General features: G+C 53.4%; 4 protein-coding genes and 1 pseudogene across 5 annotated transcripts in view; 1 reads left to right on the top strand and 4 right to left on the bottom strand.

Moving 5' to 3' along the window:
• The window catches only part of RELB (RELB proto-oncogene, NF-kB subunit), a 25059-nt gene extending 1836 nt beyond the window's left edge, over window positions 1-23223 (bottom strand). Inside the window, exons 1-11 of one of the 2 annotated variants that reach the window (XM_039866181.1) lie at window positions 22983-23223; window positions 21988-22035; window positions 18387-18395; window positions 16759-17099; window positions 9306-9463; window positions 7737-7828; window positions 7419-7550; window positions 5845-5949; window positions 1933-2148; window positions 1040-1108; window positions 843-920 (exon numbers count right to left, since the gene is read on the bottom strand). In XM_039866181.1, coding sequence (XP_039722115.1) covers window positions 843-920; window positions 1040-1108; window positions 1933-2148; window positions 5845-5949; window positions 7419-7550; window positions 7737-7828; window positions 9306-9463; window positions 16759-17099; window positions 18387-18395; window positions 21988-22035; window positions 22983-23037 — 1303 coding nt within the window. In that variant the 5' untranslated portion in view covers window positions 23038-23223. The remainder of the gene's footprint in view (window positions 1-842; window positions 921-1039; window positions 1109-1932; window positions 2149-5844; window positions 5950-7418; window positions 7551-7736; window positions 7829-9305; window positions 9464-16758; window positions 17100-18386; window positions 18396-21987; window positions 22036-22982) is intronic. The other variant, XM_039866182.1, reaches the window with a different exon arrangement.
• A 4289-nt stretch (window positions 23224-27512) lies between these two features.
• On the bottom strand, window positions 27513-54843 carry CLPTM1 (CLPTM1 regulator of GABA type A receptor forward trafficking). Its single transcript, XM_039866180.1, is given in 15 exon segments — window positions 27513-28125; window positions 28128-28226; window positions 28442-28609; window positions 29182-29317; window positions 29632-29727; window positions 29974-30164; window positions 32085-32178; window positions 32877-33121; window positions 33712-33832; window positions 34467-34552; window positions 39543-39660; window positions 41966-42124; window positions 43132-43255; window positions 49282-49394; window positions 54735-54843. Coding segments are annotated over 15 exon segments (1989 nt in total). The 5' UTR covers window positions 54807-54843; the 3' UTR covers window positions 27513-27958.
• On the top strand, window positions 37039-37157 carry LOC120605385 (uncharacterized; annotated as a pseudogene).
• A 4044-nt stretch (window positions 54844-58887) lies between the features above and the next one.
• On the bottom strand, window positions 58888-60695 carry APOC2 (apolipoprotein C2). Its single transcript, XM_039866174.1, has 4 exons — window positions 60623-60695; window positions 59832-59910; window positions 59507-59663; window positions 58888-59130 (listed from the first exon to the last, which is right to left on the bottom strand). The coding sequence occupies exons 2-4, from the start codon at window positions 59884-59886 to the stop codon at window positions 59040-59042; spliced, it is 303 nt and encodes a 100-aa protein (XP_039722108.1). The 5' UTR covers window positions 59887-59910; window positions 60623-60695; the 3' UTR covers window positions 58888-59039.
• Window positions 60696-65846: 5151 nt separating this feature from the next.
• Window positions 65847-68048, bottom strand: APOC1 (apolipoprotein C1). The gene is made up of 3 exons (XM_039866173.1): window positions 67858-68048; window positions 67187-67334; window positions 65847-66042 (listed from the first exon to the last, which is right to left on the bottom strand). The coding sequence occupies exons 1-3, from the start codon at window positions 67913-67915 to the stop codon at window positions 65985-65987; spliced, it is 264 nt and encodes an 87-aa protein (XP_039722107.1). The 5' UTR covers window positions 67916-68048; the 3' UTR covers window positions 65847-65984.
• Between the last annotated feature and the right edge of the window lie 920 nt (window positions 68049-68968).

Raw genomic sequence — 68968 nt, 5'->3', positions numbered from 1 at the left:
GGGTGGGACTCGCTGGAGAAGTCCAGGCTGGGCACACTGAGTGACTGGCGGTTGGCCAGGAGCTAGGTGCTCTGGGGCAGCGAGGGTGTTGGGGACAGTATTCTTAGAGCTAGTTAGTGGTCAGCAGGTGGGAGGCCTCTGACGGCAACCAGACACGGTTGGAGATCATGGGAACAGGAGGCTGGCATGTGAGTGGAGATGAGGGCAGGGGTAGAAGAGGCCAGTGGGTGTTTGGGCCAGGGACAGGTTCTGAAATCGAGGTTGCCTGGCTCTAATAACCACCCTTGTTTATCCATCTTCTCCCTGCTACCTGTTTCACACCCATCATCATTAATCTATACAGGTACTCGGATGCAAATCCCTGCTCCGCCATGGACTAACTGTGACCTTAGACGAGAGACTTGCCTCTCTGGACCTGTTTCTTCACCAGCAAAATGGCTGCCAAGGGGATGACAGCACTCACCTTGTGGGCTGATAGTGCAGATCAAATGAGAGAAGACACGCAGAGCATTTATGTGCCTGTCATAGAGTGTCTGTAAAATTAGCACATTAAAATTTAAAAGACTAATGAGGTAGGTATGTGGTGAGACTTCAGGGGCGCCTCAGAGGCTCTGAGAGGTGGAGCAACTTGGCGAAGGTCACACAGCAGGAAAATGGCCGAGCGGAGCTCAGAGCCTCCTGACCGTCCAGAACTGCTATTCTTCCCACTTTTTGTTGCTGAGTGGTGTGTCACTGGCCTTATGGGAGCTCTTGTGAAGCCTGAAGTGGCCGGAGAAGCAGGGCTGTAGCTCACCCTTGGCCCAGCCCAGGGGGCAGGGGTTTGGCACGGAGCCGGGACCCACCTGGGCTGTGGCTGGGCAGGAAGTGGTCCAGGAAGGCTGGCTTTTTCCTCCGCCGCTTGCTCTCGATGCCATGGGGGTCTGAGGGAGGGCAGAGATGAGGACCCCTAGAACCCGACAGCCCCTCCTCCCAGCCTGGGGCAGGGCAGGGCAAGGGGGTCAATCATCCCCTCCCAGGGGAAGGGGCAGGGGGGACACACCAGAGCTGTTCAGCTCCCCAAGGACATCGGGCATGCCCCGTTTCCGCTTCTTGTCCACGCCGTAGCTGTCTGTTCAGGAAACAGCAGGGACACACAAAGTAACGCATCAATATAAACAACTAAGAATTAATTTCAGAGACCGTTTAGGAAGTTGTGAGGCTGTTCCAGTTCTTGGCCGACCAATGCAAATAGATGTCCACATCTTACTCAGAGTAAAACTCAAATCCTCTTCTAGCCACACTGGTCTTTGTTATTCCTGGAATACCCCGGGCACTGTCCTGCCGCAGGGCCTTTGCACCTGCTGTTCTAGCTGCTTAAAAAAACTCTTCCTCAACTCCCGCCCCTTCTCTGGAGAATTATTTAGTTATCCTCCCATCATCAGCTCAGCCGTCCCCTCCTCCAAGAAACCCTCTCTGAGCCCTAAGCCTGGTTTGGATGCCCGCTCTGGGCAATCGAAATCCCCTAAGCATTTCCACCTCTGTCCTGCCCTCACTTGTTGTCACTGTACGGGAATAGGTCTGTCATAGGAACTGGGAGACTCAGGAGGACAGGGCTGTGGCTATTTGGTCACCACTGTGTCCCCAGTACTACCCAGCATAGGGCTAGGCGTGAGCAGTCGTGGCGAGGGGAGGAATGATCAAATCCTCCCCAAAATGCCATGAGGTGGTGGAACTATTATTATTATTTCATTTTCGCTGGGGAGGAGACTAAGACTCTGAGAGGTTAAGGTCACACAGCCGGTAAGCGGCAGAGCCAGGATTCGAACCCCAGTCTGTGTAACTATAAGCCTGCATTCCACTTCTGCCTCTTCTCCTTGCCGATCCGGGTCTCCCCCGGCAAGGCCGAAGACCTAGTCTCTGGAGCAGTGGGTCCCCCTGACTTGCTGTGGTTACCGTGGTCCCGGGGCAGGTACGTGAAGGGCAAGGGCTCGCTGCAGACGCCGTCAGTGAGCCGCTGCAGGAAGACGTTGACTGTCACAGGCTCGACGATCTCCAGGTCCTCGTAGGGCGGCGTCTTGAACACGATGGCGATCTGGCGGTGCACGTCGGCCTGGGAGAAGTCGGCGCGGCCCTCCCAGGAGGCCCTGCTGAACACCACGGATATGTCCTCTGCAGGAGAGCGGGGCCATCAGCTGAGCCCGGATGCCAGCCCGCCAGGCCCCCAGCTCACTCGGTCTCCCCCAAATCGATACAAACATTCCTAAGAATGAAACTAATCATAGTGGCAGCTAACCTTCTATTGAGTGCACACCATGTTTCACTCACACTGTTACATACATTTTTATGTATTAGCTCGTTTAATCCTTTTAACGACCTGAAAGGCAGGTAGAGTCGATGTTCTCACCGTGTTAGGGGACCCCAAGACCACCATCAGATTCAGTGATTGACGAAGGGGACTCAATGGGACTCAGCATACAGTTGCCCTCATGGTTATGATTTAATACAGCCAAAAGATACTAAGCACGCTTAGGAAGGGGAACGGTGTCCACAGCAAAGCCCAGAGGACGCCACGCTCAAGCTTCCAAGAGTCCCCTCCTAGTGAGGTCGTAGAGGACATGCCAGTTCCCCCCGTAACAAACTGTGACAACACACGTGAAATGCTGTCTCTCAAGGAAGCGCCCTGGAGACTCAGAGCCCAGGGTTTTTCTTTGGGGCTGGTCACCTAAGCACCCTCTGCCCGGCACATACCAAAATCCAGACTTCCCAAAGGAGGGCAGGTGCTCTGCAGAAACCACATTATTTGTACAAACAGTTTAGGCACAGCGACTCCCGCTTATCAGTCAGGGAGTGGTGGGGACTCTCTCAAAATACAAGTTCCCAGAAGCCAGCCAAGGGCCGATCTTATAAGCAGCCTTTCAAAGGATAAGTTTCAGATCTGAATTGTTAATTATTTTCTACATACCCCCTTTAGAGATGGGGAAACTGAGGCATGGAGGAGTTAAGAGACTTCCCCAAGGTCACACGGCTGGTGGGGAATAGCCAGGAATCGGTGTGCTACTCTGCCGGCTATTTCTTTTTCTTGTCTTATCACACAACCTCCCTCGTCACACTAACACTGCATACTGAGACTATATGTGTCGGACACACACAAATTGCCTCTAAGTCACACAAAAACCCTATGAAGAAGGTACTTTTCAGAGCCCCATGAGATAGAGGAGGAAACAAAGGCACAGAGAGGTAAAGTTGCTTGTCCAAGGTCACACAGCCAGCAGGTGGTGGAGCCAACATGGGAATCCAAGCCGGCGAAGGCACTGCACCACCAGCTCTGCTAGGGCATGAGAAGTTATCTGATATCTCAAGGCCTGATTTCCTCACTTAACAGGAAAAATCACAGCATCTATTTCACAGGAGTTTAGGAGGATTAACTAAGTCACGCCATGTAAGAAGCTTAGACGAGGGCTTAGTATATAATAGGTGCTCAATCCACGTTAAGTATGAGTGTTCCCGTTAGCATTACGCAAAGTACTCGCTCCAGGCCTGGCACTCAGAAAATCTTCAATAAATGCCAGCTCTTTGCAGTGTTCTTCTCAGGTAATTGGGATCCCATGTCATCCAACCGGTGACTCATTTTAGGGATGATGGAATTGAGGCTCAGGTGGGGAGGTCACCTGCTTGAGATCGGCCAGTGAATAAATGACGGAACAGGACTCACACCTGCCTCTAGTCATTTATCCACACCTGGAGCAGTTTCCCTGCCCTGGCCCCAAGTCCCAGACCCTTAACAATCTCCTTGATCTTCCTCAGATGTCAGCTCAAATGTCACCACCCCTAGGAAGCCTTCCCAGATGCCTAGACTGCGTCTGGTCTTCCTGTAGTTCGATCTCGGCCCCCGGTCTTCTTCCCTCTCGGTATTCCTCACACTGGTAATTTGTACCTTTCCTTACTTCTCACTGAACTGAGAGGCCTGTGAGGGCAGGTCCTGGGCCGGTCTGTCACTGCTGTGTCCCAGCACTGCCCAGCACAGGGCCCAGCACAGAGGAGCCACCAATAACCATCTGCTCATTCATTCGAGGTTTTATAAGAACCTCCGACTCCTAGGTGAAGACAGATGTTCAAACAAATAATGTTCACAGCAGCCCTATTCAGAGTAGCCAAAAGGTGGAAACTACCTAAATGCTCATCAACAGATGAACGAATAACAAAGTGTGGGAGATCCATATCGTGGACTATTACATGGCCATAAAAAGGAACGAAGCACTGACACGTGCTACCATATGGACAAACCTTGAAAATATTATGTGAGGGAATGAAGGCGGACATACAAGGTCACGTATTACAGGATTCCATGGATACGAAATGTCCAGAAGAGGCGAATGCACAGAGACAGAAAACAGATTCGTGGTTTCCAGGGCCTGGAGAAGGAGGGAATGGGGGGGTGCCTACTTAATTAATGGGTACGGGGTTTCCTGTTGAGGTGATGAAATTATTCTGAAACTAGATAGTGGTGGAGGCACAACGCTGTGACTATAATAAATGCCACTGAACAGGACACTTTAAAATACTTTAACTGTTTGTTTGCTTTTTTTAAGAGTGAAGCTTGTAGCCAAAAAAAAAAGAGGAATTAGTAACAAAAGTTTTTTCCTGAGAACCTCATGTGTGGTTGGCCCCGGACTGGGTGGTTCTGGGGACACAGCTGCTCACCCAGGCAGTGCCAGGTCCTGTCCTTGTGGCTCAGTGGGGGAAACAGATGTTAACTATATAATCACACAACCTGAGAAAGGACGGGGGGTCCTTGGGGCGGTGGCAGGTTCCCACACTCCCCTCCCCGCTCGCTGCCCTCTTACCCCATGGCCTTGCTGTCCCACCAACACCCAGGATGGCTTCTGCCTCAGGGCCTTTGCACTTGCTGTTCCCGCTGCTGGAATACGCTTCCCCAGACAGCCACATAGATCTTTCCCGGCTTCAAAGTCATCTCCTGAGAGGGGTCCTTCACGGTCCCTCTAAGTAAAACTGTGCACCACAACAGCCCCCCCACAAGCCATTCTTCTCTATCCCTTTTCTCTGTATTATTTTTCTCCAAATATTACTTTTTCATCATCTTCCCAATTTTTTTTCAACTCTCTTTATTATTTTTCCTCTTAGAAGAAATGATGAATGGCACAGACTGCCTGGGTTCAAATCCTGTCTCTTCCTGCCTAGCTGTGTGACCTTGAGCAAGTTACTTAACCTTTCTGTGTCTCAGTTTCCTCATTTGTAAAATGTGTATTATAACGAAAGGCTCTACCTCATAGAATTACTAGGTGATTAGATGATCTAATGAACGATGGCATATAGCGAGAGAAATACTAGCTTTTTATTACTGTTGGTGACGTCATTTGTAGTAGAGTGACATGTTAAGAAATGCAAAAGGAGGCAGAAAAGAAATACACAGTAAAAGAGAAGGCTTCCTCTTGCGCCCTTATGGAGGGGTACTCCTGGGTGAAAGGTTTTAAACCCTATTGGAAGAAGGGACAATTGAGCAGACATGCTCTGCCTTCTTCATCCGCAGCTCTGATCGCAAGCATCATAAAGCCTTTACTTGTGCAACTCCATGACAGTGAGCTCGTGATGGCAAGGCCTGCCTGGCACCCAGCATGGGCCACCACGAATGGCCCTCTGTCTTTGTACATGAATGAGAGAGTGAGTGTGACTTGCTGAGCGAAGGAACCAATCAACTGTGCCCCACTTCCAAACCGAGTTCTGGATCCTTCTGCCCCACTCTGAGGGTTAGCCAGGGTCTCGTCACCCTCTCACCCTCCTGGGCTCCCTGGCTAATGCTGCAAGCCACCAGACTCCCCTTCACACGCACTGCCCAAGGCCCCTCACCTTTCTGCACCTTGTCACACAGCAGGTAGAGCTCCTCGCCACCCGTGCACGGCCCACTCTCCTTGTTGATTCGGCAAATCCGCAGCTCGGACGTGTTTGTGGACTCTGGGAAGGAGCCAGAGTAAGAGGTATATTTAGAAAAAATGAGGATTCGGTCATCAAGTCCTTAACAGGTACCCCGTGGGGGCCCAGCTGTGCTGTGGAAAGGCGGGAAATGGAGAAGCCTGACCCTCCTGGAACCATCAGTCCGGACAAAAAATGAAGATCCTCAGACAAGAGAGGTTAATGGACAATCACAAGTCCTGGAGCTGAGGCTGGTGAGTGTCTGGCCAAAAGGGAGACACACATCTGCCAGAAACAATTCTTAGATGAGGGTTAATGGCCTGAAATCTGTAGTGACACCTGTCATTCTGCCCATTTAGCAGCCCTGGCCCTTCTTCTGTTAACAGCCCCCCAATTTTCCTTTGAGGGCCACCCTCTGCCACCTCAGCCATGGGAATGATTGGGTAGGGCCTAGCTCTGCAGAGACCATGTGCCTCTGACCCAGCCAATCAGAATATCACCTCCTCCTGGCCATTGATTGGTCAGAGAGGAGCACATGACCAAAGCCAGGCCAATGAGAGACAGCCCTGGGACTCTGAGCAAAAATATTCGGTAAAAGAAGCTCTCTTTGCCAGCGGGGAAGAGGTGCCAAACTGGTAGGACATAAGCCGAAAGCTGCACACAGTCACTTTGCCCCCGGTGGAAGGCGCTGGCAAGAATGACTCTAACACGAGGAAGCATGGCTGAGAGAGGAGACAGAGATCCCAATGACATCTCTGAAGACCTGGGTGGAACAGGACAATGGAACGAGCAGGTTTCTCTTTTTTTTCTCCTTGCCCCATTTGAATTGGGATTCCATCACTTGCATCCATAAAAGCCCTCACTGGATTAACATCCTTCCCCACTCTGATGCTGGGCCGTCACTGTAGGCTGCCTAAAACCTACCAGCCATTTCCAGTCCCCTCTTCCATGTTTGTACCCCTCTACAGAGGATGAGAATCCTAAATGCTTGTTTTCCCAGACTCCTTTGTAACTAGGTGTGGCGGCAACGAGACCAAGTTCTGGCCAACGAGACATAAGCAGAATTCTACTAGGGGAATTCTGGAAAACATATTGTTTTATCAAAGAGAGAAATAGTATTACTCACACTGCCCCTTCCCTAAGACTGCCCAGTGAAGTCGACATTCTACACTAGGAGGCCCTGTTTCCATGGCCTGTATAGTAAATGCTGAACCCTGGGACTGGCAGTCTATAGTCTGTACAGCATACAGGGTGACACTGCCCATCCTACCTTGAGTACAGACATGCTGTCTGAAGCCGTGGCAGCCAGCCCATGACCATGAGGGGAAAAGCGAAGAGAATCACAGAGCTGCTGAGCCAGAGCCCCCACACTGCCGAGCAGCTGGAACCACAGGAGCGGACTTCATAACTGAGACGTATAAAAACTCCCTGCTGGTTCACGTCTTTGTACGTGGGGCTTTCTGGTGCTTCTGGCCCAAGATAATCCTATGGACACAGCACCCTCGACTCACTCTTGTCATAGACAGGCTCAGAGAGCACGGGGTCCATCTGGCGCATCTGTCCCTGCTGGTCCCTGTAAGAGGCCTGGAAGCAGATCCTCACGACGTTCATGTCCACCTCCTGATGGTTCTTCAGAGACCCAGCTGGGGGAGAGACGTGGGAGGGCTGAGTGAGGATAAGGGGGGAAAGCCTGGTGGGGGGACAAGGACAGAGAAGGATGGACTGGAGGAGATGGTGGGGCCCGGAGAAGGCAAAGGGATGGGGCGGGCAGAGGGAAGAGGGGCCTTGGGGACGAGCGGATCAGGCCGGGCGCGGGGACCGGGACTCACCGTTGTAGGGGTCAATGCCGAGCTGGATCTTCCGCTCAATGGCGGCCTCGATCTCCTTCTTCCTCACGCACTGGATGCCCAGGTTGTTAAAGCTGCGTGTGGGGAAGGGAGGTACTCAGGAAAGGGCAGGTGTAGCCCTACCCCATGGAGGGCTCCAGCAGATGCTGCCTCGGGCTCACAGTTCCGGGGGCTGAAGCATCCCTGCCCCAGAGCTCCCAGGTGTGGTGGGATCTGAGGTTTGAACCCCTTGGGGATGTCAAGGACCCTTGAGAAAACCGGGGAACGCCCCTTATCTTTATCACATGACAACACAGGCTGACCTCATTTACAAGAAAACTACAAATTAAACACCAATGCGAGGCCAATTTTTTTTTTAACTCATCCAAACAGCAAAGATCAAAACATTTGCTAATACCCTCTGCTGGTGTGGTTGTGGAGAATCAGGCATTCTCACCCATTGCTGGGGGCAGGGGGGCTGTAAAGTGCTCCAGCAATTACACCTCAGAGGACGATCTGGCAGTATTCATTCATTCCACAAATATTTTCTGAGCACCTACTGTGTGCTAGGCATGTGCTAGGCACTGGGGGATATAGCAGAGAACAAGAGACAAAGATCTCTGCCCTTAGTAAATGTGTAAAGCTCTAAAAATATGCATATACTTAGAGCCAGGAATTTCAATTCTAAGAACTTAAACTAGAGAAAAAATGACCTATATGTAAGCCATTCACTGCAGCAGAGTCAGTCGTAGAGCCTCAGGAGACTAGAACCTCTGTAGATGCCCATTAATAGAGGACTTGTTCAAACTACTGTGTATATCCACACATTGGAATACTATACAGCCAATAAAAAGGACAGGGCAGCTCTAGATGTTCTGATAGGAACGATCTCTGCGATGTGCCGGGACACAAAAGTGAGGCACGAGTGTCTGCTACCATTTAAAAGGAGAAAACGAATATACCTAAGCATAAAAAAAAAAATCTTTGCATAAAAAACTATATCCATATGTAAAAAATATATCTATGCATAGCTCATTTTTAATTGCCTCCAGGAAGGGGCACTGGTACCTAGAGGACCTAAGATGGAAGGAAATTTATTTTTCACTGTCCACCCTTTCTGAACCTTTTAATTTTTTATGCATAAAAAAAATATTTTTAAAAAATTTATGTATGATGTATCTACGAAACGGGGATAAATATACTGTGTCGTGTGGATGTGTGGGGGCATTTTGTAGAGGACACCGAGGATCCGAGAGGCAAAGGACAGCAGGTAGCCAGCGGCAGGGCTGGGATTGGACTCCAGAACTGACTCACTTTATAATTTATGTTTTTAATACATAAAAAATTAAAAGGTTCAGAAAGGGTGGGCAGCGAAAAGTAAATTAAAACTAACTTATTAATTATAATTCTTAATATAAACTTATTGTGAGAGACGAGACCTTTCACCGCCTCAGGCCTCCGTTTCCCAGTCTAGGAAATGTGACAGGGAGAGTCTGGCCAAGCTGCCAGTTGCCCTAAGGTTTCCCTGGGGAATCTCCAGGGGTCAGGGGCCAGGGGTCAGGGGTCGGGTACCTGTGCCGGGGGCTGACGTGAGGCCGGAGCCGCACTCTGCAGACGCCGTCGGTGCAGTCTTTCCCCACGAGGCTGTGGGGGTGGACTCGGTGAGGCCAGTCCTTCCACACCAGGCACGCGGTCACCTCCACCTCCCGCAGCCCTCCGCAGTCCCGGAGCTACAGGAAGACAAGCGTTCTTCTGGGGGTCTCATCACAGATACCTGCACACATCCAAACTCCCTGGGGCCTCCCTGGGTAGCTCCCCACCCCCCTCCCCCAGGATGATGGGAGGGTGTTGGCTGAAGACCCCTCTGAGATCCTAAACCTGAGGCTTCCCACTGGTGGCCGGGGGGCCTCAAAACATGACGGCCGCCCCACTGATGCGCTCCCTTGGGCCACTAAGACTTTTACAGGTTGGATTCACACAGAATCTCCAAGCATGGCCTACTTGGTGCCAGTGACAAGTACCAGTGACAAGGGGAGAAAGGCTCCTTTGCAGTGGAGAGACCTGGTGGACACCACCTTAACCAGGAGATCAAGGTCAGCCTCACCAATACTGGGCCAAAATGACTGGGCACCCCCTGCTGGCCGGGAAGGACACAGCATCACCGCTGTGACTGGTCCCTCCAGAAGAGCGTCATTTGAACCTAATAGTGAGGAAACGCCAGACAAATTGTGGGTCACCAGGTCAAAAACGTGAGTGTCACGAAAGACGATAAAAAGATGGAATTATATTTTGGTTTAAAGGAAAACAAATTATGGGTTTTAATCTGGCTTGTAGTTCCACAGTGTATATATATGTAAAAATTCATAGAGCTGTACACTTATAATTTGATATTTATATATATAAAGAGAAAACATAACTTAATATATAAAGTCAACATAAATTTATATTACCTTTATATTCAAAGTCAATTTAATTATCAAAATAAAAATGTTTAATAATTACAATTAAAGTTTTAATTATCGTATTAAAATTTTAATTTAATTTACTAATTATAATTCTTAATATCAATTTAAGATAAACTATAATTTAAGTAGAACCCAATTTTTAAAAACTTAAAGACATGACCACGAAACGCAACATATGGTTCTTGACTGATCCTGGGTAGAGAAGGGGAAGAAGCAACTGTAAAACACACTTTGTGGACGACTGGAAATTTAAGTATGGACTCTATATTAGATGATATTATGGAATACTATTAATTTCCTAAGGGTAGTAAAGGTATTGTAGCCGTGAAGGAGTTTACTCTTAGGAGATGCACACTAAAGTATCTAGAAGTGACATAGCATGATATCTACAACTCATCTGCAAATTTTTCAGCAAAAACATGTGTGTATTTGTGTGTGTGGAGAGCGAGCGACAGGTACAGCAAATGTGGCAACTGGTGAATATCGGTGGCGGGTACACAGGTGCTCAATTGTACTATTCTTTTAATTTTTCTGTAGATTATCATTTTTCATCCAAACGCATCAAGAATGCATACATTAAATATATGCATTTTTTGTATATCAATTATACATCGACAAAACGCTGTTTTAAAACTAGAAAAAATTTTAGTTTTTAATCAAACATTGGGAAAATTTTGGTGCCTACATCTAAAAAGCTATGAGACATCACCTTATTCCTGATTATGGAAGTTAGGGCAGCCGAGGCTGACTTCCTGTTCAACAGCTACAGGAGGCAGCAGGTAAAAACTAGCCTCTTTAGGTGATGGGCCCAGGCCCACAAAGCGACTTGGCTTGTTTGGGTTCCCCTCTGGGCACTGCTGGCATCAAAGACCCTACGAAGCCTGCTCTGAACTTGTAAATCCCGAGCTTAAAAAATAGAGGGGACCGGTGGGATTCAGTGGGGTGATACTGCCCTCTAGCGGACATTTGGACATTTGGTTGACACTGCAATAAGGACCGTCACAGGGTCAAAGATGTTATACAGCTTGCAAACCCCGGGCAGTCCCACACAGGCCCTGCCTGACTTCTGAACGTCCTGCCAACATTCACATTAGTGACAAACCTGTTGAAAATGACCAGAGCCCAGAACTTAGCACTGTTTTACATATATAATATTTTTCCCAATAATTTTAAAATGCACATAATTTGCAAGGACTGAAACCACCATGGTTAATCAAAGGAAGACTAGATTCTATTTAGACTGAGTTGTGCGCCGTTTAGGTAAATCCCATCACCAATAGCAACCCTGGGCGTGTGACATTTAAGTCACCAACTCTGCCAGTTTGGGTCAGGCTGCATTCGCGGCCACTGCATTAACAGGGTCCAAAGCCACTGTCACCTTCATCACGCTTCCCTGGGGCTGTGACCAAGCATCTACATACTGAAATAAAATGTGTTTACAGAGGCTGTATTATTGACCTCTCTCCATACTAAAGTTAGGGCATCGTGAACTCCAGGGATGATTATGAGAAGAGGTAGGTAATATTGTCTATAAATTTCATTGAGTCATATAGAATTAAAATCATCCATTTAAGCAGCTTCTTCCTATACTATTAGGAGATTCTGAAGAGCTCAGGGTCAACAGTCTGGGGATTCACGAAGACTGCAGGGCTGCAAGCCTTCCATCTTCGAGATGTCACACAAGATCGTGGATGAGTCATTAGGACTTGGAGTGAGCCAGACCTGGTTCCAAATCCAGGCTCTACTACTGGCGTCTGTGCGATAAACCTCTCTGATCTTTCCATCCTCAACCAGAAGACGGGTATTGTTAAGTAGCTGGCACACAGGGGTGCTTAGTAAACAGCAGGCATTGCTAGAGTAAACTCGCTGTGTGCCCCCGAGTGAGTAACTTACCCTCTCTGAGCCTCGGTTTCCTTCTGCAAAAGAGGGGCTTAAAAATCCTGAATCCAGATTTGGAAACAGGTCATCCTCTGTTGTTGGGCATTTACTGATCTAACTCTCTGAAATCGAAACTGACACCAAGCCAAAATAACTGCCTGGAAAGGCTTAGAAATAGAAAGTTGGGGAAAACACAGTCTCCAAGTGTCACTCCACAGATAACTTACTAATTACGAGAGGAAAGTTGGACCCATGGGCTGAATTGTGTCCCTCAAAATTCATATTTAAATCCCTTCTCCCCAGTACCCCAGAATGTGACTGAATTTGGAGATGGACCCCTTAAAGAGGTGATTAAGTAAAAATGACACTATTAGGGTGGGCCCTGATCCAATCTGCCCGGTGTCCTTATAAGGAGAGGTAATTTTGACAAAAAGACATCAGACAAATGTGACACAGAGGGAAGACCATCTGCAGGCCAAGGGGAGAGGTCGAAGGACAGCCACCCTGCCAACACCTGTCTTGGACTTTCAGCCCCCAGAACTGTGAGACAATAAATTTCTGTGTTCAAGCCACCCAGTCGATGGCATTCTGTAACGACAGCCCAAGCAGACTAAGACACCACCCTAACCAGGGACTCCGACTCAGCCTCACTGATATTGGGACAAACTGCCACCCCATGTCCTTTGAGGAGAGACGCTGAGCAGGTCACGGCATCACCACTGGGGTATTCCCGCCAAAACAAATAACCCGATCTGATCTGGAGACAGCCAACACACCTGGAATGTGGGACATTCTAACAGGACATCCATCCTGTCTTCCACAAAGGACCACGTCCCAAAATGCAAAGACAGACTGAGAACCGACCCAGATCAAAAGCCACCAAAGAGACCTGCCTTAGTCCAATCGTGCCGATGTAATAAAATACCATGAACTGGGTGGCTGATCATAGAAATTTCTCACAGTTCTGTACACTGGAAGGCCAAGATCAAGGGCCATCATAGTCAGGTTCTGGTGAAGGCCCTCTTCCGGGTTGCAGACTGCCAACTTCCTGCTGCGTCCTCACATGGTCCAAGGGGCAAGCAAGCTCTGTGGGGTGTCCCTCAGAAAAGCCCCAATCCCAATCATGAGGGCTCTGCCCTCACGATCTAAACACCTCCCAAAGGCCCTCACCTCCTAACACCATCACACTGGGGGTAAAGATTGCAACATAAATTTTGGGGGGGATGCAAACATTCAGGCCATAGGAAGACCTGACAACCAAACATAGCACGTGATCCTGGACTGGATATTAAACAAGCAAACAACAAAACAACAGCTATAAAGGATATTTTGGGGGATAACTGGGATACTTAGAATATGGACTTAATGGTAGATAATATCCTTGTATGAATATTAAGTTTCTAGAGTGTGATATAACAGTGGTGTGATTCTATAGATCCTGCATTATAGAAAAATGTACTTGTTCTCGAGAGATACACGCCAAAATATTTTGGATGAAGTACTGTCATATCTCTGGCTAACTTTAAAATCTCCTTCCATAAATGTCTATACTAAGAGACACGAAAAAATGTGGCAAAATGCGGACAGGTGTTCATTGTGCTATTCTTGTCTATTTTATGTAAGTTTAAATTTTTTCAAAAGGAAAAGTTGAAACATGAAGTTGAAAAAAAATCACCTATGAAATTGGAAAAACAACCAAAATGCTTCAAGATAAATAAGGGGCTGTGACTGTCCCTCAGTACACACCACTTGCCCCATTTCTGAAAATCCAGTGTCTGGGAATATACATTTCAAAGGAAATCATTCTTTTAACCAGAACATCGCTGACTGCAGGCTGCTTCTGACCTGGAGCCAAATCAAATGCCACCACCACAACAGCCTAGCTGTGTAAAGGGAGCCGTGGCCAGTGCAAGGCCATCTCCCTGGTTTCCTCATAGCGTCCTGTGGGCTTCATCCCCATTTTACAGATGAGGCCAAGATTAGCACTGGACTTGCCTCAATTCACACAGCTGGTTGGTGGTGGAGCCGAAACTCAAACCCACACCTTTCTGACTCTAAAACTCAACTTGCTGGAGGAAGGACAGGTTGCTCTGCTAATCCCCCAAATTAATCCACGAGTACAGATCCCATTAAGGCAGAGGGAGAGGGAGGCAGGAGACCTCACGAGGGAGCTCAGGCCTGGTGTGGGGGCCAGGGAAGGTGTCCCCCTGGTGGGATGAGGCCTCATGGGTGAGCAGGAGGTGACCAGGGCGCAGGAGGAAAGCAGTCCAGACAAGAAGTACACTATGGGCTAAGGGCTGGCGGCGGGCAGGTGGCGGATACAGAGGAGCAGGGTGGGGATGGGAGGCAGGAGCCAGACATGAGAGGTCTTGGAGGCCTGAGAAGGAGCTTGTGCTTCCTCCTGGGGGTACTGGGGAGCCAAGGGAGGGTTCCGAGTAGGGGAGAAGAGCAGATGTCTAATGTGACAGGACCGCTCTGGCTGCCATGTGGTGGGGAATTTGGAGGAGACTAGAAGCTGGTGACTGGGAAGACACTGGGGCTGGGACCCGGGGCTATGGAATGGTTAGTACACAATTCGGGTTCAATAAACATTTGGGCGAAGATCCAGAAGCACGTGAAGGCTCAATATTGGGGAGGAGCAAGGAACCAGGCCTCTCAGACACCACGAGAGAAGCAGTGATGGGTACGGTCCCCAGGGAGGGCGACTCGTCAATATCCTTCAAATTACCTTTGGCCGGTAATTCCACTTCCAGAAGTCATTTGAGTGACACACACAGAGGAAAGAACAGATGTACTGAGTTGTTCTCTATGGCCCTGCTTGTAGAGACTGGAAACAACCTAAATGCCCACCAATGAGAGGCTGAATAATAAATTACCGCATGTCCGCATGACGGGGTACAGTGGTCAAGAGAAAAAGGCAGCTTTACACATGCTGATCTGAGCTGAGCTCCCAGATACATTATATTCTTAAGTAAAAAAAAGCACGGCACAGCGTGTGTGTGTGTGTGTGTGTGTGTGTAAATATATATATACACACACATATATATGAGTGTGTGTGTATATATGTGTGTGTGTATATGTGTGTGTGTGTGCATATATATGTATATATATGTATACACACACACACACACACACACACACATGCTCTTTGACTTACATTGGGGTTACGTCCCAATAAACGCATTTCAAGTTAAAAATATCGTTAGGTCAAAATGCATCTAATACACCCGACCTGCCGACCACCACGGCTTAGCCTGGTCCACCTCACACGTGCTCAGAACACCTACGTTAGCCTACAGTCGGGCAGAACCATCGCGCACAAAGTCTATTTTATAATAAAGTGTTGAATACCTCATGTAATTTATTATGCATATCGCTTTTGCACCATCATAAAGTCAAAATATCGTAAGTTGAACCATCTGGTAAGTCCGGGACCATCTATTATGCTCCCCTCTATGTACGTAAAGGGGGGATAGTATATATGTATATATTTGCCTGTCTTATCATAAAATACTTCTAGAAGGATACCTGAGATATTGCTAGCGATGGTTACCTGTAGAGAGAAACCAGCCCGCAGGTTCTGGGGGACTTTTGCTCATTTTGACTTAATTTAAATTCTGTTTATATGAATCTTCATTTTTTTTTTCCGAATGTTTTGAACACATCATATGATTCAAAAGTTTAAAACGAAATAAAGATGTATATAGTAAAAAAAGAAAAATCTTACCTGTACCTTATCCACTCAGCAGTCCTCCCCAAAAGTAATCACCTCTATTAAGGTTTATATTTCCTTCCGGTTTGTTTACGCGCATTCTCGCAAATGCAAATACAAAATCTTATTTTTCCCCTCTTTTACCACAATAGCATAATACCCCAAGTAGGGTTCTTCGCTCCAATTAGGAGGGGATTATTAATATATCTTGGAGAGACTTCCACATCAGTACCTAAGGGAATCTTCGTTTAAAATGTTTTAGTATTAATCATAGAAATTTTTTTTATCTGCACATATATACAGATACATCCGTCACATCAGCATAGAATTCCGATGTGTAGATGTTTATTGATTACTTTACCAGTCTGAGTTTCCAATTCTTCTCTACACAACAAGGATGCAGTGGATGACCTCGTACATCCCTTTTTGGGCCCAGAGGCAGACATAGCTACGAGATAAATTCCTAGAAGTGGAATGGCCCAGCCTAGAATAATGACAGCGATGATAACAGTACTAGCGACTCATCTCTATTAAGCACTCGGCATGTATAATTAAGTCATTCACTCTTCCGAACAACCCCTACTGGTTGGTTATTATTATTATCTCATTTCGAAGAGGAGGAAACTGAGTAAGCTGCCCAAGGCTGCACAGCTAACAAATGGCTGAAGAGGGATTCGAACCCCGGCTCTCCGATTCTTAAGGCCTGGCTCGTGAACCAGGAGGCTGCAACGCCTTCGCAGGCAATGATAATTTGGATCGATACTGCCGAACCGCCGGGAAGCAGGCCTTGCTCTCAGTGCTCTTTCGAATTTGGAGCCAGGTGACCTAGTATTACCGGCTCCAACAACAGCGACAGCAATACTACTACTAATACTACTACTAATCATAATCATAATCAACTACGTGAATCGACACACGCACGCGAATGCTGCGGGCGCGGGAGGCGCGAGCGCCCCGCCCCGGGCCCCACCTCGATGGCGGGCAGCGTCTTGCTGGCCTCGGTGCTGCTCTCGCCGAGGATGCTGCCGGCCGAGCGGCCCTCGCACTCGTAGCGGAAGCGCATGCCGCGTTGCTTGGGCTGCTCGGTGATGACCAGGTGCGGCCGCGGCCCGGGGCCCGGGGCCGGGGGTCCGAGGCGGCCCAGGGGGCAGCCCCAGGGCGGCGGCGTGGCCGGGGGCGCCGCGGGGCCCAGGGTGACGGTGCTCAGCGAGGCCGCCCCGCGGGACACCAGGCGCGGCAGCCCCTCAACCGAGCCCTGCGGCGCCCCCTCCAGGCCGAAGCCGTTCTCCTTGATGTACTCGTCGATGATTTCTGCGGGAGAGGCGAAAACCGGGGGTGACGCCGACTGTACGAGTAAAGGCTTCATGACCCCAGACCTGTGTCCCCCCGCCTTTTCCACTCCATTCATTTCTTCTAGACATTTCTTGCGGGCTCAATGTAGAGGCCTCAGCTCCGAATACACAAAAAAGGCCCTGCTGACCTCTCCGCAAACAGCCCCCCAGGCTCCGCAGTTCCTGAAGCCAGAAACCCGGGGGGCTGGCCTGGTTTCTCCCTCTGCACCCCCACGTCTGCTCCCCTCTAAAACAGAACCGCCCTCCACCAAGCGCTCGAGCTGGAACTGTGGGCGTCTGTGGTGTGAGCCGCTCGTGATCCCAGGCCTGCGAGTCCCATGCGTCACCTTCTTCGGCCTCTACCTCGAATGCCACCACTTCTCTCCACTCTCACTGCCTCCGCCCTGGTCCGCCGCCCCTCCAGATCTTCCATCTGAGCCACTGTTCCCGGTTCCCCCAGCCCGTCCCCCGCACGCAGCCAGAGACCTTACGTTAGGCCCTGTCCCCGGTCTGTCGGAAGCCTCCGGTGGCCTCCATCTCCCTGAGAATCAAAGTCAACTCCCTGCCCACATAAAACCCTCTCTAAACTCCATTCATCTCAGAAAGACAAATCAAAAACAAAACCCCACACCTCTGACCCTGGCCACAGAGCCTTGGGGACTGGCCCCTGCTGTCCAGCCCCCGCTCCCTCACCCTGACCCAGTCTTTTGTCTATTACTGGCACCGACCAAGCCTGGCCCTCTTTAGGGCTTCCTCCTTCCTCCCCCATCTACCTGTACCCCGCTTTCCCATTTCAACCCCTGTTGGCTCCTTCTCATCCTCTGGTCTCAGTACAAATGTCATCTGCTCAGAAGGGCCCCACCTGACGACTTCCTCAGGCCACCTCTCCTTCTTCCTGTTTTTCCTTCACAGCCCGTAGCCCAGCCTAACCTCATCTTGTTCATTCATCCTTTTTTGCGCTGTCTCCCCCACTAGAGTGTTTGGTCTCAGCTGAATCCTCAGTGCCTAGAACAGTGCCTGGCAGGTGGCAGGTGCTCAAAACAATTCACCAAAGGAACAAACGCCATTAGTAGTAATAATGACACTAAAGGCAGCTGACACATGGAGTCTTGGTTACATGGGAACGTGACTTTGTTCAAATACTCCAACAGTCCTGGAAGTCACATTGTGACCCTCCTCCCAGCCCCCCAACAACAAACACCAAGCTCCCCGTCTGTGAGCACTTGGATGCCTCAGCCTCCCCCAAGACCTGTCCGGTGATACTCACCCAGTTCATCTGCGGAGGGAAGAGAAAGAGAAAGAGAAAGAGAAAGAGAAAGGTGAGGTCCAGTACGTGGTCAAGACTTTTATCTTTTCAGACAGATTTGCCACCTCCCGTCCCCTCCTGGTACCCTCCCCCGTCCTGCTTCCTCCATCCTGAGAAACTGGGTTCTGACTCACTGGGGTGCCAAACCCCAGGCCCCATCTCTCCCATCCCAGGCTACCCTCCCTTTAGCTCCCAATGTTGGGGTCCCAGGCTCAGGGTCCCCTCAAATGCCTCCCCAAAACATTTAGGCCGGAGATTACAAAGTGTGGTTGGGAATTTGAGGAAAAACTAAGGGTCTTATCACCAGGGGGAAGATGGACACCCAAGATTGTACATAAAATGTGGGCGTGTTCCCTCTCTATAGCCCACCCTAGGCCCCCCAGAGTCACTGTCTGGTATCTGAAGATCCCAGGAGACTGATCCTCCACCTCCAGGCAGCGGCCCATTCTGCATTATAGTCCAGTTCCCCATCGGTGTCCACCCGCCAGCTTGGGTTCGCCCCTGCTACCTGATGGGGAGTGACAGTAATGCTGGAAAAGCCCTTGTCACCTCCTCAGGAAAGCTCAGCCCTGCAAGGGGCTATGGAGAAACCGAAACCAACCTCCCTTTATTCCACAGACGGGACAAGGGGAAACCCAGAGAGAACACGCGAGCCCGGAGTCACACAGCAAGGGAGGGCAGGCCAGGGCTGGATGCCCCACCCAGGGTTGCCTGTGCTGGCCTCCGACACCGACCAGCCCCACTGCCTGACCTGTCCTCCTCCTCCGCTCTCAGGGAGTGGTTCCTGACCACCAGACCTTTGCTCCTTGGAGAGCAGTATTCCTGCACCCATTATCTCAAGCGATCTGCGAAGTCAGCAGGGTGGGGAAGACACCCGCACTTGGTAGATGGGGACACTGAGGCTGGGAGAGAGGAGGGGACATGCTGCAGATCACTGGCAGGGCCAACCTTAAGTCACTTCAACTTGGAAAAACTTTGTTAGGCTTCTGTGCTGGATGACCTGGGGACCCAAAGATGAGTTAGACTTTGTCTGGGACCTCAAGGAGCTTAGTCTGCAAGGGGAAACTGAGGCCCTTTCAGCCGTGGCCAGAGCTTTGGACTGCCTCAGTTCACATTCTGGTTCTGCCACTTGCTAGCTGTGTGGCCTTGAGCCCATTACATAACCTGTTTGTGCCTTGGTTTCTTCATCTATAAAATGGACACGATAATAATGCCTGCCTCGTTGGGCTGTTGGGAAAATTAAATTAGCTAATACTACGTGGGGAGCACTTAGAACGACCACAACAGTAGGTGCTACATAAATGTTGCCTGCTATTAAACAAGGTGTCATGAGACATTATTTTATGGACTTCTCCTCTCTAGGCCTTGGTATGACTATAAAATGAGGATGTTGGAAGATGTGGTTTGAGAGCATGGGTGTGGAGTCGCACAGGTGTTAGTTTGAATCCCAGCTGTCATTCACTGGCTGTGTGGCCTGGGGCAAGCTTCTTAACTTCTCTGAGCCTCCTTCTCTATAAAATGAGGTCTATAATTGGACCTCAGGCGTTAACGTGAGGATTCAGGATTACACCAGGAAATTGCTTGGCACAGGGTCTGACCACCTTAGGCTCTCCATAAAGCTTAGCTAATATCGTTATCTAACATCCTCTTTCAGCCAAGAAATATTGGGAACTTCTCCTCACTCAGGGCTCAGCTCAAATAACACCTGGCACTGCCTGCTCAACCTTCCGCACAGGCTTGCCAACATCCAGGGGCCGCCGGGATGGGCCACGCTTGAGCACACATGCTCAAGGTTCTGCCTCAGGGCCTTTGCACAGGCTGGTCTGTGCCAGAATGCTCTCCTTCCAGTTCTTTAAATGGCTTTCTTTCAGGTCCCTGCCCAAATGTCACCTCCTAGATAGGTCTCCCCTATCCACTGTATCCAGGATAGCCTCCAGAATCCCACTCTGGTCACTTATAGTTAGGTGCCTTTGTTTTACCGATTACGTGGCACTGATTAAGACTTGACATGACCTTATGTGACAGTGATTCATATCTGTGTCCTGTAGACTGTATCACAGGGCGGGGACATGTCTACCCCATCCCCACTGTGTACGTAGGGCCCAGTATGCATCTGGCCCATCAAAATGAGGAAAATTTTTCCTCTCTATCCCAGCAATTCACTCAGCCCCACCCTGCTATGAGCTATCACTGACCCCAATATTTCTTCATAGCCTTTATTGCATCTGATAATTTATTTAATTACTTAACTTATTTACATGTCTGCCTCCGCATCTAGGTAGAGAACCCCATGAGGGCAGAGCCAAGGCCGTCTCAGTCACTGCTGAGTCCGCAGCACTGCCCAGCACTAGGCCAGGTACAGAACTGGCACTCAATAAATATTTATTGAATGGATGACATCAGAAATCACTCTCAATTGAGACCAAAGATCTAGGTCTCGGGTCAGAAAAGCGTCAGTCTGGTTCCTGCCCAGAACCAGTGCTTGGGCAGTAGTATCTGTCTCAAATGCCATTTCTCACCTTTCACCGCCACCGCAACTCACAGACCTGTTACAGACAGACCCCACAGAGCCTCCTCCGCAGCCGGGCCAGCAATTCCAGGGGCCATCCCAAGACTCTACCTCCAGAGAGAGGCTTAGACCCAGCCCACTAGGGCCACTGAGCCTCCATGGTGACAGGACTCATCCCTGCCTCTCAAATCTCAGCAAATTTATAAGAGGGCAGATGTTGTCATTTGACTATGATTCTGCATTTCCTTGGACAGCACTAAATTTTGGATGGTACAGGCTGAGGGACTTTATACACTAGTGGTTCTCTTGGGAGCTTGCTAGAAATGCAAACTTTCAGAACCCATCCTAGACCGAGTGAATCAGAAACTCTGGAGGTGGGGCCCAATACTCTGTTTTAACAAGCTCTTAAGGTGACTCTGACGCACACAAAGGTTTAAGAACCACTGCTATAGGCTGTCTAATAATAATGTCTATTACTATTATTATTATTATTATTATTATTATTATTATATTATTACACTGCTAACATTTACTTGCATGGCAAGTGTTAGTGGAATAATACGATAACAATAACACTTACTGAGCCTTTTCCGTGTGCCAGACACTGCTTTGAAAGTTTACCTATCCTAGCTCATTGAATCTTCTCCATCCCCCTGAAAGCGAGGCACTGATATGCCTAACTTGCAGATGAGGCCCAGAGAGGGGGAGTGACCTGGAGGCATTTGCACAGTGAGCAGGGTGGCACCAGCATGTAAAACCCAGCCCTAAAGCCCAAGATATCGATTACTACTACCCTCTGCGCCACCACAGCGAATCTCTACAGAGGGCTCCTCTTACAGTGCGAATAGGTGCTTAGTTTTACCTATCCAGCTCCTAATCACCTGGGAGGTAGGGGCCTCTGGAACCTCCCCATCTCAACGAGCAGGGTGGGGCACCATCAAGGAAAGCTGAGGTGGACCTCCGCGAAACCCCGGGACAGACGCATGCCCAGTGGAGTCCCCCCTCCCTCGTCCGGAGAGTGCAGGCGGACAGGAACTGTGGAGGGCTGCTCACCCGTGGTCCTGGAAACCGCCAGCGAAAGCGAGGAGAGGTCCGCGGACCCTGCAGGGAGGGAGGCAAGTCTCAGGCAGTGATGGAGATCCCACAGAATCTCTCAAGCCCCACTGCCTTCCTTTCCTGGCCCCGCCCCTTTGGATGAAGCCCTCAGTCTTATCGCCCAAAGAGCCTGGCCTTGCTTCCTTCCCTATCTAACTCGCGGACACGTTCCCTAGTTTCTGTCATTCGCCCTACCCTTCATCACAGTCAGGCCCTGTTCCCTCTCTCCCTTAAGGTCGGGCCTGGAAGAGCCTTTCTCAACCTGTTAGGAAAGCCACTGCCCCCTTCCTTATCTCGGGGTCAGACCCTAACCCTTCACTTTTTCAGGGTCAAGCCTGTCCCTTTCTCCCTCTCAGACCCTGCCACTGCGCTCTCGAAGGCAAACCTCAATCCCTCTTTCTTCTCTGAGCCAGTCCCCGCCCTTCTTTCGGAACGGGCCCTCCCTCTTCTCTCCACCAGGGTCAGGCCCCGCCCCTTCGCCCTCTCGGAGTCTGCCCCCGCCCCTATCCTTCCTCCAGGCCCAGTCTTTCTCCGAATAAGAATCCTGCTTCTTCTCTCTCTTAATTCTCAGAGGAGTCAGGATTCCTGCCTTTTCTGAGCTGGGCCCTTCCTCGCCCCCACTGAGTTCAACTGCCCCCACGCCGCAGGGGCTGTTTACCTCCTTTCTGAGTCAGGGCCCCGCCCTCACAGAGTCGCAAAGCCCCGTCCCCCAGGACTGCCTCCCGCCCCCTCCTCACTCTATAGTGGGACGCCTCTCTCTCACCTTGGACCGGACCCTGTCACCATCCTCTGCCTTCTTCCTTCCCTCTAACACAGTGTTCCCAGAACCCTCACACTCTCCCCGCAAAACCCCTAGACTCCTGTAGGAACCCCCAGACTAGTCCGGGACCCCGAGAACCCTCGCGCCTCCAGTCCCGCCGCAGAATCCTCCCCTGAACCCCGGCCCCGCTTACCTAAGGCCCCCAGCTCCGGCGCAGCGGACGATCTAGCGACGCGGCGACTCGGCATGGCCCGACCAGTGGGGACGGACGGCCCGGAGGCCGGCCCAGACCAAAACACACACGCGGGCAGTCCGGGCGAACAGGCGGCAAGGTGCGGCGGACGATCACGGGTCGGGCGAGCGGCGCTGGGGCTGGGGCCGCAGGCCGGGCAGGACGCGCGGCGCCCGGGGCTGCGGGGGGCGGCGGGCCGGGCCGGGCGAGCGGCGGGCGGGGGCGGGGCGGCGGAATTCCCCGGCGCCGCCGGCCTGCGCGCCCATTGGCTCGCACCCTGTCGTTACGTCACGCAAGGGGAACGGGAAAACCCCCACGCGTCACGTGGGCGCGGGGGCGGGGCCGGCCGGGAAGAGGAGGCTGGGCGCTCGGGAGGGGCCAGCGCTGCTGGCCATTGCACGGGCGGAGACAACTGAGGCCTACTTAGGGCCACTCGCGCTCTATCCGTGGAGGAAGTCGGGAAACTGAAGGTCATCCCCCCAGGTCTACCAGCGGGATTTGAACCTGTTGTTTCTCTGGCTGAAAGAGAAGCTTCGGGATCAGGAGGTTGCCAGGGCTGTACAGCTGTCATCGATAATAATGACCTTTAGGAAACCTCCGTGGTCTGTCTACGCCTCATTTTCATCAGCTATAAATTGGGAGTGAAGATACTTAAATGTTAAAGCTAGAATGTCAGCTCTAGGATTTGTCTGTTTTGTTCCTTGCTGTATCCCCTGCTCCTGGAACACAGTAGGTGCCCAGCAAGTGTTTATTGAATGAATGGACGGATGTTTTATTCCTCGCCACAGCCCTTTCACGTTTCCTAATAGCCCAGAGCACTGGTAGCTCCAAGGCTCAGTAACTCATTCTGAGCATGGTAACTGTTAGCCCCAGTGTACATAACAGAGCTGTGTGCCTGACCAGAGCAAAGGGCTTACTTGGAGGCCTCGCAGATACCTCAAACCTTGCACTCACGTCAGAGGCATGTGATGGAATTAGGATTCTTGCAGAGAGGAGGAGACTGAAGTTCAAGGAGGGGCAGCCATTTGATTAAATCACATTCCTAAAGCCTCCCTTGTCCTTGAGAATCACTGAGTGACCATTATATTCCAACTTGGATGCCAGGCACCTTCAGACCACAGAGTGCTTTGTCTGCTTGTGTAAAATTTGTTTCTCTTCTCTCCATGGCCCCCAGGGACTCATCGATTCATTGGACGTATATTTATTGAGCACCTGCTGTGTGCCAGAGCCTGCACTGGGCCATAGCGCGTGCCAGGCCAGGCCTGGTACCTGCGGCTGGTAGGCAGAGTAGTGTAGAGCAGCAGTTCTCAAAGCGTGGTCCCCAACCCTTCAGGCGATTCGAATGTAAGCTCAAGCCGGAAAGCTGCTGCCAGACAGCAAAATATAGAGCAAACTTTTAAAAAACTGCAAAGGGCCAAGTAGCAAATATGTTACGCTTCAGGCTTTGAGCATCAGACAAGCTCAACTCTGTGACAGCACAAAAGCAGCCAACAGAACAGAAACGATGAGCGCGGCTGTGTTCCAATAAAACATTATGGATATAGAAATTTGAATTTCATATAATTTTCATGTGAAACAATATATTCTTGAGATTTTTTAACCACTTAAAAGATGTAAAAATTACACAAAAGCTGGGATATGCTGGGTTTGGCTGCAAGCCGTAGTCTGCATGTGACAAGAGCCTTGCGAGCGAGGTTATGACTGAGGGTCCAGAATCAGAGTGCCTGGGTTCAAATCCTAGGTCTCCCACTTACGTGCTGTGTGACCTTGAGCAATTAACTTCATCACTCTGAGCCTGAACTGTAAAATGGGTCTAATAACAGGGTGATTGTGAGGATTATATGATACTAATATTAGTTGGCACTTGTATATAGTTCTTACATGTGCTGGGCACTGTTCTAAGCACTTTGTGTTCTAAATACTGTGTCCCATTACTTGGGCAAAGTATTTCTCATCTGCTCTTGCGAACATTTGACTTACAGAGTTATTACACGCAGTGTAATGGTGCCAGGCACTGTTCCGAAAGCTGCGGGCACAGCAAGGGACATAACAGACCAAAGCCCCTGCTATCATGGCACCGAAATCCAGGTCGGGGAGATAGAAACAGATAAGCAAATACATGTCTGGTATTACAGAAGAATAAAGCAGGACATGTGGATGGAGTTCAGAGGGTACTATTTGGGTTAGGAACTTGAAGGAGGGTCTAGAATGACATTTAAGCAGAGACCTGAAACACTGAACGATCCATGTGAATATCTAAGGACAAACATTCAAGGCACAGGGAACAGCAAGTGCAAAGGCCCTGAGGTGGGAACATGCATGGCATATGCAAGGAACAGCAAGGAACTGGAGTGAAGAGATTGCTGGGGAAGCATTGGAGATGGGGGTAGAGCAATGGCTTGTAAGGTGATACGAACATTAATATTAAATTTAATGGATGAAGCAAACCACATACAGCACTTTGACTAGAACTTGGCTCACGATAAGGAGAATGGAGTAGCGGCAACTATTACAGGACCGGGAGCCCACCCAATTACCCTCTGCCCCTGGCCAAGGTCAGGTCTCACAACTCTTTGTTAGGTGAGTTAAAGGACATGTCAGAAACCCTCAGGGTGCAGGACTTCTGCTGGGCTGAGTTCCATGAGGGCGGGCCTGGGGCTGACTTGGTTCGGGCTGTGTACACAGGACCCTCCAGCTCAGGGCAACGTCCAAGGGAGGGGCTCAGGGAGCATCTGTTGACTGACTGCATGTCTGCCTCGGCACCAGTGTCAATGTGGGCCCCATCAGGATCCACACTTCTGCATGTGTGTGTGCCCGTGAAAGTCAGGACTGTCAATGCGCACTCAGCAAACATTCCCGGAAAGCCTCCTCTGTGCCCAGGACACAGCAGTGATCAAGACAGCCTAGCTCTGTCCTCACAGGCTCAGTCCAGCAGAGAATGACCTGTCCACAGTGATGACCCATAGTGGACAGGGCTTAGATGTAGGAGCCCAGGGAGATGGAGAGGCTCAGAGAGGGTGGTCAGGGAGGGCTTCCTGGAGGAGACATCGGAACGACAACCTGGATAATGCGTGGGGTAAGGTAAAAAGCTGTGTGCCTTACCTGCGTCCCCTAGTAAGAGCATAATCTAGAGCCAGGAGCTAAGAGATCACAGCAAGTTAAAGCAAGGGAGAGGAGGGTATAGGGGTCGAGGTCCCCTCCCCTCAAGATCTCGCTCACTACAGCTCTCTCGAGGGTACTGGGGAGCCATGGTAGGTTCTGAGCAGGGGACGGGCATGGCCAGGTTTGTGCTTTAGAAAATTCTCTCTGGCTGCTAGGTGAAGAGTGAATGGGAGGGGCTGGACTGGGGCAAGATACTAGGGAGGAGGCTGGGTGGGGACTCCAGAGGGTGAGGAGCCTGGCCCAGGCTGTCTCCGGGGAAGTGAAGAGATGAGAGTCCTGAGCGACTGTGAGGTGCAGCTGAAGGACTTTGCCAAAGGCTGGGGTGTGCGGCTGTGAGAGGAGCCAGGGAGATGGACCTGTGAGTTGAGGTGGCCTGAGGGCCCAGGCCCCAGAGGAGCCCTGCTGGGGAGCCTGGGCTTTTTCCTAGGGCACTGGGGGCCATGGCAGGGTGCAGGGCAGGGGAGGGAGTGGAGCGAGCTGAGGTCCCCAGTAGCAGAGCCCGCAGTAGTGCGTGTGTGTGTACACGTGGGGCTCTGCCCGCACCGTCTCCCAGGACCCTGTAGGTTCCCTAACTCTTTAGGGCAGAGTGGCAGGTAGGGCCTGAGAGGACTTGCCGTGGTCCTCAGCCCCGGGCCTCCTCTCCCTGCAGTGTTGATAAGACCAGCCCCTGCCCCCAAATAAATCTGGGAATGTGGGTTCCAACCCATGGGAGTGCAGGGATGCCCAGAGGCCTGTCTCCTCACCTATAAGGTAAGAGAACAGCCCCAGCTTCCAGTTTTGGGAAGGCACATGAGCCACACACTCAGAGCTTGGCTGGATCCTCAGCACTGGTGGCCCTGGGGGTGCCTGTGACACCCCAACAGCTCTGAGCGCTACAGCCCGGCACCACTCTGAGCAAAGATGCACCCCATACTGCTGACATGACCCTGGGAGGTGAGCTCAGAAGTCTCGAGAAAGGTCACGTCTCCAGGGTCCCTGGAGGGAAATGTATCAGGTGGTGGGTGTCTGCTCCTGGGGCAGGCCTGCACTCCCGCCCTGCCTGCTGGCATGAGGCCCAGAGACAATCGGTGGGCACAGGCAAGGCACCGAGTCTCAGCCAGCCACACCCAGCCTCATGGGTAAGGGCATAGGTGCAGCGAGGTCACAGCAAGCAGCTTCCCCAGAGGGCTGCTGGGAAGGGGAGAAGGGTAAAAAAGGGGCCTGGCCCAGAGGGTCACTGTCCCCACTTTACCACGTCCTGCATCCTGCAGGTCTCTCTCCCAGACCCGGGAGAGCCACCCAGACCTGCTCTCCAAGGTGACGGAGGAAGGCAGGCCGGAGGAGAGTTACTGAGTTTAAGTTAAACACCCACATGAATTTATTAAATCCAGACTGTGTTAAAGGGCGGCGGTCTGAGAGGAGGGGGCGGTCGGGGGACGAGGGACAAGATGATGGATGGCCATGAGCATCCCAAAGGGGCCCTGGTCCCTCCCCCGCCTGGCCCACCCCCCTCGGCAGCGCCGCCTCGGCTTCACCATGATTCCCAATGGTGCTGGGCTGGCGGGGCGAGATGGCTGGAAGAAACACAGGAACAGACGGACAGATGGCGCCTCTACAAACCACGTGCTCTGGCCTGCCCCGGCCCCTACACCACACATGGGGCCCTGGTCCAAGGGGGCCCCCAGCCGCCCCGGCCCGATCTGTCCAGGGAAAGGGCGACAGGGAGGAGAAGTAAAGGGCCCGGGGCGGCAGGGCGCTGGTCACCAGGGGCCAGAGCGGACGAGGACCAGGAATGGTTAATCCCTTTTCTTGTCCTGTGCTGGCTTTGGAGGGTCTTCCTGGGGCTCGGTGGCAGCAGAGCTGGCCCCCTGGGTGGGCTTGGCAGGCGGGGGCGTGGAGGCCTCCTCCCTGGCGGCGGCGGTGGTGGCTGTGGCAGGGGCCGGGGTGGGGGTGGGAGGGCCTCTGTTGCTGTTGGGGCCTCGCCACTCATGCCAAACTCGTTCACCCGCGTGGGGTCGACGCGGTAGATCCACCGTTGGTAGAGGTAGATGAAAAAGACCACATCTGGGGGTGGGGTGAGGGGGCAGTGTGAGAGGGAGGGGCCGGCCCGGCCCACCGTCCCGTGGGGTGGGGAGTCCTGCGAAGACTGGCCAAGTCCCTCAGACTGGGTCCCCGGGCAGGGCTGGGGCCAGGGCACCTCCCTCAGCCCAGGGCCCCGGGTCCAGCCCGCGCGTAGCTCCGCTGGGAGCCTCCCTGCCGGCCCGCCCGCCAGGCCTCACCATCCCGCAGGCAGCCGATCCGGTACATAACGGGCATCTTGATGACAAAGGCGAACAGGTCATCGATGAAGGTGTTGAGGGCTTTGTAGGTGAGCATGCGCCAGGGAAGATGGGCCACAGACTTGAGCTTGTAGTTGATGAAGAGCTGGGGTGTCATGGTGATGAAGCCTGTGATGGTGGTGAGGGGACACCCATGAACAGAGAAAGGGACGTCCTGACCCCGACCTCTGACCTCACTTCCGGCCTCCCTCCTCTCACTCACTCTGCTTCAGCCACACTGGCCTCCTCTCCGCTTCCAACCCCCAGGCACACCCTACTTCAGGGCCTCTGCACTGTTCCCTCCTTGGCACCCTTCAGGGCTGTTCACACATCTCCTGGGAGGGGTCTCCCTGACCACCCTCTGATGTGTACCCCTCACCTCAACCCCTTCCCTGCACCCATTACATGCTGTAAGTCACTCGTCTGCTGTTTTCTCTGTAGGTTCCCCTGAGAACGAGGACTGAAATGCACTGTTCACGCCTCCCAAAAGCCCCCCGACGCCCAGACCAGGCATCCCTTCAAGGCTCCCCATGTGCCACCCCTGCCCACCCCGGGCTGTCCCTGTCTCCCACACTGGACTGCGAGCCCCGGGAGGGCCGGGCCAGGCTGACTTGATCACTGCTGAATCCCCAGTGCGGCCCAGTGGGGCGGAGGGACATCTGCTGGGCACCTGCCCCAACTGGCGGGCCAGGCCTGCTCACCAAAGGTCAGCAGGAAGCCATAGAGCATGCTGAGCACCCAGGAGTACCAGCCCTTGTGCTCCAGGTATAGGAGGCTGTAGACGGCATAGCAGCCCAGCAGTGGGAAGAGGATCCAGGACAGGTACCGAAACGCCATCTGTGGGGCACAGGGTGGGGCTGGGACCCGGCTCCTTGGGCCCCACCTGGCAGCCGTTCCTCATCCTCACCCACCCACACCTGGTCTGGCAGGTCGGCCTGGGGGAATTTCCAGGTGGCTCTGGGAACTTTGGATTCAGCTAGGAAGTATACAAGGCAGGTGGGTGACACTAGAGGGTGTGACAGGCCATAAAGCGTGGGCCTGTCAGTCAACAGGCAGATGCCCCGCCCCTCCCCACCTGCCCATACCCCGGTACCCCAGGAGTGTGTGGTGCTTGGAAACCTTCCCCACGGCCCAGTGTGGGGGACACTCACGTCATCATACACTTTGGTTGAGGACTCGACGTATGTGGACTTGTCTTTGAACGTTGGGCGGGGAAAGAGTCCTGCCACCTTGTGCTCCCGGTCCAGCTACAGACAGGGACGGAGGCCGTGGTCGGCTGCCATGCCGGGTCCCGCCCCTCATGCCTGTCCTTCCTCACCGTTCCTAATTCCCCTGCCCCATGTGACCCGAAAAATCCCCTGGTGTGAAAACCCCCTTGGTCTTGGGAGTGTGGCAGGCATTGGGAAACCCCCAGGGCCAGCTCCAGGGTCTGGCTGACTGACAACCCCCCCACCTCTGATGGCCCCCAAAACAGCATGGCAGCCTGGCCTTACCCGGACATCCATGACCTTGGTGATCTTCCAAAGGTCGATGAGGACCCCGATGAAGACGCTGACCTGGACCACGAAGTTGGTCTCGTTGTCCAGGATGTAGAGGAGGACCACAAAAGACTGGAAGACGCCGAAGAAGACAGAGCGCACAGACAGGCCTTCCAGGGACTGCCGGCTATTCCAGAACTGGATGTCTGTGTGCGAGAGTTGGGGGGAAGCAGGGAGGCTGAGCCAAGTGCCTCCTGTGGCTCCCTCAGGCCCCACCCTCCTCAGGCCCCTGGGGAGGTGCTGGGTAGGCCAAGGGGGAGGGGTGCACATGCCTCTCCGTTCCCATGTAAAGCCTCTGCTGGAGCACCGGATAGGCAGGACCTCTGCAGTCCTCACGCCCAACAACCCCCAGGGCGCAGTCCCTTGACTGGTGATGACCACCACTGCCACATCCCAAGTGCTCACCACCCACCACCATTGCCACATCCCAAGTGCTCACCACCTGCCAGGTGCTAAGGGCCGTCAGAGAAGCCACTTCCCTGAGGCCTCAGAGCCTGGCCTGGCGGAATTTGGATGAAAGCTGGGTCTGTGTGACACCAGATCTAGGCTGTCCACCCTCGTGCCGGGCCACCTCCCCGGATGAGAAGACCTGGGACACACGCTTCAGGACCTCCTCCAGCCCACGGTCCCGAAACTGTGAGGAAGGGGCCCACAAACATCTGGGGTACGCGCAGGGGCCCCAGGCTCTGGTCTGAAACCGAAGCTCCTTCCACGGCTGCTGGACCCCGCCCAAGGGGCCCAGGTCAGCCCCTCTCTGAGCCCTGGTTGTCCTGTAGCCACATGGAGGTAACAGCACTGTCTGACCCTGCCTGGCTGAGCGTCGAACACCTGCAGCCAGAGGAGGCCACCCCGCAAACGCCTGTCTTAGGGAGGCGTCGCCAGGCCCGAGGTCACAGAGGGCCAGCTTTGCACTCGGTGACTGAGGGCTGTGAACGCTGGCTATCCGCCCCGCCCTGGTTCTGATTCCAAAGCTCTCGAACACTCGGCAGGCTCCCGCTCAGACCCTGAGATTTGAAGGGACATTCACAGAATGCCCCCAATCCTAACCGGGAAGAACACACGTGGAGACGGGGTTCTGGCGAGGGGATCTGAGTCCTGCTCCAGACCAGGGAGGCAGCAAGCCTGGTGTAAAGTGGGGCCTGCCCAGGACCCAGACCCCTGCATGACCTGGGTGAGTGACCACCCTCTCTGTGCCTTTTTTATCAGGAAAAGAGGGACCCCAGCTGACTCAGCTCACTAGGTCTCTGTTCAGTTTTGATGTGACAATCTAGAATGGAATGCTCAGCCATGGCAATGTTGTCTTGATAATAATAACATCTGTCACTACCGCCACTTCCAGAAGTTGCGGAGCAGCAGGCCTTCTTTAGACTGGGTTCTGCAGGAAGGAATGAGTGGCTGGCAGGGCCCAGAGGATGAAGGTGGGTGCTGAGCTGGCCGCCTGGGTCCGAATCCTGGCTCTACCCATTGGGAGCTGTGTGACTGCAGGCAAGTTACCTAACTTCCCTGAGCCCCTGCTTCCTCGCCATGAGCGTAGGGGTAACGACGAGCTTCCTGACGGGGCTGTGACTACGGGGACTCAACGAGCTCACTGGAGACGGCCCGCAGAACAGTGCCTGGCACGTGACCAGTAGCCCTCAAACCCTGGCCATCACCACTGTTGGTCTTTGGAACCTAGGGGCCTTCTGAGGACAGGGCTGTCACCTTCCCATTCAGGTGGGCCCCACCCACCCAGCTCTGAGGGACCTTCCCCAGTGGGCAGCCTGCTGGGCAGGGTGATGGGAGCAGCTCTGGGGCTTCCCTGCTCCTGGCCTTGGAGTTCCCCAGCCCGGCCCCTCCCCTGGCACAATGCCTAGTGGATGGGAGTTTCTGGACTGGGAGTTTTGGGGCCATCGCCCTCACCAGTTCACTAAACCTCTGGAGAGGGGCTGAGAGACCCAAGATAGGGGGAGGACCTAGGCGGAACGAAGAGAAAAGGTAGGGGGCAGGCCCTATCCCCCCACCAGGCACCCTCCCGTCCCCTGCCCACCCCCCACAGCCTCTCATAGACCCCAGGGTCCCGCCCCTACCATTTTTGAAGGCCAGGAACTCAAAGACACTGTGGACGATGGACACGATGATGGTGAGCGCCAGCAGGTAGGGGTTGGTCTCTAGGAGGGCAACCTGGGGGGGAGGTGCCCGTGAGCACTGCCGTGCCCTCGCCAGGGCACTGACTGACGCAGCACCTGCATTAGCCCACCCCTCTCTCCTCCTGGACCCCGAGAGGACCTGCTGATATTCTCTACAGACCCGACCCCTGGGCTTCCCAGAGGGAGAGCATGCACTGGCCGGGAGGGAAGCGCGTGAGAGAGAGGCAAGTGGAGAGGCAGGCTAGCGATGCAGAGAGAGAGATGGCGAGACAGAGACAGCGACGGGGAGAGAGGCGGCGTGACGGAGAGGACAGTCAGAGCGGAGCCCAACGCGGACGACAGCCCCAGGCAGGCACGGCCCGAGTCTCAACATCACAGACACAGGCAGAGGAGGAGGGAGATACCAGGCGGTTGTCAAGGACACAAGTGACAGGGAGCAGAGAGTCAGAGCCCGAAGTCCGGGAGAAACGAGCTATGGGACAGAAGCAGGCAGGGGCAGGACCGGACCTAAAGGGCCTGGGCGGGAGGACAGAAAAGCCGCGGCGAAGAGGACCGCAGAAGCCTTGGAGACGCGATCCCCAGGGGCAGCCAGGGCTGAAGGCAGGGAGGGGGCCTGAGAGGTTGTGAAACCGGGCAAGGGAGCCAAAGGTCCCCGGTCCTCCGGCTGGCCTACTTCCCCTTCCCGTCCCATAGCCCAGGAGGGCGCTGGGAAGCCCCCGGCCCCCGCCTCACCTTCACGGAGTCTTGCTCCTCGTCTGACTGCTCGTACAGCTCGTCACCCAGGAAGTTCCAGGGTGACTTGGTGCTCTGGGCGGCGTAGAGCTGCCAGCGCCAGAGCGAGAGCGGGCAGAAGGAAACGCGGAGCGGGAGGCTGGCCAGGCTCTCGTTGATGGGGTAGTAGTCCTTCTGCAGGTTCCAGTAGTCGTTGAAGTAGATGATGGGGTAGTAGTCGCCGCTCACGGCATCGAACTTCACGTCTGCGGGCGCAAAGGGCAGGGCGCCGCTCAGCCTGGGCTGGCATCGCAGGTACCCGTGAGGGTGGAGAGACCCCTCAGGCCTCCCAGGACAAAGGCGGCAAATTGAGATGGGACCCCCTGACAGAGACTGGAAGGTGGGACATTTTTCAGGTGCACCATGAGGAGCTGAAGGGCCGTTTGACCCCCATGAAGGGGACAGGGCAGGAACAGCCAGGCAAGCCCCAATGAAGGGGACGATTCTGGCTCAGCTCCAGCCCACGGCTGCCCCATGGGTGACCACATGTCAGGGTTTTGTCAAAGAAGTCAGAAATCTGGGTTTTTAAAAGATGCTGCCCCAATTTTAAAAGTCAGCAACTGATGCATATTTTTTGAAAACAGACTGTGGGCTGTGGGAGCCGTGTCCGCAGACCGGTTTTGGCATACTGGGTGGTCAGTGCTGGAGTCACAGAGGGTATGCGAGGAAGGGAGGGTTTAGGAGGGGAGGGGCAGGGCGGGGAGCTTGGGAGATAAAGACCCAGCCCGGAGGAGACCCAGGAGACCCAGGAGACCAGGCTGTGGCTTGGTCAGGAGCCCGGGGGCTGGGGACCTACACTGGTCCAGCGGCGGGGGCACGCTGCCCTTCACCCACGGCGTGTGGTCGTCCACGATGTTGATGGTGATGTTGGGGTGCCAGTGGGAGATGACCTCCACAGGCCCATAGTCCTCAGCCCTCTGAGGGAAGAATGGAGGGGGTAGGGCTCAGAGGCACCTGTTCACTTCCTCGAGGGCCCCGTGACAATTGCGACAGCAGAAGAGCGACCGCCACAGCGACCCAGCCGGCCCCAAGCCCGCCCTTACAGCAGACCCTGCGACCCCGGACCCCGAGCCGCCTGACGGAGCAGAAAGCCTGGGCCTGCACATCGGATGGAACTGCATGCCGGGCGGCAGAGCCGGCACCACGTGCGGCCTGCACACTCAGGGACCTCCTGCCTGGGACCTCCTTGCAGGGAGAGGAAGGCTCTTGGCCCCCAGCCAGCCAGGGAGAATTCCCATGGGAGCCCGGTTATGGGTCTCTACTCTGTGTCCGGCCGAGCCTGGGCTGGGGGCCTGGCTGCCTGGGTGTGAATCCCACCCTGCCACTTCCTGGCAATGACACTCGGGCAAGTCTCCCCATCTGACAATGGGAACAGCGATGGGACCCCCCTCCCCCGGAACTCTCCCAACTCCCTGAGAGGAAGCTCTGCTTCTTAACCATTTCCAGAGAGGGAAACTGAGGCTCAGAGAGGCGAGGAGGCTTGACCGAGTCGAGTCCACGGCAGCACGGTGGTGGGCCAGATGAGCGCCCACGGCGGCCCCTCAGGTTTACCTTGATCATTTCCGGGTCGGCTTCCGTCTCTCCCGTCAGCAGGTTCTTGGTTTTCTGGAATCGCCGGCGCTTGTATTTGTTGATCACTGCGGGAAGGGGCAGGGACAGGGGAGAGGGAGTGGACATAAGACCTGCTGGTCCCTGGTCCCTCTGCCACCAAAAGCTGCCCACCGGTCTCCCGGCTCCCACTCTTCCATCTGCCACCTGGTGACAGCGGTGGCCAGCAGGCCTGAGCTGCCTGCCTTCTCAAGCCTCAGCGGCCTCGCTTTCCCCATCTTTGCAGTGATACCAACAGCCACCAAACGGCTCCGGGCAGAAACATGGAGTCTTCTGGCTCCAGAATCTGCTGCGTTCATTCCATCCTGCCTATCCTGAGGACACCCGCTCCAGCACATGCTTCCACTCCAACCACAGCTGCCACCTCCAGGGCCCCACACTGAGCCACACCAAGTCCCCCTCCCGGGCGACTACAGTCCCCTTCTCACCGGCCTGCTGGCGGAGCCCGTGCCTCCATATGGCTTCTCTGCACGGCAGCTGAAAACTCTTAAACCAACTGTCTGATTGCGCCCTCCCGCTGCTTCTGAAGCCCAGAGGTTCCCACTGCTCGAGCAGGGGAACTGTTATGCTCACGCCCACCCCCTGCAGCCTCACCCTAGCCACCTTCGCCCACCTCACCCCTCTCTCCTCAAATGTGCCAGCCTGGGGCCTTCAGATGCGCTGCTCCGTCCCCCTGACCCGTATCCACCACGGCTGGAACCTTCCTGGTTGGCTCCTTCTCACTCTCGAGTCCCTGGTTAAATGTCCCCCTTCTACAGGACGTCCGTGCCCACCCGCCCAAGGAGGCTCCCCAGACATGTTCCTCCCCGTATTTCCTTCACAGCTCTCCATCACTGCCAATTTACTTGTTTGCTGTCTGTCCCCTCAACCCAGGAGGGTTTGCTTTGGACACTGGCGTACCCCCTGCACAGGTGCCCAGTGACAACTAGTAGAATATGTGAACGTAAACAGGCTGGCTGGGGACAGTTCCAGAGAAGGCCCGGAGCCACCAGTGTGAGAAATACTTTGGGACTCTACACCCCCAGCAGGAGTGGACCTCACTTCCTCTTGCGGAGGCCAGGCTCTCTGCCCCCTGAACCACGATCTCCCCACGACCCTGCCTGGGTACTCTTCAGCTCTGCCTTATGCCAGGACAATATGCAGACTGCCCCTCCTGTGACTTCTCCATCCTGCCCCCAAAGGCCAGGAGAGATGTGAAAATGGGAGAGGGAACTGGCAAAAAGGAGGACCCAGGAGTCACATCCTGGCCGTATGTCCCATGAGCTGAGGGACGCTGGTGAGCTACGTCATTTCCCTGGGCCCCAGTCCCTCCTCTGGAAAATGGTGCTAAAATCCCCACCACTTCTTGGTAGGACCACTGTAAACTCTCTGCTCTTCAGAGCCCAGCCAGGCGGAGCATCCCTGCACGTCCCATTTACACGAACTACAGAGTATAGATCCCTCCCACCCATCCAGAGCCAGGGCTCGGGGCTTCTGGACCCCGTGCATGCATTCACGTTCAAAAACACTCCAGGAACGGACTTAGGGCTTCGGCCCAGGACCTGCTGCTCTTACTGCTAACACTAAGCCCACCCCTTACTTCTATCACTATTAACACATTTGAGACCTCGCCCCCATGACCAGGGGGAGCAGGAAACAAGCAAGGGTGGGCAATCTGAAGAATGAATCCTAGGGGACATGCTCGCTGCTGTTCCACACCCAGGAGGGGCTGTCCAGGGGAGGGAGGAGCTGTGTCCGCCAGGACCTAGGGGCCTGGAGGACAGGGTGCAGGAGACTTTGGCTCCGGTGGAGAACATTCTACAACCTGGCAGGACCTGGATGAGATTATAATATAAAAACAGACCTGGCTTCTGTGAGGAGGAAAGAGCCCTCTTTCCTCAACGTTAAAGATTCTAGAGCTGCACCAGCCAAGGCAGTGGCTGCCAGCTACGTGAGGATAGTGGGCAGTGACAACCGGCTGACCCAAATGGAAATGTGTTGGGAGCGGAAAACACACACCGGATTTTGAAACTTAGTGCAGAAGAAGAAAAAGAAGGTAAGATAATTTCATTAATTTTTATACTGATTACATGTTGAAATGACAATGTGTTGACTTTAATAAAATTATTATTAACGTTAACTTCATGGTTTCTTTTAGTTTATTTATTTTTTCATGTGGCCACTAGAAAACTTAAAATGACTCTGGCTGGCACTATGTCTCTAGGAGGCCGTGCTGCTCTAAAGTACTGATTGCTGGCCCTTTGGGGACAAGGGGGGCTCCTCTGCTCTCACTCATGCTCTGCCCTGGAGTTGGCGGGTGGCCAGCTCCAAGGGGTCCCGGCTATGAGGCAAGCCTGAGTGATCTTGATTCTGGTGGGCTTTCCAGGTCCACTAGCTGTAAATTGTTTTGCAGACAACGCCGACATCTGACATAGTGACCAGAAACACTACCTGGCCACACAGCGACACGGATCACGTTCGCCTAAGACAAAACCACAAAATACTGGCACTGATGGAGATAAAGAAGATGCACGTGATCTACAGCCACGCCACCCTGAATGTGCCCGATCCCGTCTGATCTCGGACGCTAAGCAGGGTCAGGCCTGGTTAGTACTTAGATGGGAGACCACCTAGGAAGACCAGGTGCTGTAAGTATAAAAAATAGAAAAATATAAGGGATTGCAATCTGTGAGGTCCTTGCAATTTGTGAGGTCAACCAAGGGTGGCCTTGCCTAAAAAAAAAAAAAAAAAAAAAGATGATGCACACGAGCAGCCACCCACCTGGGTCACATTCAAGGCAACCTCTGAAGCGTCAGGCACATGTACCCCAGACCCCTGACAAATCTCACTTCTGAGGACGTCTGTGGGGACAGCCCCTCAGCTCACAGTGCACAGGTCATCACGCAGAGCACACTGCACACACACCCACCTAGAATAGTGTTCAGCACACATAGCAGGAGTTTTCCAAATCAGTTTTGGGGACCAGCATAGAGTCAACAACATTTTGTTTCATCCAGTGTAGATAATAACAAAAAAAAAATTATTATCTTTTGGGATGTTTTTGTACCAAAAGAAGTAGAAAGACCTAACCCGCACGAACAGAAGTACATCTGTTACTGTGCCACACGAAACGGCCGATGGATTGTCACCAAATCCACAGGCAGAATAAAATAAACAAAATTCACAGGAGAGGAACAGAGCTTTCTGAGAAAGGCTTCTCCAGATCTGCTGAAACTCAAATATCGGGACAGATTCCTATGACTGCCAGTCAAGAAACAATGGACAAAGACACAAAGAGCGAGTAAAACATGCCAAGACTCATTAATTTCACGGAAAACAAGAAGCTGGACAGGAAGGAAAAAATAAACTACTTTCGCTGTGTAGTTCAGATGTAAATAAGAGTCACACACTCCAAGTCACCTGAACGCTGAATATTAACCTAATCGAAATTATGTTCCTGTGTTGGGATTTCCTCTTCCAGAGTAGGAGGTCAAGACATAGTATCTAAAACCGAAAAACCAAGTAATTGTGCTATCTTGTTGTTGGATGCTTTGGGGATTAAGCAGCAGAGGAAATGCCTAAATGAACTTGAAAGCAGCTGCCTTTGGGGGATGGGAACTGGGGGCGGGGGAGAAGGAGGAACAGGAGACTTATGAGTTTCATTATTTTGTTAATTATTTGAATTTTAAACCACACACAGTTGACCCTTGAACAAGGGTTTGAATTGCGAAGGTCCACTTCTATGCGGATTTTTAAAAATAAATACCTGTATTGTTTTTGATCCGTAAGGGGGAGGGCCGACAGTGTGCACTGACCTACGCCATTTTATATATGGGACCCGGATTTTGGGAGCCAACGATACCGAGGTCCCTGTAGATACCGAGGTCCCTGTAGATACCGAGGGACAACTAAGTTTTGGGGAAGTAAAAAAATTATATGTGCATTTTCAACTGTGCAGAGGGCTGTCACACCACCAACCCTTGCATTGTTCAAAGATCAACAGTACTTGGAACAAGAGATTAAAAATATTTTTAAGATGCCCTGGGCAGATAAAACCTGTTTCAATATAAGGTTGTTACAAATGGCCAGCCTGACTCAGGGCTTCCTGAGGGTCACTCACAGTCCTAGGGTTTGTCCATCTGATTGAGATTCCCCAGCCAGTGGTCAGCGAGAACGAGAATGGGGGACCTTATCCAGTGCCAGGGCCCTTGGCACCTTGCCTCTGAAAATGCAGGGGACTGCTCGGAGGTGTGTGTCCGGGAACGAGCGCTCACAGCACAGCTATGCAGGACCTGTGCAAATGGGCCACCTGGGAGCCAGGCACTGTCCCACAAGACACTCTAAGGACAGTCCATACGTGCACCACCCATTCACACAGGCTGAGTTGACACATGCGATCAGAGCTCACACTGGATGAAAAAAGTCTCAAAGCTCCTCCCTTCTCCCTCTGCTCATTTAATCAATCCATCGTCCATTCACAGACTATTCTAAAGCAGGGGTCCCCAACCCCAGGCCATAGACCGGTACCGGTCCATGGCCTGTTAGGAACTGGGCTGGCCACAGGAGGTGAGCAGCGGGTAAGCCAGCGAAGCTTCACGTGTACTTGTAGCCGCTCCCCAGAGCCAGCGTCATGGCCTCAGCTCCACCTCAGATCATCAGGCATTAGATTCTCATAGGAGCATCAGACCCTGGTGCCACAAAGGTTGGGGACTGCAGTTCTAGAGTGTCAGTCACCCTATCGCCTAGTCACAGACGATCCTTAAGCATCGACTTCTGCCAGGCCCAGTACTGCGCACCAGCCGGCCCCATCACCTCCCCTTCAACAGTTCTCTGTCCAGCTGCTCTTCCTAAGCCCACTGACCTCCCATCTGCGCGAGAGGTGTCCACAGAGGCCCCATGTGCGGCCCGTCAATCCTGGGCTCCCGGGGCTCAGGGCTCCCGCCTGCCCTTGTGGACCTGGGGTGAGAGGCCCTGCACCACCAGCAGTGTCCAGGCTGCCGGAGCCTCGATCGGGGGTCTGGGCTGCGGGGGCTGACTTACTCCGAGACATGTGGACAGTGGCGAGCCGGCGGTACAGGGCCTTCTGCCGGGGGTCTGGGTGGAAGCCACTCTTGGTAAAGTAGACGTGGATGTAGATGGAGCCATTCTGCTGGACGCTCTGCAAGGGGGCAGACAGGGAGAAGGGACCGCTGTAGCCTCTGCCAACAGACACCCCAGCGGCTTCCCCACCCTGTTCTCAGGCCGGCAGGCAGTGAAGGTGAGTGGTTAAGAGCCAAACACTGGAGTCAGACAGACACTCAGGTTCGGATCCCAGCTCCGGCATGCCATGCTGTGTGGCCTTGGGCTTCCCGTCGCTGACCTCAGTGCCCACCGGCAGGATGCAGGTCATCAGGGCTGAAGGCCTAGCAGTGCTGTCGGGATCACCCCAGAGCACCCAGCAGGTCAGCCGGGAACACAGTAGGAGCTCAAGGAATGTCAGCGACCTTAGTTCATTCAACAGTCAAACAGCAGGGCCCGGACCCTGCTCTGGGCACTTCGAATGGTAACTGCCCAGCCCAGCGGGTTCTCATTCCTAAACATGCCAAGACCTCACCCCCACCTCCCACGCAAGCCGACGGGGGCTTAGGCAGAGGGTTACGAGACGCACAGTGAGTGAGTGGATCCGAACCCCGTCTGCGGGCTCCGGGCAGCTCCGCCTGTCGCCATCGGCGTCCCGCCTCTCTGCCCGTACCTCTACCCCTATCTCCTGCCTGAGAGTGGGGACTATGCTCACTCCCAGCAGGCACAGATGGGGACACTGATGAGGGGCACGGGTGGGTGGTGAGGGCGCACCTGAGCCCTCCGCCTGACCTTCCTGTGGAGATGGGACTCGGTTGGCCACGCCGCGCCCTCCTCACTTCCCTGCCTTTGGAGTCCACCTCTGCATTCATCGCTTTTTTATGTTTCATGCTGTTTTAACATCTCAGTGGACCCAGCTGGCTAGACAGAAAATGGCCCTGTAGGGCTAATTCCCAGAGATGAAAAACAACTCGCCTGCCATGCAACACGTCTCTTATACACAAACCAACTGACCCCAAGTCTATAGCCCTATCCCCTACTTCATCTGCCTCACACATCTAGCTGCCCTCAGTCACCCAGGGCACGTACCAGAAATCTAGAGACCAGACTAGCCAGTCCTAGGCCATTTCCACTGCCCCATCTCGTTTTGCCCACAGAAGCCCCAATGAAGCAGGTGACCTAGGCACCTCCGCTCCTTCTGCTCTTGCTCGAACCCCATGTGGCCCTGTGTGGCGTGGCGGGCCCCCTCCTCTCGGGAAATGTAAGCAATGAATTCTTCTTTCAGTGGCACTGGACTCTCTGTGTGTTCACTCGGTCACCTCCATAAATTAAAATCAGGTACAACTGAGACACCCTCCCACCCGAAAGCTGGGAAGGATGGTCAGGTGCCAGTGCTTGAGGGCAGCCCTCGCTGTCCAGCTCGCTCCCCCACCCCGGGCTCACCAGGACCTGGGCGGGCCCCAAGGGCTGGGCGTGAGTAGGTGGGAGGCACCTTTCAGCACGGATGAGCCCATCTGCCTCAGAAGACTGCCACCACACCCTGCGTCCAGCCACCCCGAAAGACCAAGAGAAACAGGCAGAGCAGACGTGTCCCTCCTACCCGCTGAGATCTGCTAGGAAGAAATGAATGAGGGCAGCATCCCCAAGGAGATGTCAACTTCATTGAGTCATCAAATTAACTGACTATTCAGCATTCATTGATTCTGCACTCAGCCCCGTGCTGGGCAGAGCTGGGAACACAGCAGTGACGACAGTCCCAGCCTTACCCTCGTAGGGCTCTCAGTCCCGTCGTGGGGACAGATCCATGTCCAGGTAATACCAACCCCCCAGAGTGGCCAGGGCTTGGGTGGGAGAGCCCAGAGGGGGTGGCTACCTGAGCCTGAGTGTCAGGAAGGGCTTCTCAGAGTGGACAGGATTTGAACCTGGGGCTGCCAGGATCCAGAGCCAGACAGCCCGAGCTGAAATCTCTCACTAGCTGGGTGACCTTGGGGAAGTCACTTAACCTCTCTGTACCTTGGTGTTCTCATGAATCAAATGGAGATAACGGTTCCCACTTCATAGGGTTGCTGGGAGGTTTGGAACAGCTGGCCTGGCTTGGTACCCAGCATACAGCAAGCACTTAATCAATGCTGTTATTTTCAAACTGGGCCGCCTGACAAACTAGTGATGACTGGACACCCCCAAGGATGATCGCTAATCTCACTGGTTTAAACCATATGCAGATGTGGAGAGGCCAGGGCCCAGAGACCTCGGGAACCTGCCGGTGGCCACACGGCACGTGCACCGAGGGCACTGCCAGGCTTGAAACCTACGCTCCAGGCTGTAGGACCGGGAGCTGGTTCAAGGTCAGGCCCGTCAGCGCGAGCCACGCAGCCCTGAGGCCAGGGATCGGCGGCTGTCCCCACCTGTGGGATGTCGAGCTCAGCGAAGTGCTCGTAGCAGCCGTCCGAGTTCTCGCCGCTAGTCCAGTCACCGTACACAAGGTCGTGCTGCTCCCAGAAGAGGGCTGACGTGGCGTTGAAGTCCGTAAAGTGCTCGTGCTCTGAGATGTACACGTGCAGGTTCTGTTGGGAGGGGACAGGGGACTCAGGGCTGCTGAGGAGCCTCGGGAGGTTGACTAAAGAGGAGGAGACGACGAGCCAGGGAAGCGCTCGGGGTACTAATGTGAGCGACTTTGTGGGAAGAAGCCGGGGTCGGCAAGGAGAAGAGTGGCAGCTGGGAGGATAGATTTTCTCTGCTCTCACACCTCTACCCCGTCTGTCCGGTCTGAGTGTGTGACGTCTATGAGCAAAAGAACTGAAGAATGGCCGGCCTGGCGGTAGGAATTTGGGGTTAGGGAGGGTCAGCACCTCCCTGAATTATCCCCTCCCTTCTTGGCTTCCTGTGGCCCTCCTGCTCAGAGCGCTGTAGGCTTACGGATTAAGCACAGCCAAGGCCTGCGGGAGCATCGGCCGGCTACTGAGAACACAGCGTGTAGGGCGGCTGGGCCTCCGAGAACTCCCTTTCTCAAGACGCCATGGCCATCTTTCTCCAGCGCCCTGAAGGCCTACTGACAAAGAACAGCCGAGAGTGGTCACCCTGCCAACTACAATCCCAGAGCTGCAGAGGACCACAGAGGTGGGGGGAGCTGGGATCACTGGGGTCTCAACACTTGCCGTGGGTGTCCCTGAACCCGGCTGCTCCGGGTGCTCCCTCAGCCCGCCTCTGCCCGGCTCCCCACCCCTTCTCGGCCTCACCCTTCCTTTCCCTCCCCTGCGCACCTCCCTCTGCAACTGTGACAGTCTGAACGTACTTTTGAAATAAAAGATGCTAAGGACCCTGTTCAGATAGTTTTTAAACAACTGAGTGACTCCTTAGATGTCCCTCTTCCCCAGAGACGGCACCACCACAAAACCAAAAGAATTTACTTTTTCCTTACGGTGTCACTTGAGTGACAGGTCCAGAATGCCTCATCCCTGGACCTGTTCACGAGCCTGACAGTGCCCAGGGACCGGGCCACTGCCCATGTCACTCCTCCGCACCCTCCCCCAAGCTCTCATCTCCCGTTTCTGGCTTCCCAGCCGGCGGTTACCATTAAAGTGTCTTTGGGGAACAGGTTGCGGCTGGCGACGCGCGGGGCTCCTCCGGGGCCCACCTGGTCCTGAGGGGCCTGCCCTCGGCGGAACCAGCTGCTGATGGCCCAGATGATGAAGATCCTGGGGAGAGAAGCAGGGCAGGTGGTGAGTTACAGCCTCTTCTTTCTGATGTGGCTCCACGTGACCGCCTTCTGACTCAGCACCTGCGAGGGCCTGACCCGGGGCTGGTGACCAAACTGGAGGGTCCCTGAAAAGGCAGTCACAGGGCTGGTGAGAAGACAAGGTGCCCCCAAGGCCATGACTGCAGAGAGACCCCGGATGCCACTGTTTGCTAGTGCGGGAATCTGGCACGGCCTTGGTCTCTACGCAGACCTCCCACGGCGTCCTCCGGGAGCTCCTGGTGGCCACAGGGCCTGGGACCCTCAAAAGCTGAGACCTGGGAACCCTAATGTGCCAGGCCCCTGGAACCCCAGAGTGAGACGATCCTAAGGATCTGGAATCCCAGCATTTTAGAGGCCCAGGGCCTTAGAGAGCAACATTGTAGAACTTCAACTTAAAAAATGGAGCGGGAGAAGGTGGGTTCGTCCTGACTGCTAGCAGCAGCGGGCCAGGTTATTCGCACCAACTCTCCTGCTGGAAACGACTTGGAAAAGCTTAATAAAAATGAATACACGGAGAATATCAATATTAATAATATACATATAATTACATATCTTGATATAGCAAAAAGATATACTGCTCATACGTTATCTTTCACACATTTTTAATCAAGTTTACACACGAACCTACATAAATATGTCTTCTTAAAAGCACCGAAGATGGATGACTGAAGATTCACCAGGCAAAATCTGAAGAGAAGATTGGAACCCAAAGAAGTAAAGGGCTACCAGAAGCTTCTTTTTGTGAAAACTGAGAACATTTGCTAAGTACTTGGATAGGTGACAGAAAGAAATGCTAGCCCAAGGCTTACGCGAGGTAACCACATGCCTACCCTACAAAAAGCCAAGGGACCACGGGGCTCCAGGCCCAGGACAAGGGGAAGCAGCCAGGGCCCGGCTCCCCGGGAGTCGCAAACCAGGTCGGCGTGGCCGAAGTTCGGGACCTGGCACAGGGAGACCCTGGATGGGTCACACCCCAGGTAGCCAGCAGAAGCGAAGCGAGTCCTCTCTAGAGGAAAATGTGTTCATCCTAGGCCTGAAATTATTCCTATAAATAATTTCCCAAGTATAGTGATTAACACACAGCCAAAAGTAAGCCAGGTGCACAAGGACAAGAGACACTAGGAGTGAGAACCAGTGGAAAGCAAAATCGACATTTAAACTCAGTGGAACGCTGAAGTTTCAGAATGTGTTATAAAACTCTGAGGGAGCTTCAGAAGTATCATACTCAGAATAACATGACAGAAAAAACAAAAACGAAATGACTCTATCTCAGTTAAAATAAATGTTTTAAGAGTCAGTTTCTCAATTCACAAAACTAAATCAACCTAATATTACACGGTCTTCGAACTGTAACTGAACAGAAGGTATTTCCAGGATATGCTGTTAAAAGAAAAAGGCCAGATGAAGGTAGGTACACAGATAAGAGTCCATTTTTGGGTAACAAACTACATTGAAAAACAGCAAACCTGGGCTGGAGAGAGGGAGAAACGGGAGCGAGTGTTTAATGGGTCCAGAGTGTCAGCTGGGGAAGGTGAAAAAGTTCTGAGATGGATGGCGGTGAGGGCAGCACAATGGCACTGTCCACTCAAAATGGTCCGCTGTATGTTACATGTGTTCACCACGACAAAGGGCAAACAAACAAACAAACAAACAAACAAAACGCACCCAACCTGTATATGCAGAGAAAGATATGAAATGATACACGTCAGACTTTAAAATGGATTCCTTTCGTTGGGGGAGCAGGGGTAGAGGCAAGCAAAAACAGAACAAAAAACTTCAAAACGCGATACGGAAATTCTGCACAATAAAAACAGCACGCGGAATCAGTACATAAAAGGATCGACACCGATACAGTAGCGGACCTCCTTCGTGCATTTCTTTCTGCATTTCTTTTTAATGAATAATATAAAAGCCCCCAAGCGAAACTGCAGCAGATCGATAGTTGTGCCCCAACATCCATCTTCCCCTTCTCCCTCAACAAGAAAACTTCTAAATTTCAGCTGAACCCCTTGGCCACCCAGAGCAAAGACGATTCCGGCCTCACTTACGGCTGGGTGTGGACACGGGGTGAAGTTTTGGTAATAAAATGGAAAAACAAATGTGTTATATTGGGCTTTTGGGAAATGTCCTTAAAGAGCAAAACATCCCTCTCCTTGACTTCATCTTCCCTCCTGGAATGTGGACGTGATGGCTAGATCTTCAGTAGCCATTTTAGGCCATGAGGATTAGGGGCAACACCTAGCAATGGTAGAACAAAAAGCAGGAAGGGGTCTGGGTCACAGAAGACTGCAGAATCCTGGTCTCACGTCCAGACGGGTACGTGAGAGAGAAATAAATATCGTATTAATTCAAGCCTCTCAGACACAGCAGCTATTTAATTATTAAATGAGAAAAACACTTATTAATTACGGGTATAAAAGCTATGTAGCAAAGAAGTTAAATGCCCACCTCTAAGCAGCAAGACCTGGATCTGAAACCCAGCTCTGCCTGACACTTACTGTGTGACCTTGGCAGATTCTTCTCTAGGCCTGTTTCCTCCAGTCAAAATGGGGATAGAAAGTTACCTACCTTGTAAGGTTGTTTACAAGCATTAAATGCATTGAGACACACATATGCAACGATACATATATCCTCTAAAATGGAGCCTGATACAAACTCAGTAAGTAGAAGTGTTAGTTATTATTGTTATTTTCATTATAGGAAAAAGCCGTACATAAAACTTTGGAATGGAAGAACAGTAGGAAGGAATTCTAGTGAGGGTGGGGTGCCTCCTTCCTGAGCCCTAAACCATAAGGACAGGATCAGGTGCGAGGACTTGTCTCTGCCTGCAGAAGCCATGGAACCCTGAAGTCCAGGGGTCTCAGGGGCCACGGCCCGGCTGAGCCATCCGCTGCCTCCCCAGGAGTCCCCAGGGCACATGGCTGGGGACGGTCTAGATTTGATATCTCTGGGGACCCCTCCGCCTCCAAGAGAGGCTCCCGCTTGAGTGAATACACCAAGGGAGAGTTTGGGGGCAGGGACGTCCAAAGGCAGCTCTGTCCTGGCTTAGTGTGTGGCCTACGGGGGTCTACACCCCTCTATACTTCTGAGTCCCTTTCTGTAAAACAAGGCAGACTAGACCAGACTTTTTTAGGATTCTAGATCCCCAGCCCCGTGAAGAACATGCGTGTACCCATATTCCCACAGTTTTGGAGACTCTCTCAGACACCTCATGGACACTGCCCTCCATCCATGCATCCCAGGACAGAAAGCCCTGCCCAAGGATGCCAGGCCTACAGGGGACAAGCCCTCACCTAACGCTTTGCAACTTTCCAGAGTAAGCAAATAAAAGAGACTAAATCCTCCCTCCCACCTCAAATAGGGTTAGGAAAAAATTTTAAAGATATGAAAAGATGTATAATGAAAACTCTCCCCTCAACCCCATTTACCTGCCCAGTTCCCATCCCGCCCCCTCTCCAGGTAACCACTGGTGTAATCTGAGGATGTGCTAAGAACCACGGACTTTCTGCCCCGCAAAAAGGCCATTTCAGCGCAATCTCTTTGAAGCTTCAGGGAGTTCATACACGCCTGAAAAAAATCCTAAATTCTATTTTAATAACCCCAGATGAGACTCTGAACCAATGTTTAGCGCTTCCCAGTTGTAAAGAAAGAGAAGGAAATTAGCCTCCGCCATGGCTGTATTAAAAATGCCCATCTGAAGGAAGTTCCTTTATGTACTGATGTGGAAAGATTTCTAAGATATATTATTAATTAAAAAAAAAAATCAAGGTGCAGAACTGTGTAACATAAGCTACCGCTCATGTAAAAACAAAAGGAAAGATAAAAATAATCTTTATTTGTAGCTGCTTGAAGCACGAAAAAGAGAAACTGGTATATAAGAAAATTCTAAGTCCTATTGGACACGGAGTCGATGGGGAGGAGAACGGACAGAAGGGACAGAAGCTCCACAGCTGAAGAAGCTTGGGGTACATGTCAGGAATGACGTATGCATGTCCTGGCCAAAGAGAGCAGCTTCTCGGGGTCCCGTGTGATGCTCTCAGAGGACAGTAGGCAGACAGGTCTGTACCGAACTAGAAAGTGATCGGTGACTGCGCTGAGAATTATGGGCTATTTCTTGGCTGTTCCTCTTTATAATATATGCTCTAAGGTTTTTTGCTCTTTTTTTTTTTTTTTTAACAGTGAACAAAAGCAATCTGAAAAGCAATCGTGGCCAGCTCTGAGCGTGTGCCAGCTCCTGTGCCCCAGCTGACATGCATTCTCATGGAATCCTTTTGATGATCTGTGAGCTAACGGTCGGGATTCCTCTCTGAGGTGGAAACTCAGGCACCAGGTCACACAGCTCAGAGGCGGGGAGCTGAGATGACAGAGCAGGCCTGTGCTCTCAAAGTCTGATGTTATCTGCCTCCCAAATTTCAGTAGCTGATCCCCTATATTGGGCAAGCGGGCTACTCATTTTTTTCCTATTTTGAACAACTGTGAGCATTCTTACATATCGCACTTACAGCCGGTTACGGGCATGTTTATGGGATGACCACCAATACGTTGTACTTTTTTGTTACTTTCTTTATACTCTTTCGTACTGTTTGAATTGTTTTATTTTGTACAATAAGCATGAATTATTTATAAGTTTAGGGGGACACAACTAAAAAGATAGCAAGGAAGAGATGAGTCGTTGCTGCCCCCCAAAACCACTGTCCCGTTCTTCCTCAGTAATAGAACTCCTGCTTTTCGGCAGGGTGCTCGGTTTCCCAAAATAAAGACCACACTTCCCAGGCCCCCTTGCATCTGGCCATGGCCACGTAGGAACGTTCCAGCCAAGGGCATGGCTGTGTTAAACAACTGTGTCCTACAGTTCCTTGTAGCTGATAATAACTGCATGGCCTGGTCTCTTGACCATTTTGCAAAAACACCTCTCCAGCAAGAAGAGCAAATGGACTGTCACCAGGTCTGGGCGGGCAGAGACAGAACCCACGGTAGACCCACCCCAACCCCTAGCCCCACCCCGGTTTCTCTCCGGGGCCCAGTCAGAGGCTGGGCTGAGAGAAGGCAGGCCCTGGGCTCCCACTGCCCAGGAATAGCTACATGAATCCACGCATAAGAGGGTCCCCACCAGCCAGTCACGAAGGGACAGACTGCACGACTCCACTTAAATGAGGTACCCGGAGCAGTCAAATTCAGAGACGGAAAGTAGAAATGTGGGTGCCAGGGGCTGGGGGGAGGGAGAAATGAGGAGTTAGTGTTTAATGGGGACAGAGTTATAGTTTGGGAAGAGAAAAAAGCTGTGGCGTTGGATGGTGGCGCTGCTTGTACAAAATGTGAATGTACTTTATGCCACTCGACACTACACTTAAAAACAGCTAAAATGGTCAATTTTATGTAACATACATGTTGTGACTGAACTGTGTCCCCCCAAAACTCATGGTGATGTCTTCGTCTTCATACCTCAGTGACTATATTTGGAGCGAGGGACTGTAAAGAGGTGATTAAGGCTAGGGGAGCTCCCTAGGGTGGACTCCAATGCAATAGGACTGGTGGAGGAGGTCGGGACACAGACACACGCAGGGGAAAGACCATGTGAAGACACAGGAAGACTGCTGTCTACAAGCCAAGGCGACAGGCCTCGGAAGAAACCAGACGAGCTGACACCTTGACCTTGGAATTCTAGCCTTCAGAATTGTGAGAAAATGAATTTCTGTCGTTTAAGCCACCCCGTCTGGGTTATTTGTTACAGCAGCCCTAGAATATTAATAATGTGGTATATTTTACCACATGAAAAAAAAAAACTCTATCATACAGAAAAAACAAAAGGCTCTCTGCCACTCCATCAATATGGTAACTATGATCATCCTCGATGATTTTTTTCCTTACTTCTTTATGCTTTTCTTATTTGCACTTATCTTAGCCAAAAGGCCGAGAAATGATATGCTTTTCTCATTTTAACTTTTTTCAATGAACATGAACAAAACCAAAACCACGTTGGCTCACCTGAACAGCACGCCTTTGATGACCTGCCAGGCGTTGGGTGCTGGCTGGGGTGGTGGGTTCTGGGGCTGGGTCTCCGATGGCAGGTCCCTCCCGATGCTGCCATTGCTGGTCACCTGCAGAGGACAGAGGCCAGGGTGAGGAGAGAGGATGCAACCTGAGGCATAGTTGTGTTTTAGGTACCACCTCGGCACAGGGTGAGCACAGAGCAGACCTGGTCCAGCCTGGGGGGTCAGAGATAGGACATCAGAGCTGCAACCTAATATATAGCAAGTGGCCAGTGCAGAGGAGGCACTGAGGGAAGCAGCAGGTGCAGAAACAAAGGTGAGAGACACAGTCTGACGCTGAGGATTGTCCACTGCTCCCTGGGGCCAGAGCCCAGGATGTAAGGATGCAAAGAGGTGACGCTGGGGAACGTGGCAGGTGGCAGATTCTGCAAGGCTTGGGTTTATCTGAAAGGTAAAGGTTTATCTGTGGCCGACCCTGTGCAGCACCCATCTCTCCTGGAGCTCCTGAACCAGCAGGTGAGACAGAGCATGCGCCACACTGCTGTGTGTGCACAGAGGTGCGTGCAGCAAACACAGTGCACACTGCCCTGGTGGCCAGAACCTGTGAACGTTCCCATGCGGCAGCCGGGCACACGGAGGCTCGGGGAGGCGAAGCCGCTCGTCTGCCTCATTCAGGAAGGACAACAGCAGCAGGATGACAAGGGGGCAGGCAGGCTGGGGCTTTCCGGAGGAAGACTCTTCACTCAGAAACAGAAGCTCGGAAGCAGAGAATTTCATGATATCAAATTTGAAGAGCCCAAGATGGGGAAATTCTTCCTCTCGTTGCACCTGCTAACCCTCCGGTCCTGCCCTCTTCCTTCCCACAGCTCTGTCCCCTCACCCTCAGCCTTTAAGAGGCAGGACCAGGACTGTCGTGGTCAGTCATGTGGGAGCATCACCCAGTCCAGGGCTGGCACGGAGCAGGGACTCGGGAACACCTGTGGAATCAACAAGTGCTCCCTGAAGGGCTGGCCACGCACACCCCAGCCACCCAAATCCACCCCCTCTGGGGTCTCCGCCGTCCGGTCCTCTGCAATATCTTCTGCTGCTGGCTCCCAAAGCTCTGGGGAGCAGGGACAGAGACCCCACCCCCGGCCAGACGGGGCTGCCAGAGAGCTGAGGTCAGCGTCTGTTAGATGTGTCATTTGTCACCTACTGTCCCCTTCACCAGCAAGAGCTCTTCCCTATCATCTCCTAAAGTACAGGACAGCACTGTGGTAAGGGCGGAGACCCTGGGTCTGACAGACCGAGGCCGTGGGCCTGGTCTCACAGTCCCCGATGATGAGACCCTGGGCATGTCACTTCCCCTCTATGACCCAAGGGCCAGGCTATGAAAATACTGGTAAGTTCTGTTCAGAAAAGATTTCCTTTGTGTGTTGAAAAAAATATTTCCTAAGCACCTACTGTGTGCCAGGCCCTGTGCTAGGTAGTGGGGCCGGTGGTGGCCATACAGCTCTGGGCCCCGCCTTCCCAGAGCTCAGGGTATAGAGCGAAACACACCTGCAGAAAAAGCAGGAGAATTAAAAATGGTAAACAGGAAAAGTGCTCTGGAGAAAGCAAGCAGGGGGAGACGACAGCAACGGAGGTGGGGGACAGGGCCCTACTTTGAATTGGGGGGTCAGGGAGGCCTCCACGAGGCGCTGGGGTGTGCTGGGGAGAGGGAAAGGTTCAGGGCAGAAGTTGGCCGAGGGTCAGGCGAGATCAGACGGACACAGGGACCCCTCATTCACAGTTGGCCTGGCTCCAGGGAGCACTGGAGGGCCAAGCAAGGGTTTCTAGCAAGTCTGAGCTGATTCTGGATCAAGAAATGGAAGCTTGAGGCCAGGCCAGGATTTGTAAACACATCTGGCCGGCTCCTAGGTCTGTTCTCTTATCCCAAATAGTGGACGAATTGGCTGGAAACCCTCCCAGAGAAACGCAAATGAAAACCACCACGAGATGTCACTTCACTAGGATGACCATCATGAAAACGACGGACAGTCACAAGTGTTGGTGAGGGTACAGAGCAGCTGAAACGACTGCACACCGCAGCTGGGAAAAATGGAGATGCCACTTTGACAACATGGTCGATGCTTAAAAAGTTAAACGTGCGCTGGCCATACAAAGCAGCAGTCCCATCCTGGGTCTCCACCCAAGGGAGGCGGGGACACATGACCACACGAAAGATCACACGCAAACGTCCACAGCAGCACTGTTTACAATAGCCAGAGACAACCCAACTGCCTTTTGAAAAGGGAATGGACGGACTGTGATGTACGTACACGATAGAATACTACTGAGCAATAAAAAGAACACCGCCGGAGGCAGAGAGTGGCTACCAAAGGGACAGGGAATGTTCTGAGGGCGGGGAAGTGTACTGCACTGTAGTGCACCTGTACTGTACCACTGCACAGATGTACGAAAGCCATTCAACTCTCTACTGACAATAGGCGACCATTACGGTATTTAAATCATACCTCGGGGACTAAAAAAAATAATAAAATAAAACAAGGGGACTCTCCTGCGGCTCCCATTTCCCCCAGAGCGAAGGCAAAGTCCTCCCCGTGGCCCCAAGGCCTCGCCTGATCTGCCCCCTGCCGCCTCTCCCCCCTCACTCGGCAGCTGCAGCCACACCAGCCTCCTAGCCGTTCCTCCCTCGCACTGGGCACCTCCCACCTCAGGGCCTTTGCACTGGCTGTTCCCTTTACCTGAAAGGCTTTTCCGCCATGTATCTGCGTGCCACCCTCCCTCGTCTCCTTCAAGTCTCTGTTCAAATGTCACCTCCTCAGAAAGGCCTTCCCAGACTACCCTGTTTAAACTGCAACCCCGCTATCCACTCCTCACTTCCAATGCCCCTCCTAGCTTTATCTCTGTTCATGGCACTGACTGCCATCTGACTCACTATGTATTTTCTTATTTATCTCCTTCACTGTTAGCCCCTGTCCATTCTTCTATCCTGAAGCCCTCAAACAGAATGTGAGCTCCAAGAGGGCAGGGCTCTGGATCCCCAGCATTAGCATGGGGCCTAGCCGATAGTGGGGACTCAGTACGCATTAGCTGAATGGCGGAGCTGTGGGGCACGTATCTGAGCCGATGGCGAGAAGAGCAGGCTGGCTGGAGCAGGAGACTGCAGAGGCCTGTCTGGACCCCACAGGCCGCGGCAGGGTGGTGGACACAGCAGTGACTGAGACATAGTTCCTGCCCTTGCACCTGCATGTCCAACCTCATACTCAATCCCTGGAAAATCCACTAAGGGGCCCAGGAAGTGGCTGAGACCATGAGCCTGGGCCGGGGCTGGGAGTGTGAAGACAGGCTTTCCAGCACGTCCTCAGCGAGCGCTTGGATCCGCCATGGGAATTCCACCTAGGCCCAGCCTCCGCCTCAAGTCCCATTCGTTCCACAAACACTGAGCATCTGCTCTGTGCCCGTCCTCAGCTGGGCAGTGCTGGAAACACAGTGATGACCAAGACAGTCCCAGTTCTGCCCTCCAGGGGCTCCCAGTCCAGTGGAGGAGACAGAAAGACAGTGACAACCAGGAGTGGGCGGGGCTTGGGACGGGGAACCCAGAGGGCTGTGGGAAGCCAGTCTGAGAAGGTCAGAGGGGGCTTCCTCGGCAAGGAAACATCTGAGATGTGCAGAATTAGTGAGGCTCGACCAGGTAAAGAAGGGAGAACCATGTGCAAAAGCTACGAGGAAGAGTCGGCAAGGCACACTCCTGGAAATCAAAGAGCTTCAGAGTGGCCGATGCTCTTTCTGTCCAGTTGCAATTTTGCACACGCCGGGGACATGTGGCAACATCTGAAGACGTTTTTGGTTATCGCAACTGGGGAGGGGTGTGTTCTATCGACATCTAGTGTGTAGAGGCCAAGGATGCTGCTAAACATCCCCAAATGCACAGGACAGCCCCTCACACTGAAGAATTATCCAAGCCAAATGTCAACGGTGCTGAAGTGGAAAAATCCTAGTGTAGTCTGAAGAAAAATCAGACCATGTAAGCCCTTGATCTGCTAAAGAATTTGTACTTTATCCTGAGGGCAAAGAAATAAGTCTTGAAAGGTTTTAAGCAGAGGTGGCACAAGAGAAAATGGGGGAGGGGGTATCTGTGAGCTCGGGGCAATTGGGGTGACCTGGGTCCTAGTCTCGCTGATCACCCCCACCACAGAAACTCAGAGGGGGAAAGACTCTCTTTCTACAAGCCTGGGAAACCCCTGAAGACAGGGACCACTGCTAACTCAGCAAAATATTTCCTGAGGCCACCCCCAGGCCAGGCCCCGGTTAAAGACGCCGAACCAGGTGTGCTGGGCTCTATCACACGAATCTTATCCTGGTGTCCTCCCAGGTGATATTATTTGCCCCTCCTCTTGGCAGCCTCAGTCCCTGGCATAGACTTTCGTCACCACCCTAGTCATCTAGGATTATAATTCTTCACGTGTCAGTCTTCTCTCCCACTCCACTGAAGCCAGGGACACGGCCATAGCCAACTTTGTGGCCCATCACATGCCTTGCCCTCCTGTCCAACCCCTCCTTTTACCACTGGGGAAAAAGGGTCCAAAGAGAGAAAGGAACTAGCACAAGGTCACAGAGAAAATCAGCTTCGCTCTCCCCTCCCAGCTTGTGCTGCTCTCCCCTGTACTGCCTCCCACATGTCAGTGACATCTCAGTGGGTGGGTCGACAGCACCTCACTGTCACTCCATCCAATTCCCTAAATGCCTGAAAGGTGGCTGCCTGAACTAGCTAGTATGTACTGCACCCTCAGTTTAACTGAAGTGGCAATGGGTCAGAAGGCAGCAGCACCTGGACTGCTTCCGCCACAGGATTAGTTTACGATAAAAGCACACCCATCCCAGTCCTGATCACCCTGGGTCAGCAATGTCTGGTAACTGCTACACGGAACAGACCCCAAACCCGAACTGGGGGCCCTTCTGTAAGCGCCTTAGTCTCTCTGTTCCTTGGATTCCCATCTATAAAACGGGTCTGTCAGCCTGTGCCCTTCCCCACGACGATTACCTGACTTCCCCAGAGCTACAAAACTCCCAATTAACCAATCACTGCCCAAACGTCAGGCACTGCGAGAGAGACCTGAACCACAGACCACTCTAGGAACGGTCTCGGAGCCTGGAATCGCGGAGTCGAGAACCCAGGGCGCCTGGGTACTAGTCTGCGTCCCCTCCGCGCCACAGCCTCCGGCTCGAGCAGTGAGCCTGGTGCCCGCCCGGCGCGAGCGTGCAGGGAACCCGACGCGCAACGGGGTCCCGCTCCCCGCACTGTCCGGCCTCCTGGGCCGCCCGGCCCCGCCTGGGCCCGGTATTCAAGGTCCCTTTGGGCAAGGAGCCCCCAATGCACGGGATTCCGCGCGAAGGGGCAGGACACGCCCCGTGGGAGGCCGCCGGGTGGGGAAGAACCCCTCGGGCCCCTCTCGGCCTCCGTACCTGACCGGAGCCGCCTCCCCCGGCCGCCACCACGGCGCTGCCGGCCCCGTCCGCCTCCTGCGCCGCCGCCATCTTCCCGCTCCGGGTCCCCGCCCCCGCCGCCAGCACCGCCCCGTCCCCGCCGGCGCTAGCACGATCGCGCGAGATTTTGCCCTCTGCCCTACACACCGGCCACCGTACCGGGCAAGAGCGCCTCAGCCACGCCTCACGGGAGAGCCGCTTCCGGCTTCCTACCAGCCCGGCCACCGTACTGCCCCCTGCTAGTAGTCCGTTCGTTGTCACCTAGTGGACACAGGAATTTCCGGGCCAACACGTGCGCTTCCCACGGGCTCGCTTCCTCCTGCCCCCTCTAATAGATCCTCCTCTTCTAGTTATATGAACCTTCTAGGCCGTCCTGCCCGCTTCGCCCCGCCGGTTCCTCGAGTCCTTCCTGTTCCATGATTCTTGAGCTTTCCTGGCCACCGTAACGCTCCAAAACATCCCGCCTGGGCCACGCCCCTCTCGCGTCGTGACGGAACCCTCCCGGCCACCGTACCCCGCTTCGGCGAGCACGGCTTCCGGCCGGTGCGGTCGCCCTCTGACGCGTTCCTAACGCAACCCTTTCCCCCGACAAGTTCCCTTAGCTTGTCCAGGGTACTATTTAGGGGTCCTCACAGCCACCACACCTCCGAACTAGATTCTGTCAAGTCCTCGGACCCCTACTGTGGCGCGCATGCGCGTTCTTCAGCATCTCTGGACTCGGCTTCAAGGGTTCTAAGAAGTCCATGCTTTTTCTAAGCTATGTAGCTTTCTCAGCTCCAGGCCTGGACACGTGTTGAGAGATCCCGGCTTGGGGAGGGCGTTAGGGGGCCCAGAGGGGACAGAAGATTCTCAGCCGCTAAATGATCCTGGCCAAGTGCCATATCTCTTTAAGCCTCAGTTTCTTCCTCTTTCATGAACTAGGCATTATAATAGTACCCTCTATTCCTCGTCCCCGTTGGTCCCGCCGGATTTGGGGGAAGACTCAGTGAAATCACCAATGTAAAGCACCTGGCCCCTGCCCCACACTTAGTAGGCGGTCAACGTCTTGCGTTGTTATTACTTTATACATTAACTGGAAGGGAGAACAGGCTTGCATTGGGATATTGTAATTATTTGTCATTTTACTATCTACATCCTCCACTTTCCTTTAGGTCTCAGCTCAGCGTTATCACCTCCTCCAAGAAAGCCTCCCTGGACTCCCGCCCCCGTCCTATTCCTGCCCACTTTGGGTCGACACTGTCAGGGATGGGTGTGGTGTGTCTCGCCCTGGGCAGCCAAGCCCAGGGCTGTCCTGCTGTGCCCTCCAGCAATGCCCCAGGAGGTGACTGTTGAGTGAAAGGATGAAACTTGAGTGCAAAAGGTGAACGACTTACCTCTGGGGAACAACACAGGGACAAGAAAGAAGCTCAGAAAACTTCTTGTCCAGTCCCCTTCTCTCAGATAATGTAGCAATACGATTCCAAAATTGTAAGCCCAGTCTTAAGTGTAGGGATGAATGAACACACTGATTAAGCCCCCCAGACAGTGGGGATGGGGGGACAGATTGAGATTTCGTGGGCCTCTTTTTCTTTATTTACTTTTAAAGATTTTCATTAAAATATAGCTCAATGCAATATTGTGTTAGTTTCAGGTGTACACCATAGTTATTCGACATTTATACACCTAAAGAAGTGATCACTGCGATAAGCCCAGTACCCGTCTGACACCGTAAGCTATCACAATATTATTGTTTTTTTAGTATATCACAATATTATTGGCTATATCTGCTATGCTGTCCATCATGACTTATTTGTTTATATCTGGAAGTTTGAACCTCATTCCTCTTCATATTTTCCTCCCCCTTTTTTTGATTTTTCAATTACAGTTCACAGTCAATACGATTTCATGTCAGTTTCAGGTGTACAGCATAGTGTGGACCTTTTTTTCAAAAGTACAGTCAATGGCCATGCCACCCTGAACAAACCCGATCCCGTCTGTTCTCTGAAGCTAAGCAGAGTCGGGCCTTGGATGGGAGATCACCTAGGAAGATCAATCCCTTATAAAAAATAAGGGATCGTAAGCTGACAAGGTCCTTGCAATCTGTGAGGTCAACGAAGGGTTGCCTCACCTAAAAAAAAAAAAATGTACAAAATTACATGTACACATTTAAATAGAGCACCACAGAAATCCCAGACAAGTGAGGGGCTTTGAAGCTTAATCTCCAGATTCCTTGTAACTAACCCCATCTCTGCTCTCAGCTATAAATACCAAATATCTCAATCTTTCTTCCTTCTTTCATACACAGTAGAGTCCTGATGTATTGAAGAATGAGAGGCTCTCTGCTAGACTGTGACCTTAGATGGGACCCCTGCAAAGCCCTCCCCCATGTCTGTTGAGTGACCAGATCAATTCTTCCATTCCTTCTAACTGGTAAATAAATCCCAGGCCAGACTCACTCTCCCCTCCACTAGGGGACGCACAACACCGACCAGAGTCTGTGATTTCAGGTTCTAAGGGAGGAGGGGGGCTGAGGACCTGAACTTCTGGGTCCTAAGGTTAGGGATCCCGGACTCCTGAGTCTGAAGGAAGTGAAGTCTGGGGTCCCAGACTCCTGAATTCTGGGGGAGGAGTTGTCTGGGGACCTAGTTCTGGGGTCTTAAGGGGAATAGGACTTGGGGCGGGGGGGGGGGCTGAGAAGGAAGGAGTCTGGGAAGGGCACCAGGATTGGTTGGAAGTAGAACTGGCCTGGGCAGAGGTTTGGTTTGGCTTAAGTTCGTGGGAAACAAGTGGACAGAGCAGGGATTGTTCCCCCAGGGTACCCCCTCCCCATCGCCCGCTAGGTTTGGCAGCCTCAGCTCTTCTCAGGCCCTGGGGACTTGGGGACATTTCCCACAACCCCTCCCCAAGGCCCCTGTTTTCCACTAGACTCACAGCTGCCCAGCCTCAGGACCTGGGAAAACTGCCCCAACAGTGCTGAAAGGCTGGCAGGAGGTTAGTGCCAAGCAGATTAGGAGAAATGCAGGCCCTGGGTCCCAGAGGCCAACAGCCCCGCCCCTAGGGATCGGGGGCCAGGAGTCAAGGTCCCCGGCCCCTCTACCATGGGCTTCAGCACTGTCTTCTCTCAGACCACAGAGCCTCGGTTCTTATTTGCACACCCTGTGCTTTTTGCCTGTAATTCCCCACTGCCCAGAGACCCCATTCTGACCACTAACAATCCCACGCAGACCTGGGGGCCAAGCCGGTGCCCCTTCCCCTCCCCCATTTTCCAGCAACAACAGCTCCAAGTACTTTTCCTTGTGATGCAGAAGCCTGGGGGGCCCTTCCTGGGCCAGAGCCCACTACCTATTCAAGGCAGCCGCCCCCAGGCCTTGATCTGCTGACTTCCTCTTTTCTCCCTGGCCTGTGTTGCTTTCGAGTTATCTTCTCCATTGGTCTGCTTGCTCATCCTCTGCCTCCTCCCTGCGCCCCCCTCCAGCCTCTCTATTTGAAGACTCAGGATGAAATAGAGCGCCTGGCCCTGAGTAGGAGCTCAGGAAATGTCATGACTGTTGCAAATAAGAAGAGAATGACAGACAAAACATGCCACAAAGCTGTACTCACTAAACCACATGGAGTTGGGCCAGGACCAGATCAGCAGCATTTTGAGGGGTCACATGGAGACAAGACTGTCTCTGTCCTTTCCCTGCTGAGCTTCAGGGCCTGGTAGGGTCTCGATAAATGCACGTGAGACAAATGTATAAGAACTGTCATGGAGCACAGCTTTGGCAGGTCTGTCCTCGTGGGTCCCAGCCAACCTGGGCACTGACTTTCTATGCTCAGCAGTGACTTATGGGCACTAGTCTCCCCTCTGTCACAGCACTGTTGGACAGCTCCATGCAATGACAGACGTAAAGTGGCAGCCCACGGCCTGGACACTGCTAGAGACCACTGCAGGTTAGCTCGTCCATGGTTTGTCATTTTACAGATGAGAAAGGACCTTAGTGAAGAACAGTCTCTAATTTTGTCGTTACGATCACATATTGTTACTCAGCTCTTTATTCCAACTGACCAAGTTAGGACTACATACAAACACTGGGCTCTCAGTAAATGTTGGCCTGACTTAATGAGTCCTCCATCTTGGCTCCTGAGGTCTCAGAAAAGCAATCACATCGAAGAGAATAAACTTGGCTTTTTTTATTAATGAGAAATCAGGCTAAAACTGGGAGCAGGATGCCTGGGAGCTGCTAGGATGTAGGGGTAAGTCACAGAGCCAAGCAGTTGCTGAAGTCTGGACTCTCCCCTTCTCTGCGATAGGGGGCCCAGCTGTTACAGGTCTCCCTTCAGCAGAGAAAGGAACTGGTCAGTTAAGATTCCTACGTAAGTGCTCACAGTTGCCGTGCTTACGCTGTACATGTCCCTGGGGAGAAAGGACAAAAGGTCTGAGGAGGGGGAGGCTGGGACCTAGACTCCTGGGTCTGGGGTAGGAGGGCCTGGGGGCCCAGACTCCTGGGTCTGGGGTAGGAGGGCCTGGGGTCCCAGACTCCTGGGTCTGAGGGAGGAAGGGCTGGGGGCCGGGATCATGAATCCTGCCAGAAAAGGCGACTGAACCCAAACTTCTGGATCCTAAGAGAGGGCAGGCTGGGACCTCAGAATCCTGGGTTCTGATGGCGCTGGGGACCAGAGCCGCGATATCTGGGCCTTGACAGAGTGTAGGTTTGTCAGACTTCTGAGTCTGGAGAAGAAGGGGCTGGGGGCTGGGGCTCCTGGTGCCCGGCGTGGAGGTGGAGTGATACCTGATTTTCTCGTCCACGGGAACGTATGTCTTCTGGTACAGGGTATGGGCCGCTGATTTGGCTGTATCCCAGTAACCAGTGAGTGAATCTTGCACCTGGGAGAGCAGCGTGCTGCTGGGAGCCTCATCTTGCTGGGGCAATTGGGCCCCCTGGACCTCTGCAGGGAGAGAGTGTGTTGGGAGAGTTGGTGGGCCTGCGGGGGGAGGGGGAAGGCAGAGAAGGAGAGGAGGGGCCAGGGGCTGGGCCACACAGGACCTGGGCAGGGAAGATGCTCAGGGCTCACCCCCCACCTCACAGCCCCACCTTCCCTGTGGCCCACACCCACCAAATCCCAATACCAGGAGGATGAGAAGCAGAGCCAGGAGATATCGGGTGTCCATGGCGTGGGAGGAAGACCTGGAACATTGAGGAGGGTGTGGGGCAGGGCCACTGGAGGCATCTATTCCTGGGGTCCTTCACCCAGAAGGAGGGGCTGGGATCCCCCTCTCCCACAGCCTCACCCAAGTCGGGTTACTCATGGGTCGCCTCGGGCCTTCCTAACATTCTGTGACTCCGCTCCTGATTTTAACATCTTAATTCTAACATCCATTCATTCACTCAAGAAGCATTTCTTGAGCACCTACTATGCGCCAAACACAGTTCTGGGCCCAGGCGTGAACACGGCAACGGCCCCGCCCTTAGGAAGCCCACGTGAGAGAGAAACAAAATGAACGAATATTAAATGAATAAAATATAGAGCATGTCACATGGAGATAAGAGCTCTGGGGGCAGAGAGTGTGTTGTGCAGCCTGGGAAAGCCTCAGCAGAGGGTGACATTTATGCTAAGACCCAGTCAGTGCAGGGACGTGTGCCACGGACTCGGCTAAAGACCACTGTTTGGCTGGGCGTGTTTCTGCTACGTGGGCCCCGCTCGACCCCCATCCATCCATCCCACCCATGTGGTTGTGAAGAGCTTGGTATCTGACCCAGGAGAGAGAACAGCATGGGCAAACACTCTGCGTTTCTAAAGTCTGTGTTTCTTACACAGCAACTAACGTCGCCATTCTTGCAGTTTCTGATTTAACAATCTTTGCCCCCTCCCCGCCGACCACCCCTCCATTTCGGGCCCTCTCTTACCAGACTCTGGCGGGCGGTCCTCACCAGCTCCCAGGAGCAGAGAAAGGCTTTATAGCTCCTGGGATCCACCTCCCCTCCACCGCCACCTGGCCGCCTAGGCCAAAGTCCAGGCCAACGGAACCACCAAGGGGGTGGGATGGGGCACAGAGGGCAGTGACGTTCCCTGAGGTCAAGCCACAGAGAGCCCCCACTCTGAAAATCCACCCCTGAGAGGGACAGGCTGGGTGGGGGCTGTAGTGGGGCTGGGGGTTCTGGGCACCCACCAGGAATGGGTCTGGGGTCTTCATCGTGTGGGAAGTAAAGGCAGAGCTCTGAATGAGGGGTCACTGTGGGGACCTGCAAACCCTACCTGCTCCCCAGATCTCACCCTCCATCCCAAACTGAGGAGCCTGAAGCCTCCCGCTCCCCGCAAGCCCACAGCGGGTCTCAGGACTGGGGGGTGGTCACTCCCCCCACTCCTTCCCTCAGCACCCCTCAACCCTCCCTCCCTTGCCAAGCGTCACTTCCTCTACTCATTAACCGCTGGAGGAGTGTGGGGCGAGGTCATCTCTGGCCTCACTGAGGAGAGACTGGGACAGGGACACAGAGAATAATTTCTTTATTGTGGAGGCTGTGAACATTTTAATCCCGGTTTCTGTCCCCCATACGGATGCTGGGGACACAGGTCGTGGGCCTTGTTCAGGAGGCTGTCCTTGGAGCTGCGAAGCCGGGCCTTGGCCTGGGGACCCAGGTCCCACAGGTGGTTGTTAGAGTAGGTCTGCACGAAGTCCTAGAAGGCCTTGGGGACCCTGCAGGAGAAGAGTCATCACAAATGAAACCCCAACTACTCCCAGGTCTCTGCCCTGTTCACCCCCTCCTCCCTCAGACCAGGATCTGGGCCCCCAGCCCCTCCTCCTCCAGCCCAGGATCTGGGCCTCCAGCCCCTCCCCCCAACCCAGGGTCCTGGCCCCAGCCCAGGGGCCCGGCCCCAGCCCCTTCTGTACACACTCGCTGGAACCACTGCCAGTTCTGTCTGGTCCTAGTCAGCAGCGGCTCCACCAACTCCTTCACTGCCCGCATCAGGCTCCGGGAACTACTCGCCGGCCCTGGCAGGGGGGCTCAGGGTTCCTGCAGGCACTTCTTGCGGGCATTCTAGGTGGGACCAGGGGCAACCTGGGTGGACTGGGACCCCAGAACCCTTCCTCCTCCCTTTTCCTCCTCGCTCACTGTCACCGTCACCCCTAGCGGCCCAGGGGCAGCCCCCATGAGCAGTGCAGGGTGCACACAGGACGACTCTCGGTCCCCGGGGAAGGCGGTCGGCAGGCCTGTGCTACCCTGGTCTGCCCCCACGTCCTTGCACCCACCTGTCTGTCCAGCACGCATGCGCCCGAGCAAAGCCCCACCCGCAGAGAGCAGCCGTCACACGGGTGCACGGGTGCACCCACGTATAGAGGCACCCACCTGGCCCGCGGTGTACCCTCGGGCAATGACTCAGCCTCTTCAAGACTCAGTTTCCTTCCTGTAGAATGGGATGATTGGACCTTCCTCATGGGGTTATTGTGAGACTTCGGAGTGAACACGCGTAAGGCACGTGTTAAAACTTTCAATGCATGTGCACAGTCTAGATATAGTCGCACCGGTCCTCACAGACACACACACTCAAATCTTTTGCACACACATATACCACGGCTGCATATCCGTACTTACACACACTCAAGCACACGTGCACGACCACCGTCATCTGTTCCAGCCCCTCATCTGTTCCTCACACGCGGCTGCCACGGACACATACTCCCAGACACGCTCACACATCTGCACACTGCAGAGCGCACAAGCTTCGTATCCACGTGTCTGCAAACTGTACCGCTCGTCACACAATCACGCTCACACCCCACACTGCTACTGGGTCCCCACAGCTGCCCGCCCGCTCCTCACCCACAACGTGGACCAAGACCACAACGCAGAGGCTGAAGGAGGGCAGGGCTTGGGGCCACCGTCCAGGGAGCAACATTTCTGGGGGCTCTGTCCCTCTGTGCTCTGCTCTCCAGGCTGGGGGAGGGGGAGACTACACTGGGCAGAGCCCTCTCCTGACCGCCTCCCCACGCCCCTTGGCAGAGACTTCAGAGAGAGAGACCCAGGTGACAGTGACAGTCAGAGGCTATGCCCGCCCCTCTTACCCTCTTTCCCGTCCTCCTGGCACCCTGGCCTGACAGGGAAAGACAGAATGCTCTTCGGTCTCCTGTGCTGAACTGCATTCAAATCCCGGATCCACCTCATGTGACAGCCCCTCCTTCTGGTCTCAGTTTCCCGCTCTGTAAAATGAGCCCTGATCCATACGCCAGGTGGGACATCGATCCAGTGAAACGGTCCCAGGAAAGATGTTAACACGGAGCCCCCTGGGCAAGGAAGGTGCCCACGATCATCTCCGTTTATCATGATTTATCTCATCCCTTGGCTATGCCAGACATGTCCTCACTGTGTGGCCTGGGTAAATACACCCCTTTCTCTAGGCCTCCGTGTTTTCAGCTGTGAAATGGGCATGGTGATAAACGCCTGCCTCACAGAGCCCGTGTGAGGGGTGGGTGAGGCGGGGAAGGAAAGCTCCAGGCCCACGCAGTAGGGGGTTATCAGCATCAGATTCTGCCCTATGTTAAACAGAAAGAAAGTGAGCCTTTTTCTCCTGAAGGACCCAGCCATGAGCCAGGACACGTGGCCCACGGCTCAGCCGGGGGACAATGGGCCATGGTGGTCAGACAAAATGCAGGACGCCCGGTGACATTGGAATTTCAGATAAATAATGTGTTTCATTTCTAGTATAAGTATGTCCCGTGCCATATTTGGGAATCGTTCTAAAAATTACTTGTTGTTTATCTGAAATGCAAGTCTCACTGGCATCCTGTATTTTTAGGTGGTAAATATGACAACCCCACCTCAGCCACGACCTGAACGACCACACAGGACAGTACCGACCCGGAGGCCTCCGAGGGAATGCTGTCCATTCCGGTGGCCTCAGCATAGGCTCTGGCACACAGTAGGTGCTCAACAGACGTTTCCCAGAGCTCCTCACCAACAACCATCAGCCAGATAAATCCTCCTAGAGTTTCTGTTTGGGACGATGAAAAAGTTCCAGAAATGGATGGTGGCGATGGTTGCACGACGTTATGAATGTACCTAATGCCACCGAACTGTACATCTAAAAGTGGTTAAAATGGGACATTTTATGTTATGTTTCTTACTGTAATAATAATAGAAAAAGAAACAGGTCGCCGTGAGTCGTGTTGTGGCTCCACGTCTTTCTGGCTGTGTGACCTGGTGCAAGTTGCTTAACCTCTCTGGGCCCGTTTATTCATCCACGAATAGGAGTCATGGACCACCTGTCCTGGAGAGGAAAGGAGATTGTCTACGTAAAGTGCTGTGCGCAGTGCCAGACATGCCACAAAGGCGCTCGGTCAATGTCATCTGCTGTTAATTAAACTTGCGTTTCCCGAACATGCGCGATGCACCAGGCACAAACTCGCTGAGTGAACTCACAGCGGCCCTGCGAAGGGAACATCTCTGTTGTTCCCATTTTGCAGATGAGGAAACCGAGGCTGCAAGAATTGAGGGGTAAGACCACTTAGCCACGGCCTCTCAAGCAGCAAGTGGGGAATTTGAACCTGGCCATGTCACTCTACCCAGCTAAGCCAGGACAACCTCTGCCCCATGTCCCCGCTCAAATTCTAGACGGTGAGGGGGAGGTTGGAGCAGGGCAAGGGGTGGGCCCAAGAGGAGGTCTCTGACCTCTGGCCCAGCTCCAAGGTCACTGTGGGCTGTTTGCTTCTTGCAATGTTTGCCCATCTCGGGGACAGGAACAGGCTGAAGGTTGTTCGAGGCTGACCTAGAGACAGCTCAAAAACAACTTTGGGGCAGATGGGTGGAGAGAGGTCACGAGGAGGGAGTGGGGTTTGGGAGAGGTAGGCCCCAAGACCCCAGCGCGTGTGTCTGCCCAGAGCTTGAGGCTGTCTTTACAAACGAAATGCACATTCACTCTGTGAACTGTGCCTCCAACTCCTCCGTCCCATGAGTCTCTGGGCCTGCAGCCTGAGAACTCTCCAGGGGCCGATGAAAAGGCTTGAAAAGAAGTTTATTGGCTCCAAAATGCTAGAAAAAGGGCCAAGTAAAAATTAGTAATTGTTCGATTAGATGGATATAGAACATACCCTTATGCCAACTAGCCAACCGCAGCACAACTCACACGGTTAACATCTGCCGAGAGATGTGGGTGCATTTTCTTCTGCTGGATATGACGTGAATGAGGCCGGGGGCCGGGCGTATGTGTGGCAGCCACCGTGTTCCTCAGGGCGACTCAGGGAAGAGGGAAGCGGAGTAAGAATGTGGCACCTGGGACCACCACCCGGGTTCAATCCTGGCTCTACCGACTTTGGGCTGTGACATTACGTAGGTGACTTTAGCCTTCTGTGCCTCAGTTTCTTTCTCTGTAAGACAGGGTCGATGATAACATCTACCTCAGAGGGGTTTTGTGAAAATGTAATGTTTAGTTTTTTTCTTCTCCGGATTTAGCACACTTGTTTCACAGAATATTATTGAGCCTCTGTACCATGCTGAGCCCTCTGCTAGGCTATGCCTGAGGACACGGTGGTGATGATGGCCCTGGCCCTGTCCTCTGGGGGCTCACAATCCAGTGGGGGAGACAGACAGGTCACACACAGTGACCCAGAGTGGGGAAGGCTGGGATGGGGTGGCTTGACTCAGCATGGAGGTCAAGGAGGGCTTCCTGGAGGAGGGAACATCATTGCTGAGACTTGCGGGGTGGGGACTGTGTCCGTCTAGCCCAAGTCCTATCCTTGACTTCTTCCATATCTCCTTCATTATCTATTGAAAATGTAAACACCTACTGTGTGCACGGTGACAAATCACCCCAGTCCCTTATCTTGGACAGCCCACCAGGGAAGAGTACTGTATAGCAGAGTGTTAGCCCCAGGTCTCCATTTCCTGGCTGTGTGACCTTGCACAAGTGACTGCACCTCTCTGGACTTCAGGGCCTTAATGGGATTACTAGGGAGGGCCCAGCTCTCAAGGTTCCTGTGAGGATTCTTTTGAGATCTTGAAGTCCAAAGTCCTCAGCACAGGGCAAGTAGAGAATCCACAGTGCATTTGAGTCCCGCTTCCTTTCCCCAGAGGTGCACCCCGCCCCTCCCCCAACCTGTCCCACAGCCCTGGCGGCACAGCAAAGAAGCTCTCAGAATTCTCCATAGGATTTTTATTGCTGGTGGTAGGGGGTGGACATGGCCATGTATTGTAGAGGAGGTCCTCGGTATAGGGACCAAAGGTTTTCAGAGCACCCTCTTGGGCACAGGCAGAGCAGAGGGGCTCCCACTGGCATTCAAAAAGTGGTTTCAAATTTCTCCTTTACTTTATGGAACAACTCCGAAAACCAGTTCCTGTAGGGAGAGATGGGGGAGGGGTCACTGTGCTTTGCCTTCTCTGGGGGCGCCCAAATCCTGCTCCCTGACTCCCTGATCTTGTCCTGCCCTCAAGAAAACAGCAGGGCTCCCCCCGCCTGTGAGGGGAGGAGAAAGCCTGGGCTGGGTGGCCAACTTCTGTGCCTCAGTTTCCCAGCGGCACCAGAGAGCCTTAAAGTCTGAACACTCTGCCTCCGCCTGGCTTTTGAGGCCTTGTGTCTCTTACTACCAACACTTTCTCTAAGCCGGCTCAGTCCCCTAGTCATTCAAGGCCCCTTTCCGGGCCCCTGCCTCTTGGGCCAGGCTGTACCCCTTGCAGGGAATGCCACTGTCTCCTTGAGTATCTGCAGATCTTTCTGCCTCAGGCCTCTACACTCACCCTCCACAGGGGACATACTTCCCAAGTTTCTCAGATTTCTGGCTGGATTTTCCTAATCATTGGGATCTTACTTTAAAGTCTTATCTCTTCAGAAACCAGTCTGCAAAGGCCCCTCCTCAGTTCTTGGCAGTTTAAACCCACCTGTTTATCTTCTCCCGGCTCAGCTCTATCTGGGCTAATCTGGAAATCCACTGGTTTACTGTCTGTTCCTTCCCACACTCTCTCTCCCCTACAGACTGTCAATCCCGGCCCCCCCTGCCCCCAACCCTATCGCTGGGACTTTCTCTTGTTCATGACTTTTATTCCCCATGTTGGAACCGTTCCTGGCACTTAGCAGGTGCTCAATAAACATTTGTTCATGAATAAAGGATTCTCTAACTCACCAAATGGAGCCGGCGTTCGTTAAATACCGTGTCGGGCATTTCGAACGTGCCAAACGCTATGCCAGTCCCCTAGTCTACCTCCCCTTAGAACCACCCACTTCACAGATGAGGAAACTGAGGCTCGCGACCACACAGGGTGCAGTGAGTCTTTGCCAGCCTAATCCGTCAAACCTCCAAACTTGGGTCTTTCACCACCCCCCAGGACCATCTCTACAGTGGGGCTAGATGGGGGAGTCAGGGAACCTGTCCCCCGAGTCTGAGCACCCTGAGATCCAGCTGTGTGACCACAGGGACAGTGCCGACTTTCCCAGTCTGTTAGTGGATACCCCCCTCCCTCCCACACGCGGGGAAGGGTCCTAACTGGGTCTTCTCCGAAAATTCGCTCTTTTTGATGTGGTCTATGGCTGTCCGGAACTTCTCCTCCACGGTGCTTCCAAACTCCTTCAGCTTCCCCGGAATGCTCTCCAGGGAGCTGGAGATATGTGGGTCCGCCTGCGCTGGAGCTGGGCCTGTCCAGAAGAGGGGCGGGGGTGCGACAATTTCAGTATCGGGAGCTCTTAGAATGAGCTTCCAGGGATGGAAAAGGAGACCTTTGAATATGGGATTCTTGGGGTCATGGTATTGTGCATTGGGGGTAGGTGCTGGTATGAGTGACAGGTGGCGTTCAAGTTGCTGAGTATCTGCTCTTAGCACTGGAACCTCCCCCTCCACCTCTGCCCTCTCTGGTCATAAAAGCAAGACAGCCAATCCCGAAGGAGTGAGAGTCCTTACATCATCTGTAGCTAGGGCGCCCCTGGGCAGATTGGTTACCCGCTGGACCGCCCTTGAGAGAACACTGAGAGCTCATGTGATGGGTGGGAGAGGAGGGTGGGAAGAGCGGGGGTGGTGCTGATCAGTGGACAGCAGGGGAACCAGGGCACAGGAGGGGCCCAGAGCTCTCCAGGGTCCTCCAAGCCTGGGCCCCAGGCTCATGGCCAGCTTCACGCTTCCAACTCTCAAACTCCCAGATTCTCTTATCCCATCCACTTTTACCTTCCAAAACCATCGCCAGAACCACCGCCAGGACCGGTAGCGACAGGATGAGCCTCATGGCTGCGCCGGAGGGGTCTGGAAACAGAGGTGGAGGTTGGGGTGATCAGTGGCGCCTCTCCTCCCTCCCCCAAGGTCCCTCCACTCCTCTCCGTGTGCTCTTGGTGTGTGTGTCCAGGGTCCCTTCCCAGCACCGAGCACCAACCTGGATCAGACTCTGGACAGCCTTGGGAGTAGGTCCCAGCCTTTATTGTCTGGGGAGAGGGTGGGGCAAGTTTACTTCCCTCCCTCAGAGGCTCCCCTGGCACCTGCCTCCCTGTGCCCACCCACCTTTTCCTCTTCTGTCCCTCGCTGGTGGGGGTGGGGGTCAGGTGGGTCACTGTCAAGTCCCTTAGCCTGAAGCCTCTTGCCGTTCATTACCCTTGCCGCCAAATCTCCCTGTTGGGGGACCTCAGCCGGAGCCCCTAGTTCCCTCAGGGGGCAGCCTTCATCCTCTCCCCCTCCTGCTCTCTGTTACTCAGTAACTCAATTCACACTGTGTCCCCAGGCCACCTCTTCCATCCCTTCCCCCTTCTCAGCAAGCTTCTTCAGCTCAAACAACTCTTGCTCCATGCCCGTGGGGTCACACAGTCTGCCCCCACACTCCCGCCCGCCACGCCCCCTCCACCCTCCTTTCAGGCTAGCCCTTCGGTCCCCCCTCTCCTTGCACCTGGCGGCATCCGGGCCTCTCTGGATGCTGTCTGGAGCCTGCACTCCACAGCTCCCGATCTCCCTTTTGGGGAGGGTTTTTTCAGCCTGTCTGAACCACACAGCCTCATCTGCAAGGCTTCTAGTGTGCGCCCCTCCATCCATTCTACCAGGTCCCCCCAACCCTGCCGTCGTCCGGCCACTCTCCAAGCCTCCAAGGCCCCTATAAACGCTCCGTCTGCTCCTCTTCACACTCTCAGTCCCCTCATGGCACCAAGCCTCCCAACCGTACATCTGTCCCCCAGGGCTGGAGTCCAATGCTTCCCCCGCTTCTTCTCAGCTGCCTTTGACCGCTAGTGACCTCTGGTAGTTCAGGGGAGGGTGGCCCTGGGCCCCAGACTCTAGGTTGACTGGCCCTGTGCCCCCA

This window comes from Pteropus medius, unplaced genomic scaffold, assembly GCF_902729225.1.
Source record: "Pteropus medius unplaced genomic scaffold, Ma_sr-lr_union100, whole genome shotgun sequence".
Classification (NCBI taxonomy): Eukaryota; Metazoa; Chordata; class Mammalia; order Chiroptera; family Pteropodidae; genus Pteropus; species Pteropus medius.
Note: the sequence above shows the minus strand (reverse complement) of the source record. Positions and strands in the feature narration are given on the sequence as shown.

Bases quoted from the DNA above. Each gene is read 5' to 3' on its own strand.
- APOC2 (XM_039866174.1), bottom strand. From the start codon at position 59,886: ATGGACACCCGATATCTCCTGGCTCTGCTTCTCATCCTCCTGGTATTG. The intron at 59,664-59,831 runs GTGGGTGTGGGC...CTCTCCCTGCAG, and splicing joins CCTCCTGGTATTGGGATTTG to AGGTCCAGGGGGCCCAATTG. The intron at 59,131-59,506 runs GTATCACTCCAC...CTTTCTCCCCAG, and splicing joins CCCGTGGACGAGAAAATCAG to GGACATGTACAGCGTAAGCA.
- APOC1 (XM_039866173.1), bottom strand. From the start codon at position 67,915: ATGAGGCTCATCCTGTCGCTACCGGTCCTGGCGGTGGTTCTGGCGATG. The intron at 67,335-67,857 runs GTAAAAGTGGAT...TCTTCTGGACAG, and splicing joins TCTGGCGATGGTTTTGGAAG to GCCCAGCTCCAGCGCAGGCG. The intron at 66,043-67,186 runs GTTAGGACCCTT...CTCTCCCTACAG, and splicing joins GAATTTTCGGAGAAGACCCA to GAACTGGTTTTCGGAGTTGT.